General features: G+C 44.8%; 1 protein-coding gene and 1 long non-coding RNA gene across 6 annotated transcripts in view; both read left to right on the forward strand.

Annotated features, from left to right (window-relative positions):
• The first annotated feature begins 12,160 nt into the window (after nt 1-12,160).
• Nucleotides 12,161-42,245, forward strand: CEP43 (centrosomal protein 43). Of its 5 annotated transcripts, none has more exons than XM_055310965.1 (13): nt 12,161-12,312; nt 13,184-13,237; nt 16,596-16,650; nt 17,696-17,790; nt 18,227-18,364; nt 23,347-23,427; nt 25,674-25,733; nt 33,341-33,564; nt 35,557-35,669; nt 37,431-37,499; nt 38,778-38,817; nt 39,928-40,024; nt 41,078-42,245. In XM_055310965.1, the coding sequence occupies exons 1-13, from the start codon at nt 12,211-12,213 to the stop codon at nt 41,150-41,152; spliced, it is 1,203 nt and encodes a 400-aa protein (XP_055166940.1). In that variant the 5' UTR covers nt 12,161-12,210; the 3' UTR covers nt 41,153-42,245. The 5 variants fall into 5 exon arrangements, with proteins under 5 accessions (XP_055166940.1, XP_055166941.1, XP_055166942.1 ...); XM_055310966.1 differs by having other exon boundaries at nt 12,162-12,312; nt 17,696-17,784; XM_055310967.1 differs by lacking the exon at nt 25,674-25,733 and having other exon boundaries at nt 12,162-12,312.
• Nucleotides 42,246-69,737: 27,492 nt separating this feature from the next.
• LOC129499721 (uncharacterized) overlaps nt 69,738-71,335 on the forward strand; it is a 19,849-nt gene continuing 18,251 nt past the window's right edge. The window contains exon 1 of the long non-coding RNA XR_008662446.1: nt 69,738-69,857. This is a non-coding gene — a long non-coding RNA (uncharacterized LOC129499721). The remainder of the gene's footprint in view (nt 69,858-71,335) is intronic.

Here is a 71,335-nt window from a genome sequence, read left to right on the forward strand (position 1 = left end):
CACTCAGGGATCCTGCCACTCAGCTCCAGATGGGACAGATTTCTCTGTAACCTTCTGTACACCTGTCCTCTCAGGGCTTGCATTTACTTCTTACTTCTGACTTCCATCTGTCTCTTCACTACAGCACGGAGGAATGCTTCACCCTGATGGACCACGTTATCAGTCTGGGCTTGCCCAAATGGCTCCGGGATAATCTCTGCCCTCCCCTCTGCCATTCAAGGAAACAAACACGCAAGATCTGTACATCTCTGGGCACCTGTCCTTCTGGCCACCACACAGCTCTTTTCATACCTTCCTATTTTTTCATCTTCTCTTAATGCATTGTCAGTTCTGCTTATTGGGTTTTATGTTATTTCTCTTCGTTTCTGAAAGAATTTTTTTTTAAATTTTGATTTTTTCTGAGTTTCCCAACTCCTTTCTGAGTTTTGCTAAATCTGAAGTGTCATTTTTTCCATATCGATGTCATTTTTATGTCTGCTAACTTGTTTTAATTCTTTTCAAGCAGTGTATTTTTTATTGTGATACAAGTCCTTTTCAGATATGATATAGTGTTCATCTGTTTGGAGGCATGACTTTCTGGCAAGATTTGTTACCCACAGGGTTTTTCTTCTTCTTTTTTTTTTTTTTCTTATAAGGTCTTGGTATGGGATTGGCCTTAATCCTATTCTGTTGGTGATCTTTGTGCAACACTAGTTTTCTTAAACACATGGAAGGGAAGACTTATTTAGGGTGGTTTTTCTTTGTCTTCCTTTGTTGACTCACCTCTTGTGAAAAATCAGTCAAGGCAACCTCTTTAGGATGCAGAGCGAGACCAGTAGGGGGAGCTCTCGGGCCCTACCGCTTGTCAGCAATTCTAGATTCAAAGAGACCACCTTGCAAGTCTATACCATTTTAGCTACTAATTTATTATCCCAGCCGGGGAAGAAAAGCTTCCTCTTCCCCCTAGCAACCACCCAGCCAATGAGAGGTGGTCACAGTTCAATCAATGAGAAGCCACGATCCTTCAAACTCTCTGTTTCATCCAATCCACTTTTTGTTTATAATAGGCCCTCCCTCTGGCCTTTTCCCCTGTGAAGTCATGCACCTCTTTGTTCTCTGGACCTGCCTGTGGTTTTGGCCTAGCGTGCATATTCGGGTTTGCAGTTCTCTGCTGTTCCTGCATAAGCCCATTTTTTTTTTTTTTGCTAGTAAAATAACTGGCAGTTTTATTTTGAAGGTTAACGCTCAAAACCCAGTCAAAATCCAGTAAGTATTTTCAAGGAAATTGATAAACTAAGCTAATATCATGTGTGGATGAGTAAAGGCCCAAGAATCGCCACAGCATTCCTGAAAAAGAATAAAGTGGAAGATTGCCCTATCCTACATCAAGACATATTACACAGTTACAAAAATTTAACTGTTGTTAACTCATGTATGTACATATGCAACTGTGATTTATGTTAGAGACCACACTGGCAGGCAAATGGGCTAAGAAAGGCCCCTTCAATATAAGTAATGCTGGTATAATTGGTTAGGTATGTGGAAAAATGAAATGTGATCCCCCTGCACTCCATACACAGAAATTAATTTTAGATTAAAAATTTAAATGTGAAAAAGCAAAACTTTAAAGCTTTTGGAAGAAAACAGAATATTTCTAATTTTGGGTTACACAAGGCTTTTGAAAAACAGGGGCAGCGGGGGGGGGTGGGGTGGGGGGTGGGGGTGGGGGTGGGGGGGGGTGGGGGGAGGAGTGGGCTCAGTGGTTTAGCACCGCCTTCTGCCCAGGGTGTGGTCCTGGAGACCAGGGATCAGAGTCCCACATCAGGCTCCCTGCATGGAGCCTGCTTCTCCCTCTGCCTGTGTCTGTGCCTCTCTCTTTCTCTCTGTATTCCTCATGAATAAATAAATAAAATCTTAAAAAAATTTTTTTAAAGTCCATAAAGTAGTAACCAGAAGATGGTAACTGCATTAAGATTTAAAATTTCTGACACTAAGGAATTGAAGAGACAAACCAAAATATGCAACACGTTACTGAAAAAGGATCAGTATCTGTAATATATAAAGAACTTCTAGAAATCAATAAGTGAAAGACAACCTAATGCAAACATGAGCAAACAATCTCAGAAGGGTAAATGCATACAGCTAGTAAACAAATGAAAAGACATGCAATCTCAATAGTCATTGGGGAGAGGCATCTGAGTGGCTCAATTCAAAGTCCGCTGTCTGCTTAGGTCATGATATCAGGGTCCTGGGATAGAGGCTCATGTCAGGCAATAAGCAGGGGCTTATTGGGGAATCTGTTTTTCCCTCTGCTTCTGCACCCTGAGCCAAAGGCAGACGCTCAACCACTGAGCCACCCAGGCGACCCTCTATAAGATTTTTATATCAGTAAAGTGCTTTTTTCCCTCCAAAACTGAGAGTACAACCTCTGTGAATCTTTTCTTTAGAGCAATTTTGTTTCACTCACATTGTAGATAATGAATTTTCATCCATTTGGAAATTAAAATAGTACTGGCATCTTATGAGTGTTTTGGGTTTGTTTTGCTTTGTTTTTAAAGATTTTATTTGTTTATTTGAGAGAGGGTGAGGGAGCATGCCAGCTAGGGGAAGAGCAGAGAGAGACAGAGACAGAGAGAGAGACAACCAGAGTTCCTAGTGGAGGCAGCGCCTGATGTGGGACTCCCTGTGGGTTCCATCTCAGGACCCTGAGATCATGACCTGATCAGAAATCAAGAGTCTGACACTCACCAGACTAAGCCACCCATGTGCCTTCTCCTGGTTTTAATTAATTTATTTTAGCCCAAATACATTGGTCAAATTCTGGGCTTCAATGTCAAAGATATTTAACTAACGGATGAAAATAGTAAATCAAAAGTAATAGCAATTGAAAGTAATTTTTTAAAAATCCCAAAACTTCAAATATGAGTAGTACACAGCTTCTGAAGCAAAGAGAATGTACATTTCCAAGGTTTGAATGTACCACACACTGATTTATGGAATATTTACCCATCAATTATGGGTACACATGCACTTAGCAACAAGATCGTTAAATTCATAAAATGTAGGGGCGCCTGGCTGGCTCAGTCGGTGGAGCATGAGACTCTTGGTCTTGGCGTTTTGGATTCAAGCCCAGTGCTGGGTGTGGAGATTATGTTAAAAATTTTTTAAAAGATTTATTTATTTATTCATGAGAGACAAACACACACAGAGAGAGAGAGAAAGAGAGAGGCAGACACACAGGCAGAGGGAGAAGCAGACTCCATGCAGGGAGTCTGATGCGAGACTTGAACCTGATCCTGGATCCTAGGATCACACCCTGAGCTAAAGGCAGACGCTTAACCACTGAGCCACCCAGGCATCCCTAAAAAGATCTAAAAAATAAATAAATAAATTCATAAAGAGGGCTACATACCATAAAGCTAAATAGACGTAGTGGAAAGCAGAACAACATTTTCACGTTGTTCTAAGTATTGAAGAATATCTCATTTAAAGACCTCAGTCCATGAACTGATGCCAGCGGCCATCTGCTTTCACATCAATATCTCTGAGCAGTTAATGACAAATATCCAGCCAGGAGGCCCCCTGCCATGTGTCCTTGTGGACACCGCCCTCTGGTGGCTGCGATGGTGTCTTTGCAAAGGTGGAAACATCTTCCCTAGCTCTTGCATTCCTTATTGCCTTCATTCAACCATTTTTTTTCCTGTATTTTATTTATTTTATTTATTTTTTTTATTTTATTTTATTTATTTTATTTTATTTTATTTATTTTATTTTTTTATTTATTTTATTAAGTTTAAATCACATAAATATGGGGGGAGGGAAATTTCCACAAAACATCACGGGAACCAGATAGCAGGTGTGGCTGAGGGTGAACCACCAAATTTTGAGTTACCTCATATGTAAAAGGGAGTTTAAAAAGCCAAAACCTAGAGACACCTGGGTGGCTCAGTGGTTGAGCACCTGCCTTTGGCCCAGGGTGCAATCCTGGAGACCTGGGATCGAATCCCATGTCGGGCTCCTTGCAGGGAGTCTGCCTCTCTCTCTCTCTCTGTGACTATCATAAATTAAAGAAGAAAAAAAAAAACTAGCTCAGAGGACCACGGAGGAAATGAAATGAGGCTGTGGATACACAAGATCGAGTAGTAGACCACAGTCTAATTGTGCCTTCTGTGTTCTGGACATTCGATGCTATCTAGCAATCTTTTTAACTGCACATGTTCCATGCACACAGACTTTTACCCCATTTACAAATGGGAAATGAGGCACAGAGAGATCAGGAAACTTGCTGCAGCCAACGTAACTAGGAAGTCGATTTGAACCTGGGCAGCATGGTTCAAAAGTCCACGCTTTTTAACCACTATGCAACCTGTTATCAGTAGTATGTCCTTGTTGGAATCATGAACTGAGTGATTTCAGCAAGGTGTAGTGAGCACTCCCAACAGGTGGAAAGACAGGGTTTCTCTCTTTCCCCAGTATGTCACTGTCTTCTGCACAATCTCTAAAAACTTTGTGGAAACCCCTAGGCCATTGAGAGCCTACTTCTGTCTAAGTGCTCCTGACCTTCACAAGCACAGGATGGCTGGCCTTGAGAGAGAAAGCACCGGCCTTCCTGAGTACAGACTCCACGACTCCTCCACATGCAGTATATAACTTCAGCTCTGGGATGTGGAAGGATCACGGCCCATCTCTGCTGAGAACATGCAGGTGGGGTGTCCGAAGGAATTTCCCTATGGTAGTCTCCAGAATTCATTCTCAGAATCTGGGTAAGGAGTTTGCATCTGTGGCTCGTTTCTGTCTCTCAAACCATCTTCCACTCCCCTTCACTTCTGCAGCCTGGGTCCAGACCTTTCTTTTCTTGTAAGGCAAGTTGTCTTTATTTTTAGGTGTCAGTCACAACTGAATTAGTATATGCTCACACAAAAACTTGACTTGTTGACTGCACTGTTATTCATGATAGCCCAAGCTAGAAAAAGACCGAAGTGTCAGTCAACTGATAAATAGACACATAAATAAATGTATCCGGGCAATGGAGCAGTACCCTGTAGTAATAGTAACACATCCTCCTTTGTGAGAAATGAAATCAAACACAGGCTACAACACCAATGACCCTTGACAACATGATGTTAAGTGAGAGGGACCAGTCACAGCAGACTACACGTTATATGATTCCATTTATAGGGGTAGATCAGAACAGGCAAAATTACAGAGACCTAAAATGTATTAGTGGCTGTCTTGGGCTTTCATGACTGCTAAAGGGTGTGGGATTCCTTGTAGTGAAGCCAAAAAAAAAAAATCTAATTACGGTATGGTGAAGTTGTACAACTCCGTAACTATACTAAAATTATTAAACTGTGCACTTTATTTTTATTTACTTATTTTGAGAGAGAGAGAGTGCGCACTGGCAGGGAGGGAGGGGCAGAGGGAGAAGGAGAGAGAGAATCCTAAGCAGGATCCACCCCCAGCACAGAGCCCAACTGTGGGGCTCGATCTCAAGACCCTGATATCATGACCTGAGCCAAAATTAAGAGTTGCTTAATGGACTGCACCTACCCCCCCGTGCTCTGAATTGTACACTTTCAATGAATGAATGTGTGATATATGAGTTATTCTTCAATAAAGCTGTAAAAAAAAAAGCAATTTATTGAGTAGCTTGGATAAAGCAAAAGTACCAGCTGTGCAGTGTTCTCCCATAAAACACAGACTAGTGAGTACCACAAGTTAGATGGGAAGCACATAAGGGCGTCTTTTTCATTGTTTCATTTTTAAAAATATTTTATTTATTCATGAGACACACAAAGAGAGGCAGAGACATAGGCAGAGGGAGAAGCAGGCTCCCTGTGGGGAGCCCCATGTGGGACAGATCCCAGGACCCCAGGATCACTACCTGAGCTGAAAGCCGATGCTCAACCACGGAACCACCCAGGTGTCCCTCATTGTTTTATTTTAACTTTTTTTCATTTTAAATATTTTTTAACCTTTAATCCATCAGCTTTGGTGACGTAGGGAGATTAATACATTATTAGCTCTCTCACCTCCCAAGACCATCAGTGAATCATTTTCCACGTCTTCTTCCTTAATGTAAAGCTTCTTTGGCACATTCTTTGACTTCAATAATGTGTTTCCTTTCAATTACTAAGTAAAAATTTAAGCAACGGTATTAAAAATCTCACATTTATGAATGTACATTTAATGATATCGTCAGCCTCAAGTTGCCCAAGGAAATTTTGGGTGCTTTTGGACAGAGCTCCCACTTTATGGCCTTCACCACAGGAAAAACACACAGTTTAGGGCAAATTCCCCCACTTGTCAACTACTCTCTGGGAGGAGGTAAGGAGTTACAGTAATTCTTTGGATAAAGAAGTTATTGAAATAACACCCCCATGGCTTAGAAAGTGATCTTCTAAAGCTGCTGGAAGAAACAAAATGGAGAATTGTGGTTTAGCAGAAAGAGGAAGTCTAGCTGCAGACCTAGAAGAGGCCAAATAACAGCTGGCTTCTCCAGTCAGCTGGTCAGAGCAGGGCCCCTCCCCCCACCACTTCTGTCTTCCCCTCCCCCACCACTTTCTCCTCCCCCCCTCCCTCCTCCCCTACCCATCACCCCTCCCCCTCCTGGCCACTTCCTCTGTGCCTCTCCCTCTCCCCCTCCCATCAATTCTCCTCCCCTCCCCCACCACTTCCTCCCTCCCCTTCCCTACCACCTCCTCCCTCCCCCTCCCTCTCCTCTCTTCTCCCCTCTAGCACTGCTTCTCCCGGCCCCTGCCCCATCACTCCTTTCCCACCCCCCTCCCCTTCCTCCTTCTCCCCATCACTCCCCTCCCACTCTCCTTCCCCATCACTTCCTCCCCCTTCCTCTCCCCATCACTCCATCCCTCCTTCTCTTATTCATTTCTCTCTGCTGTGAACAGTCACTGAACCCCCACCACATGCTGAGCACATGCTCCTCCTGTCATCCTGTGTTGCCCTTCTCATTATTTAGCATGTTTAGGTCTCCCCTGTAACACACACCTAGTGGTTGGCCAGGGCATTAGGCAAAGCTCCCCTCCTCTTCCCTAATTTCAGTGATCCAGGAGATGGGCTGCATAACTTCTTACCTTTGCCTCCCAAGTAAGGATTGGAATCTCAGGCATATCTTTCTGAGACCCAGCTGAGTCTCTGCAATCACAGTAATAGTAATGATAATACATGGTCCTCGTGGTTATCTTGCAGAATTTACTGATTTCAGGTACGGAGCTTAAATCATGGCTTATTGTGGACAGTGAGCGATGACTTTCTAATGAAGACACTCTGTCTATGTGATAGCATCCTGGGTCATAACCAGGTCAGAAGAGAAATGCATATTGCAACATCTAACGGATTTTTAGAGACATATTCTTTCTTTTATAAAAATTTAGAATATGTTAATTTTTTTCTCTTTTTTACATGGCATGTGGCAATATATTCAAAGGATTCTGAGCTATTCCATACAGAAAGAAATCAGGGAGATTTTCTCCTCGATAGCTAACGAAATAATGCAATCGACACAGCAAATTTTGGTCGAGTGTGCTTAGAATTCCTGATAATGAGCCTTCTCTTCTGAGCGGAGTTCAGGCCTGTCTTTATTCTCTCTGTGCTGCTGGACTAATTCCCACTGCCCCTTGCTCTGGACACTTCATAAAATCCAAAGGAATAATACCACATTGCTTTTAAAACTATGGCTACCACACTTTCATCCCTTCAAGATAGAGGTTGAGCCGGATTAGTGGGTGGGTAAAGGCCTCGGTGACCAGTGGCTTCCACTTCCAGCTCACTGCCCCCCTACTCTCCCCGATACCTCCCTGCACTCTAGGCCATGGAGTTCTGGTACGTTCTCCATCGGCCTGGAATGCCTCTTTCTTCCTCTGCCATCAGCAAGCCTCATGGTGTGGTCCTGTGTGTCTCACCGGGGGTGCCCTGTCCCTCCCAGAGTCCTCATTGGGATCTTCATACAGGTCACAGGAGTTGGTCATCCATCTGGATGCCTTGGCTGGCCAGCTCCTTGACTCAAGGAACGGATCTTCTTACCACCTTCCACAGCCAGGGTTCAGCGTAAGATGCTGACAAATGGGTTTCCAACTGCCTCCTGGATATCCAAACCTAGGTGTTCATAAGACACTCACTCTCCTCCTTCCCCAGAAAACCCACCATTATCTGTGTGGAACCCGCTCCCCCTTGCGCTTCTGTCACTGATACTAACTTCGCTTCCATTCCTCAGTGTCCTTCCACCTAAAGTCTACACTTAGTAATTTCCTCTCATTTTTTTTTCCAGACCCACTGGCTCCCACTTTCCCTCATGGGTCCTGGTTCTTACAGATCAGATCCCACATTTGCCAGCATGGGCCCGACTTCCCAGCCCTTTCTCTGACTCCTGTTAACCTTCACATTTGGAATGACCTTACTTCTGTTTTATTGGTTCTCCTTAAGGCCAATCTCAAAAGCCAACTTCCCAATAAGTCTTTTCTCAATATCAGGAAATAGATGTGATTTCCAACAAACTGTCTCATTTTATATCACAGAACTCTGTGAGGTAGGTTAATACTTCCCAGCTAAGGAGTCTGAAGCTTAGAGAGGTCTAGAGGCTTTGAGAATGAACAAGCAGTATAAATCCTTGGATGAAGCCTAGTGAATGCAAAGGTGTGCTAGTAAATGCTTAACAACTGGCTCTCTGTTAAAAAAAAAAAGCCTTAATTTATAGCATTTGCTAATCTCCATAGAATTTCCTATTATAGAGGATTTCAAGCTGCAGATGTGGTGTCATGGGAGTTTCTGGCTGACAGGGTAGTTTTTACACCATGCCCTAGGTTGAGAATTGGCTGACTTGAACCTGTTATCTTCTTCCTTCAGCACTTTAATATCATTAGAAAAAAACTGACTCTGGAATCTTTAAAATTACCATCACACCTGTCTTCAATGCTAGAGAGATGGCCCAAGCCAATGCCCCCCCTTCCACATGTCCTCTCCCACTTAGTCCTACCAGCACAGCTTCTATACCATGCCAGGCCACCGGCCACCTGGCAGACAGCGACAGTGGCTCCCTGCTGCCACTTGGCTGGTGGATGATCCAGTTCCAGGGCCCCATCCCTAGGGAATGAAGCTGGTCTACCTGTCTTGGTTTGAGTGTCTCAGAAGCAGACCATGAAACAAGGATGTGAGTGTGACCAGTGTATAGGAGAGGGGGTCCCAGGAAACACGGGAGAGGGAGTGGGGTAGTGGGACACTGCAGGTTAGGGAAGCAGTAAAGGCTGTGCTATCCAGCAGATTTCTAGTTAACTGTAGCTCAGACCTGAACCGTAGGAGCCAGTGTAGAACCACTGTATGCACCCCAACTGGGAGTAAGGTGGGGGTCCTTATGCAGTCACAGCCAGTAGTTGAGGTGCTCTCAGGAGAGTGTTTCCCTGGTACTTCAGGCCTTCCCCAAATGTAGGCAGCAGGCAGCACAGGCTCTGGTGGTCAGAAAAGCCAGGAGGCAAATCGTCTCAGGGGTTAGCAGTTGGAGGTTGGCTCTGGATGCAGGAAAGAGTTAATTTCAAAGGCATATGGGGTTTGCCTAACAGACCTGTTTTACCCCTAATATTATGAATCCATTGTTTTTCGGTCAACCTGGAGAGAAAGTTTGAAAGATGTGAATTAGGGAAAGAATGTACATTCCTGACAGTGTAAAAATGAGAATCACACTGACAACATTAGAGGGGAGGTGAGAGAGCACAAATGTACTCATTTCCTCACTTCCCATAGCAGGGAGCTAAGAGGTGATGTGTAAATGGGTAAATGATGATTTAGGTAGCCAGTTTAGAGTCACAAAATCCTCACCAGCACAATTAAAAGTAACAGAATTTTAAGAATTAGAAGTTGGAAAATACATTTTCATTCTTTGGAAGGCACCATTCATGGTTGATGAGTCAGGATGTAGGAGTATAGTATTCAGAGTTATCATGAAAAGAAGCGGAAGAAGGAAAACAAATTTAATGGTGGGTAGGTCTAGAGTGTGGTATTGGGTGAGAGTAGGTGACTGCAGGAAGGATGTGGACACTGTTACTTTTAATATTTCCCCATTTTGTTTGGATTTTTTTGATAGGTTCCTCAGAAATATTTTATAAATACTTAATGATAAATAATCTACGTGTTAGGACAATCATAGTTTTTAAGTTTTTATTTTAATTCTGTTTGGTTAACATACAGGTTATAGTAGTTGCAGGTGTATGCTATAGTGACTCAACACTTCCATACGTCAGCTGATGCTCATCACAAGTGCCTTTTTGTATTTTTAACCATCACTATGCATTACTTCCACAAACAGAACAAATGTGAACAAAACAAGAAGTAGTGTATGGAATACCCTTCAACAGAATACTACGCAGGAGTTAAAGAAGGAGGTGGAATCCGTGTGTACAAGGACACTTGGGTGGCTCAGTGGTTTGGCGCCTGCCTTTGGCCCATGGCATGGTCCTGGAGACCTGGGATCGAGTCCCACGTGCGGCTCTCTGCATGGAGCCTGCTTCTGTCTCTGCCTCTCTCTGTGTCTCTCATGAATGAATAAATAAATAAATAATCTTAAAAAAAAGAATATGTGTGTACAAATATCAAAACGTGGTTAGGATTTATTAAGTGATATTAGTAAACTAAAAAGTAAGCATAGGATGCGGATTATGGAAGGGGAGAAGTATGTGTCTATGTAACATTTCTATATAAGGTTGTTTAGAAAGATATACCAATTTTAACACTCTGGTGGGGAGGAGAGCTGATGAGATGGGAAACCTCCACTTCTGCTTTCTTCCTTATATGCACCGTTTCTCATAATAATCTGCAGAGTACCCCCCCCCCCCGCATTACAGTCACCTGGGCTGTGAAAATATTCCTAGGACCTACTGCAGACCCAGGAAGGATCCCCAGGGTAGGGTTCTAGAATCTGCACTTTTTCTTACTTAGCTTCCTCCTACTTCTGGATTCCCTCACCTTCCCAACATATTATTGCAAGACCATTGAAACATACAGAGCATAAAGAACATCCATGTAAAATACATTGTACCCCAGTGCAAATGTGTGCGCTTTCTGTGTGCGCGTGTACATACTCACACATACTCCCGGGTATTGTTAACCTCAAAAACAGAAGTCAGTTTTTTTTTTTTTTTTTTTTTTTTTTTTTTTTTTTTACCAGCCAAAATAGGTTTATTTGGGAATAACAGAGTATTGCAATTTAGGACATGCAAGCTATGGCAAAACCATAGGCAAGTCCTCCAAACATAGGAGAGGAACGCTATTTTATGGAGAAGAAAGAGGAAATTGGGAGATGTTCTGAACCAAAGTCCTTTGGAAAAAAGCAGGAGTTCAAGGTGGAGATGATTTCTCATTGGCTGAATTGTAGCTGTGGTGGATTTTTTGGTAAGAGGCGCAGTCCAGTTTTCCTTGTTGGGGACTGTAATGCACGATTCTGCCCCGTGGACCACTCTTCTCCTGATAACTGACGGTTCCTATAATCGACACTGAGTAGTAAGGCTCCCTCCACCCTCTTCTAGGGTATCCAGGACACCTCCCTGTGAGCGTGCACACCCGCATGGTCTCCCTGAGCGCGTGCACAATGACCCACGCAAGCGTGTACGGGCTCTGTTGGTGAGTGCGCGTGCACACACACGCATGCATGACGGGCTGTCTCTCCCGGTGAGCGCGCTGCACACGCACGCGTGTTTGCACATGCTGTCTCGATGAGCACATTGCCATATACGCATGCAGGCCTACCTCCGCGTACGTGCACACAGTTCGGCTGCACGGTGGAAAGGAGGCAGACGTCAGGGCTTTCCCGTCTGCACCGGGAGCCGCACACGGGGACCAGCTCAGGTGCCCCAGACACCGACCCTCTGCCTGCCCCGCCCCGTCCGAGGCTGGCTGGGCAGGTCTGGGTGTCCCTTTTGCCCGGTGGGAACACGTCTGACCCTCAAAGCAAAAGACTGACTCACGCGTGCGATGAAATACAATTTTAAGGACGAGGCACCGCAGGGCGACGCAGCCACCTGTACCGCCAGCCTCGGAGCTCTCGCGCCGCCCCCGCCCCCCACCCGCGGCCCCGCCCCTCGAGTTCCCCGCGGCCCCGCCCCCGACGTGAGGGCGGGCTGCGTGCCGGCGCGGGGGGCGTGGCCTCGACCGCGTCGCCGCGCGCCGTGCGGAATCTGCGGCGGCCGTTGGCCGCTGGCGCGGCTTGGGCGGTTGTCTTGGAGAAGCAAGATGGCGGCGACGGCGGCCGCGGTGGTGCCGGAGGAGGACACGGAGCTGCGAGACCTGCTGGTGCAGACGCTGGAGAACAGCGGGGTCCTGAACCGCATCAAGGTGGGCTGGGCCGCGCCGCGGGGACGCCGGCCGCGTCGGGGGCCGCAGGGCCAGGGCGGACAGCGGGCGTCACAAAGAGGCGCGGGGCCGCGTCCGGGCCGCGGACGGGGTGGGGGAGGCTCCCTGCGGGGCCGGGGGCTGGGGGCGGGGTGTCGGGGGCGGGGCGGGCCGCGCGGGGCCCGGCCCGGGGGGCGGCTCCCTGCGGGACTGGGGGCTGGGGGCGGGGCCGGGTCGGGGTCGGGGGGCGCGGGGACAGCCTCGGGGGGCGGCTCCCTGCGGGGCTGGGGGCTGGGGGCGGGGCCGGGTCGGGGTGGGGGGGCCCGAGGACAGCCTCGGGGGGCGGCTCCCTGCTGGGCTGGGGGCGGGGCCAGGCCCGGGGGGCGGCTCCCTGCGGGGCCGGGGTCTGGGGGGCGCCGGATCGGGGGCGGGGCCGGGTGGAGGGGGCGGGGCCATGGGCCTGGGGGCGGGGCCAGGCCCGGGGGGGGCGGCTCCCTGCTGGGCGGGGGGCTGGGGCTGGAGGGGGGCGGGGAAACCGCGCGGGGACTGGACCGAGGGGCGGCTCCCTGAGGGGTGGGGGCTCTCCCAGCCCGGGGGTGCTCTCCCCGCGCGGGGATACGGGGAGCTGCGGCAGCGGCGGGCGCGGGGGCAGCGGCGGGGGACGAGCGGCGGGCTCTGTGCGGGAGAGCATCTCAGGGCGCCCTCGGACCCCTCCGCACCTGCCCGCTTAGGCTTTGGGGTCGCGTTAGTTTTCGCATTTGGGCTGCTAGACAGTGGGGCTGGTGCCTGTGGACGAATGTCGTATATGCACTTCTTGCCATGAAAATTGCCTTGAAACAATTTTTGTTTCTTTCCTTCCCTCCTATTTTTAAAGGCTGAACTACGAGCAGCTGTGTTTTTAGCACTAGAAGAGCAAGAAAAAGTAGAGGTATGAAATCTACAGATTTTAATATTGCCACACTCACCTGTGTTTAATTTCTGATTACTTAGTCGCCGTCCTGGAATAGTAGTACTTGTATTCGTGTGTAGCCGGGGATGGTTTTGAACTAGTAAGGAGTAATTTCTTTAACTATTGGAACACAGGCAAGATTATTCTCCTTTTGTCTGTGTTTTAGAATTCTGGGGTAACCTAAAAAGAAAGTTCAGGTGCTGTAGTCACTCTGAGGCCCGTACTGAATCTTGGGTGGTATAGGTGTATTTCCATAGGGGAAATCTGAAAAACAAGGTCGTAGGAGCTCCGTGAGGCACGGGTTTCATTGTCCTGAGTCTGCAGCACTGTTACTACCTCAGTGTGCACTGTGGATGCCCAGCAGGTGCAGGGAATATAGGATGCAACTGTTGTCCACTCTCTGACCACCCATTTACTTTAAGCTCGTGTGGTCTGTCTCACTGTCCAAAGTCCACTCACTTCTTCATATAAGTGTATTTAGTTTTTTTCCTCTATCATGTCTTCCCACTACTGTGAATAAATATCCTGGAACTTGTCGGCAGGAATCCCTCTGTAATCCTTCTAAAGGAAGGTCTTCACCTTCCTATGACAAATATGTCTCATCTCCTCTTCACTTCTTTAATGTCACGAAGTGCTTCAGTTCTCTTCTGTTTTTGTCTAGGTGTCTGTCTGCTCTCGGTCACCTTCTGTTCTCGACTTCTCTGGACCCTGCAGTTCATGTCTAAGAAACTGCACCTGCTTCATCTTCAGCCATACTTGCTCTGGGAAAAACTGCAAATTTCATTTTATTGAGCAAACTAACCTCCCCTCCTTGCTTTGATGTGTATGCATTAAGTAGTTCCCCAGCACTGGATCACTACTGTGATTCAGTGGTGGGTACCAGCCTCAGCGAAGGTCTGTGCAGGCTGAGTCCTCTTCACTCAGCACCTCCCACTTAGCTTCACTGTTCCTTGCACTCTCAACAGCTGGCCTCGTTTCTTCCTTCACAAGGAAATAGGAGCATCAGGTCCTAACTCTGTATTGCATCCCGCCCCTTGCAATCCATCACTCAGTTCAGAAAAAGCTACCCTGTATGTATTTATTCATACCATTTTCCTACATGTTTTAGTGGAGGAGTCTCTATTTAGTCTAAGAATAGTCACTTTCTCTGGGTTTTGCCTTCCAGGTACCCAGCTCCTCAGCCATTTGCTGTGTCTTTGGCCTCTCCCTTTCTGTGGGTTCTTTCCTTGAGCATAGAAGCATATTTATATCTCAAGGAGATAGCTGTTTTCTTTAATCCATGTTTTGCTTTTAATATTCCTCAATTTTTTCCCTCACAGCCGAATTTGGAAAGAATATGTGTGTCTTTCTTATGTTCCAGACACCCTTTAGCCGTTAACATCTTAAATCCACTTAAATCCATTACCTCTAAGGAATTATCTTTCTGGGATCAAGAAGAATCTTTTTATTGAGTATGTTTTACTTTTTACCTGTGTTCTTAATTTAGTTGTTCTTTGTTGCATCTGAAATTCTTAATTCCTCCTTTCCTTCCTGAAAATCTCCCTTGATATTTGGGACTTTTTTTCTGTTCTCTTTTCTTTTTTCATTTTGAGCATTCCTTGGTTTCTATTTCTCTACACCTGATTCCAGTCCTTGGAGCTATTATCCAGTAGCTCTCATTCTGTGTTCTCTCCCTGGATGACCTTAATTCTACCAGTGACTTCAGCCCTGTATTGTTGAGCCGTGCTATGAGCATCAGACCTGGATGTGACACTACCTGCTAGAGTGGTTTGGCTTATGGGGACCACTCTTTGTCCAAGCAGGAGATCTGAGAGTCACCTGGACCTTGCTCCTCTGTCTGTGTGTCCGCTCTGTCTCCTGGTTCTGTCTGTCAGCTCTGTACCTGAGATGTCTAAGGAGATTCTCTCCTGCCCTCCTAGCTTGTGCTTCGCTATTGCTTTTGCAGATTACTTTACCCCTTCCTTCTCTCCCGTCTCCCCTTTGGTTGTGTCCCTCAGCATCTTCCTGAAGTCGTTTCTCTGCAGTGCTCCTGGTTTAGCTGTTTATAATACATATCTGATCTTGTCCCTCCATTTTCCTTAAGTATTTCAGTTGAGTCAATGTCTTAAAATTCCCTAGACCAGCCTACTAAGGACCTTTGTGATCGTCCCTTCCTTGTCTTTTTTTGAGTCTTTGAAAAACAGCTTTATTGAAGTGCAGTTGACCTATAGTAAACTCAGTGTACTTAGATGTGCAGTGTGTTACATTTTAACATTTATGCAACCATGGAAACAGTCAAGATAGTGTACCTGTACTTGACCCTCCAAGACTTCCTCCCTACCACACACCCCAAGGCTACCCATCCCATGCATTTTAAGAGCCATACATGTGGGGATCCTATAGCACAGACTCTCTTTTCTGTTTTTGATCTGGCTGAATTGATTCAGCATAATGCATTTGAAATTTGTTCATATTGTCATTTGTAGGAATAGTTCATTCTGTCTTAGTCCTGTGTGGTGTCCATTGTATGGATATGTGACAGTTTGTTAAGTCGTTCATTTGCTGATGGGCATTTGGCTGGTTTCCAGTTGTCAAGTGTTATAAATAGGGCCTCTGTGAGCATTCATGTCCACGTCTTTGCTTGGATCTGTGCTTTGCTTTTGAGAAAATGCCCACAGATGGGTCACAGGGTTGGGGTACTTCTAACTTTTTAGAACATTATTAGACTACTTTCCAAAGTGATTACACCATTCATAATCCCATCCACGGAGCATGAGACTGCTGTTACACCTATAATTCATTCATTCTGCTTAAAGAAGCTCGAGTGAGCTAGAAATATTTTTCCTGTATCTATTCAAATGTCTAATGACAAAAATAAGTTGGCCTAAGCACTACACAAAATCATGTTACATACTGCGGATGAGCTGCAAATAGCAAGTGTGTAATTTGAGTCCTGCTCACAGTAAGCATGCTATAAATGGTAGATACCTACAATGACAAAATGTCAACATGGATTTAGAATAATAAATATAAGTAAATGCAGTTGGTTTTGCAATTAAAGTAATAAGATTTCACAGGAGTATTTGAAGATCTAGCTTCTAAAGTGGTTAAAAAGCAATTTATGAAATATTTAAAAGTTAAAGATAAGTGCAAGTTTTCACATATGGTTTCATTTTTATAAGCTTTGGGAGAGTAAATAGCATGAAACAATTCACATAGTAATCAATAGTTACGGAATGGGTTTAGCCATAATTGTATGACTGACTGTATTCTATTTATATCTTTGCCAAAAAATTAAACCACATTGTGTAGTTGTTTTTAGGATAAACACCTGACAAAATATTTCATTTTTTAACAGAACAAAACTCCTCTAGTCAATGAGAGCCTGAGAAAGTTTTTAAACACAAAAGATGGTAAGATGTGTAATTTGTTCCTGTTTGTCTCTGAATTTTCTTTTTCCCTTTTTTTTAAAAGATTTTTATTTATTCATGAAGACAGAGAGAGACAGAGACATAGGCAGAGGGAGAAGCAGGTTCTATTGCAGGGAGCCAGATGCGAGACTCTATCCAGGCATCCCAGGATCATGCCCTGAGCTGAAGGCAGATGCTCAACCTCTGAGCCACTCAGTCTCCCTGTCTCTGAATTTTCAATTGTTGATTCCATTTAAGAGAGTTGATTTTTTTAAAAAAAGATTTTACTTATTTGAGAGAGAGCTTGAGGGCATGTGCTTCCACCCAGGAGTTGAGGAGGGAAGGAGCCTCACAGGGAGAAGTAGACTCCCCTTTGAGCAGGGAGCCCGACACGGGGCTCACGGAACTCTATCCCAGGACCCTGAGATCATGACCTGAGATGAAGGCAGACGCTTCACCAACTGAGCCACCCAAGTGCCCCAAGGAGTTTTAGGTATTTTTTGAAGTCGTGATTCTTATAGGTTTTCATTTTAAAATTGTTTTATTGTACAACTGTTAAGTTTTGAATATTATTGGTCATGGAAAATTTTTGGTTAAAACTTTTTACTATAAGAAGCAGAATAGTCTAATCTGCTTACAAAATGTCATGTTGTCTTACTAATAGTTAGCTTCGAACTGATGATTCTAATGAAAACACGAGACTGAGATTTTCATTACTTGTATTCATCAAAGATAAATTTGTAATTTAAAAAATTTAGAGGGATCCCTGGGTGGCGCAGTGGTTTGGCGCCTGCCTTTGGCCCAGGGCGTGATCCTGGAAACCCGGGATCGAATCCCACGTCGGGCTCCCGGTGCATGGAGCCTGCTTCTCCCTCTGCCTGTGTCTCTGCCTCTCTCTCTCTCTGTGACTATCATAAGTAAATAAAAATTAAAATAAAAATAAAATATTTAGAAACGCTTCTTCTTCAATTAGTTACTCTTACTTCCTGGTGTTAGTGCAGGGGCCTCAGGGCTCTGACAGGTGTGCTCACCGCCTTTCATTTTGCAGGCCGGCTGGCGGCTAGTCTTGTTGCAGAGTTTCTCCAGTTTTTCAATCTTGACTTCACCTTGGCCGTTTTTCAGCCTGAAACCAGCACCGTAAGAGTAATGATTTTTACATCTGTCCTTTGAAACCATCCTTGGTACAAATGAGTTCATTATAACCTGAACCTTAACAAAATTTGACACTTTTTAGTGTTTTACATGTAGTCTTTTGTAGTTGATTATCTGTTTTTCTTAAAAAGCCATCTGAGCTGGGAATAGATGGTACCCATGCTGCATCATAGAACTTTGAAAAGAGTGTTTTGTAGAATTGTTATTATGTCAGACTACTCTCATTCATGGAGACTTTGGATGTAGAGATTTGGTAAAATAAATATATAATTTTTTTTATATTATGGGTATTTTATTCATTAGAAAAATGATCTGAGTTTAGAGATATCTTTAAAAGTTTCAAAAATATTTTTCTTTAACGTCTGAAAATAATGTGCATACTTTTGTGAGTTTTTGTCTTACTTGTCACGTGTTACTTCTTCCTTAGTTTCAAGGTCTTGAAGGCCGAGAGAATTTAGCCCGAGATCTAGGTATTATTGAAGCAGAAGGTACTGTGGGTGGACCTTTATTATTAGAAGTGATCAGACGTTGTCAACAGAAAGAAAAAGGGTCAACCAATGGGGAGGTAAGTATAATTCGAGCCTATGTTACCTTCTTCTGTTTTAATAATTGGCTACTCAGTATAGCCATGCAGATTTTTGCATACATAGTGAATCAAAGTTTAAATGAAAAAAAGCTGTTCCTTAAAAACAAAACAAAGCACACTCAGATTGCATAAATATGCATTTTGATGAAAATTGGAGACACAGTAACTGAGTCTGGTGGTACACTTGTTTTGCAGATGGACACGTAGCATCAGGGTCAAGGGCCAGGCTCTGTTGAAACAGCTGCAGCTCCTCCACTTATTAGCCTTTGGCTTTGGATGTGGGGTCCTCTCCCCGCTCCACCTGTGTAAGATGGCGAGAGCAGGCTGCCTGGTGGGCATCCTGAGGCTTGATGCACAAGTTAGCACGTGTTAAGTGCGGAGAACACTCAGCTCGTTAGTCATCATTTTGTTACTTTAAACATAGCAGAGCTGAACGAGAGGCTGGTTAATAATTTTTTGAGGTTAAGGGCTTTTTAAAAATAGACAAAGTTGTTTAAGCTGTTGATTGTGCTTAGTTTCCAAACATTGTCAAACTCCTGTTTTCTTGATTAGCTACTTCCTTTCTTACTCCGTTTTAGAAATCCAATAATGAGATTAACAGTCTGATTTCTATTTACAAACATTAATTTTGCATGGAGATAGTTTCACAGATGTGGACAATATGGTAGTTGTCTCAGTCACCGGTTTATAGGTAAGAATGTGAGGGGTTGTGCACTGCTGTACTGTGTGTGGAGAGTCCCAGTATGTTTTCTTTTAGAGTCTTTGATCGTCAGGAGAGCCTGACTGAGCACCTGTTGCATATAAGACATAACAAATGGGTCTTTGAAGATATAAAATTTAAGATCGTTTCATGGATGAGAAGAATTAAGAGTTATTAGAGATAAAATATGCTGATGAAAGGAAATGGACATGTAAGTGATGGCTTATGATAATAGAGGGAGTGTACGGTAAATGGTTAGTGCCACACATTTTAGGAGTCTTCAGATTTAAAGAGGAGCAGTGATTTTTCAAGTGGAAATGTTAAATTCAGTCTAGGAGAGGAGAGGACTGGGAAGGTGTTCTAAGAAGCCTGCAGGGAGCTAGGTGGTAGGGTGGGATGCTGGAGAGGGCAGTGAGAGCGGAGCACTGGGGTTGGGGGGTACTGGGGCGGGGAGCAGAACCAGAACTGGGTGGAGGGGGGGCAAGTCAGCCTGTGCAGAGCACACGTTGTCACTGCAACTGCACATTATAATTTCATTCATTTGTAGTTCCTTCACAAGTTTTTGGTGTGTGCTTATCCTATTATGGGCATTGTACTAGCTACTAACAACAACAACAACAACAACAAAAAACAACATAAATGTAAAGAACTCCAGACAGTCTTGCTTCCTACTTTCTCCTGGGCCAGCAGTCTGTCGGTGGTGGTGACCTGTGTTTTTCTTCCGTTTCTGCCCTTGGCTGCTCACGAGTTCAGTTCTCTGTAGTGCTGGTGGCCCTCATTCTCTGCCGTGCTCTCCCTGAGCATGTTAGCCTGAGCCTGGGCTCTCAGCTAGGCTGCATGGGGTCATGTCCCAGCACTGCCTTGTGTGTGACTCCCTTAAGTCACTTAACCTCCACGTTTCTGAAGTTCTTCACCACTGATTGGGGATGCTCGAAATAATAGCTCACGGCGGGTGGTAAGAACTGAGGGAGAGCAGGGTAGGGAGGCTCTGGCAGCAGTGCCTGCAGTATAGGCATCTCCGAGGATTTGCCTTTATCATCGCTGTTTGTCATTTTGTTCTCATTACTGTTTGGTGACTCCCTGTGTCCAGCCCAGTGCTTTCCCCAGCGTGAAACCATGATCTCCAGCTCTTCAGCAGATGTACCCCCCCTACTCCCCATGAACTAACACATTTGAATCTTGTGTGAAAAAACAGACTTCACTCTAACAAAGCGAAAGCTATACATATGAGACAGAAAATCTGCCTCCTCCCAAGTAACCACCCCATTCCAGTTCTTGTTCCAGATTTCTCTGTTTATGTTGATCCTGTTTCTGTGACTCCTTGGTTTCCATCCAAGGAGCCGCCTCTCTGCTTGTGCCCTGGGCTCAGTGTCCTTTTGTCAGGAGGGTGTCTCTGCCCCACCCCGCCTGTACCGGGTGGTTCCAGCAGGTGGTTCCAATAGCAGGCTGTGGGAGAAAGCAAGCTGAGTTACTGGAGAGCTCTCTCTTTGCTGCTAGACAGGGTTTCTGCTTCACACTGAGACCCACTCAGAGCTTTCTTGTCTCGTTGGGTTGATTTGGAAATGAAAACTCAGTGTGTTCTTCATGTGTCTTTCTACCTGGTGGATCTGAAGCCTCTCCAATCCATTTACCCTGTTTAGAGCAGGATAGGATTTCTGTAGCTTCAAGAGGTCATTGTTTTACTTTGAAATTTGAAACTATTATGAAATACCCAATCTTTGCTACTTTTCCCCTCTTGATACTGGGGTATGTCATTTTAACTGGTGGTACGTTTATGTATGCCCATATAAGTCAGTGGTTAAATTCATATTTAAAATTGAGAACTCACAGGTGTTTTGGTTCTTCCATCCTTCACTAGTGTTTATAACTTTGAGAGGAAACCTGTCATTTATACTGAAATAAAAAATTGTAGGTTTTATTAATCTTTGACTTCTGTTGCTGGAGAAGAAGACTAGCTGTGGATTAAGCCCATTGAACTCAGTGATGCTTTTACCAAAAGTGCATTTAAAACAGGTTGCAGGCAGCCCCGGTGGCTTAGCGGTTTGGTGCCGCCTTCGGCCCGGGGCGTAATCCTGTGGGATCGAATCCCACGTTGAGCTCCCTGCCTGGAGCTTGCTTCTCCCTCTGCCTGTGTCTCTGCCTCTCTCTTTTCTCTCTGTGTCTCTCATGAATAAATAAATAAAATCTTAAAAAAAAAAAAAAAACTGAGGTTGCTGTCCCCCATATCCTTTAGCGTGACTTTGAGTGGATTTTGTAGGGTGTTGGATGTTCCCCAGTATGGACAATTCCAGCACTTGCTTGTTAGCTGTGCCGCCCCCACGTCCTCCCATCTAGGGCACCCTTTAGTCAGTCACTCCCTTCCCATCAGCAGCACCCTCTGGTGGTGCTGTCAGCAGTCTGCATCCAGCACCCTTGCTGACTTAATTTTACAGTTCAGCTCTTCATCTGTTACTTTCCTCTTTAAAAATTGTAGTCACTATGTAATGGCAACCAGATAGTTTCCAGATTTCTCATCCTTGATGTTAATTAAGATCCTGCGTGATGTGGTATCAACTCATCTTTCTAGCCTTATGTCTTTTCTTGAAACGTGGAACATATGTTTCAGCCAGGCTTGCTTATACTTGAAAGTGGCTTTTGCTTTCTTGTCCTCTCATCTGCTCTCCACCTGAAATGGTGCATCATCCCCATACCCCACTGTGGAATGTTGTCATTCCTGGTCCTGTCTTCCCCTCTGCCTTCTGGGATGCTTCCTCTTGATTTTCCTGTCTCCCTGCTGGCAGGTGTTGTAACTGAGTGCCTGGCTTTGCCTGGGTGTGGTAGCTGCCTGCCGTTGCCTGGCCCTCTCTACACATCATGCCTTTGCTGAGGACAAGGGCTTGGTCTCACCTTTGTAGCCTTTGCAGGGTCCAGCCCAACTGAGACTCTTCTTCTTTTTAAAAGATTTATTTATTTGTTTTAGAGACAGTGCTTGCATGCGGGATGAAGGGGCAGAGGGAGAGGGAGAGAGAATCTGAAGCAGACTTCCACTGAACCTCATGTGGGGCTTGACTCTGAGCTCATGACCTGAGCTGAAATCAAGAGTTAGATGCTCCACCAGCTGAGCCACCCAGGTACCCTGAGGGGGAGGATTCTTAACAGATGATGTATTTCAAGGTCAGTAGGAACCTTTTGCAGATTTTTGTACAGAGGAAGTACTTGTTTGGAAGGTGAATTTGTGAAGGTTAGATGGTGAAGTTGGGAGACGTTCAAAGACTAGAAGAAGTGAAACCCACTATAAGGCACATCTAGATAGGAATGGTGGCAGTAAACACAGAGACAAATGGGCAGATAAAGATTCTCCTTTAAAGGAAGAAGCAGCAAGATTTGGCAAATTAATCTTATGGCAGAGGAGTAGGGTCTCAGAGGGTGATATGGGAAGAAGAAAAACTTGCAAAGGTGAGATGAGGTTTTCAGCCTGGGAGAAGATGGTGCTGTACCAGAAGTCATGGGGCTCAAGGGAGGAGCAGGAGGCATGAAGAGCAGCACATTTCCATATGTAAAAACTGTAGTCATTGGAAGGATTTTATAGCAAAGTAACCAATATGTAATATGCACACAGTGCACATAGCTGCTTATGATGTAGTGGATGAATTTTAAGAGGTCATTTCCATTGAAGAAACATTTAAAAATTTCTCTTTTGCATTTAGCATAGTGCTGAGAATCGACCAGCTGGTGCCCTGAAGGTGGTGGTTTTGTGATGCTGCAGGGTGGGGTACAGTGCAGTGGGGTGGCCAGAGATGAGACGATAGCATGAATGTGCAGAGGAAGAAGGAGAGTATGGGTCTTTGAAGAGGGTGGTGTGATTTATGAGCTGCTGTTTGATAGTCCCGTGACAAAAGGAAGGAGAGAAGTGAGTCAAGAGAGGGTGAAAAGACTAGATGCATGAGAATCACTGGCCGGTGCTGGTGCAGTCACTGGGACGGGGTGCAAAGGGATCGTGTGGGAAGGTCAGCCAGGGTCAACACATTTTAGTGTTGAACCTGACGACTGAGTGGCTTGCGAAAGGTGACAGAGTGAAATACTTAGGTAATTAGGATCTAAGTGTGTTTTGTTTTGTTTTTGTTGTTTTAGTAAAATTGGAGAAAATCTAATAAGAATTATATTATTTAGAAAGAATTAAAGACACCATTGTGTAGTGGTTTTAAATGCTAAAAATCTATTAGGCATAATGTATATTTACGTTTTACTTTATGTTCTAACCTTAAACTGTGAAATATTTTAGGGTGCACTAGATTTATCTGATGCACATTCTCCACCAAAGTCACCAGAAGGCAAAACAAGTGCACACAGTGCTCCCAGTAAGGTGAGTCGGCTGCAGGGGCACGAGGATTTCTACAGGGCTCTGGTTTTCTCTTGCTCTGACTTGTTCCAAGTTTTGTTTTGCAATGCAAGTGCTGTTTAGTTTCTTGAAATTGCTTTTTTCTGCTTGATGAAGTGTATATTGAAAATTATTTCACACTGTTCATAGTGTTAGGAATTTTGTGTCATAGAAAGGAATGCTCTGTTAAATCACAGGACTCTAGGATATTTGGACTCATTTGATATTTTGAAAATTTTCTTCCTTAGTTGACAAGATTTACTTTTCATTTATGAACTCCTAGCTTGAGGATCCTAGATTCCAGACTATTGTTCCAGAATATTGTTGTGTTGAATGTTGTAGATAGATGACCAGTTCAGGAATGCAAATTACAATGATTTTTTATATTAATGCGCTATTTTGAGGATTTATAAGAAAATATGTGTGCTCTGGTTGGTTGTGTGTGTGTGTGTTGTGTGTGTGGTTTATGGGTTGTTAAAGTTAAGGCCTCCTGATTTCAGGGATTTGGCATACTGGAGAAAAATACTGAGTGGAATGCTGAAATTTCAAGTCCATGATCACAAGAATGAGTAGAACGTGATTGTTAGGGAGCATGTTGTCTCGTGACTGGTTGCAGCACATGGTACATTGGTAGAAGCAGCCAGTCCCACCCCAGGATGGATTTGGGTCGGGTTGTGTTGTGACTGTTGCTCTGATTGCCATCTTGCGGGATTAGGGTGAGGCCCCCCTGAGTACGTGGTCAGAGCAACGCTTACCATTGGTTCCTGGTGCTGTGTTGATTTGGCGGTACAGCTGTGCCTCTTCCATTAGGTGACTCCTAGAGGGCAGGGGTTGTATGCCTAGATGTCTGTCTTGCAGGTGCCTGGGCTCAGATACCGAGTGGTTCCTGTTGTTTTGTCCCTGGGTCTGTGACATTGCATTTGCTTTTTATCTTTTTTATTTCATCTTTTCAAATCATAGGATTTTCTGCTTTATTTCCAGCCCAGGAAAGAGACCATCATGCAGTTTGTACGTGTCCCCTCTCTCTGAGATCTAGTTAGCTTCTCTGTGGGGAAGGTTTTCCCTCCATGCTAATGGGAGGCTGTAACTGTGGTTACAGAGAACAAGGTCGTGAGTAAATTTGAAAAGTACCTTTTAGTGAATTGTCAGATACAGGAGTCTTTGTGAAAAAGCTGTGCTTTCTGTGAAAATGTCTGGCTGTGAAGGGGCTAAAATTAATGCACATACCAGAACATCAGTACCTATAGCGTTGAGCTGTTTGGAAGTTCTCTTTTTAGCAAATTAGTATTTTGTAAAGCAAATTAGCACTATGAACCTTTGACAAGTGGTGTGTGTTCAGGATAACATTAAAGTCTTGGACATGTTTTCTCTATGCAGATTTTATTTTTAAGATCTAAGAATTATGATGAGAATCTTTTAAGTCAATTAGGAAATGTGGCCTTAAGTACAGAGAAGTGCTGTTATTTTTAAAAGGTGGATTTGGAGGGTGGCGATCCCCTCCAGGTGTCCCCTTACTTGCTCTCACCACCTTCTGTGGGTTGCCTGTGGGGCGCTGGAGGCCCGTGGGGGTGGCAGAGGCCGGAGGGGGGGCGGCAGAGGCCCTGTGAGAGCGGCCATGCCCTCAGTGCCATGGAGGACTCATTTCAAGATGAGGCCTTCTGGTGGCAGTTCCGTGTAGTTCTGTGTATGTGGATTTGGGGATTAAGCACTTTCCCCACCTTTTTCTTGCCAGCTGTCTTTTATCTCTCAGTGGTCTTTGAATCATTTTGGGCTCTCAGCATACCTGGTCGGTCTGGGCGCCCATGGAGAGCACTAGGAGCTGTGGGACGTTGTGGCCAAGCCTGGAGCCCAGCCCCATCCACAGGAACCCGCTTTGTGTGCTCCTGAGTGAGGCAAGGCCAGGTGAGGCCAGGGCAGCTCCTGGAGGAGACTGCTCTGGAGGCCGGGCCTGGCTTGGTGGTGGAGCGCAGAGCTGCTGTGGGGCAGGGCAAGGTCGCAGCGTGTACGTGGGACCCAGTAGGTGTGAGGTACCGTAGTTACACGGGTGGAGCCACTCGAAGAAGAGAATTAAGGAATGAGAAGAAAAAATATGGGTTTCAGAAAGGAGCATATCGATTAGGGCTTCCATTCCTGAGAGCTTTTCTCATAGGAAACTTTATTAGTTTGATGAATTAGTTTCTTTGTAAAGATTTCTACTTTGTGGTAAAATGTCATTTTATTCTCATGCTCAGATACCAAGGTATAAAGGACAAGGTAAGAAGAAGACAAGCGGGCAGAAGTCTGGTGCCAAGGTAACATGCATGAGGGCAGAGGGAAAAAGCAGCCTGTGCCACCGCAGACCGCCAACTCTGTGGGCCTCCTAGCGGGCACTGAATCCCTATTGGCTGAGGGTTCAGTGTTCTATGCCAGTGTCACTGTCTTCTGTCTGAAATCAGAATACAGCCAAGTCATGGGGCGTAGAACAAAAAGTAATTTGATTTTTTGATTTTTATCCAGGTGAAAATCATACTGTTGGATTTTAAAAATGTGCTGTCAACAGGTTTTACTTGGAGAATTCTTTGTTTCGTTGGCAATAAAAAGGTTGAAAATACGTATTTCCATTTTGAATGGATGGTCATGTACATATTCTTAACGTTATGATTTTTATCTGAGGTAAATAGAGCATCAAACTGCTTTTTGGATGAGTCCCAATTGATAAATTAGAGGCTAAACTTAGTTTCTTTCTAGACATTTTTGTGTTCAGCATTCAGCAACTTATCAGACCACTGCACAGTGATTAGCCTTCCCTGAAGCCCTGGCTCATGGTAGACCCACCGGGACACACAGGGCTGGGCGAGCTGATACTGCAGTGATGGGTGCCGTGGCTGCTTTTTTTTCCTCCCCAAAACATGACAAAAATTGACTAAACCAGTAGATTAGCTGCTTTTAAAATTTAAATATTACAGGTCTTAGAAGCACTACTCATCAGTACACTTCTCACCTTATCTAGAATAAGATACTTAAGATATTTAATATTTAGTTCTGTGAGATTCTTCAGCTCTCGTTGAACCTTAATTTATGTGTAGATTATTGAAGACCTTCAAAATTAAAGGGTTTTTGAAATCACATTTGCTATTTTAGCTGTCTTTAGTTCTAGCGGTTTCACTGGTAAATTCCCATTACTATATTTATTCACATTATTTTTATGTGTTAGTCCACGAGAAGACATTTTAGAGTGTTATTTAGTAGGTATGTTTGAACACTTTAGAGAAAGTCGCTGTGTTAAGGGCTGTGGGCCAGCCAGGTTATTATGGTCCCCACTGAAGCAGCTGACAGGCTAATTGGAGAGGTGAGACTCACCTGAAAATACAAACCAGCATGGTTTTAAAGATACCTTTAATCAATTTCTTATACTTTTTTTTTCTTCTTATACTTTTTAAGAAAGCTTTAAAGCATATTTCATGGTATTAAATTTTTATTATCTTATTGGTTAAAACATTTTGAAGAAGTCTGTACATACAGCCAAAGCACAATGAAAGATGAAATTTCACTTTGCAGTGAAATGTGTCCTGGACTTTACCCTTCACTCTGCAGCGGGTGGGCCTCATGTGCTCCCCTTACCTTGGAGGGTGTCTGAGGAATACGGAGGCCCCAGCCCTGGAGCTGTAGGCTGTCCGTCGGGCCCTTATACTTCATTTTTGTATTTCCCACCCCAGATTCTTCATCTCTTTGGAACCTTTTTTTCTCCTCTACTTCTGATTTTGTTTCTCTATTGCCTTAATCTGAATTATATTTGGCATTGCCTTTTTGCAGCTTGGTAGTGGATGAACCTGTAGGTCCTCATTCCTCTGCCTTTCTGCTTTGCCTCGTGCATGCTGTGGGTTTGCAGATCCTTAATATCCTAACATTCTTAACATCGTAATATTCAAACACCAAGCTGCATGTGGTCTTGAGGTAGCACAAGGCTCCAGGGGGAGCCCTTCACATGGTAGCTAGAGGGCGTTTCCCAGTTGTGCAAATCTGTAAGTGGTGACTCTGCCTGCCATGGCCAAGTGTGCCCTATAGGGACCATGAGCAGAGCAGCAGGAGAGTCCCGGACGCTGAGCAAGGAGTGTTGATGTGTCTTGTTACTTTTTTCACATACAGGGAGGCACGGTATTAATGGCTCATTCAGAGATCCTTGGCAGTTTTCAGAGAAGTTATATTCATGTTAGAAATGAACTTTAAAGGTCATTCGTGTGTGTGTGTGTGTGTATGTGTGTGCATGTGTAGAGACACATAAATGATTTGTACTTGCTATTTTAAACCTGTCAATGTGCGTGCAGAGCAAAATATAAGGTTTTTGAACAAATTTAAGTTGGGTGCAAATAAGTTACGCTTCTGGTTTTTGTTACTATTGTGAGACAGTAAAGGATGGATGGGAGAATTGGAATACTGGTGGAGAAGTGTTTGGTGGGGGAGGGGGGGCTCTTTAAACATTCAAGTATCTGTTAAATACTTACTTCCAAAGTACCCTCCTTAATAGTCTACTTCATTGTAAACTCTCATGTTACCAAACATGGTGCCAGTTGTCATAGAAAAGAAAATGCATATCAAAAATGACAACAGACTTTTGGTAGGTTCTGCTAACTTAGGTTTGTTATTTAAGATGTTAGACAGTTTTTGTTTAATTTTTAGACTCAGATACTTTTTATCATTATGTTAAATAATAGGAAAGAGCATCCTTTTTTTGTAACCAGTTCTCAGGTGTTATAATACTAGTGTGTATTGAGGTATTTTTTGCTTCAAGTTCCCATGAAAGGATATTTTTTAATTATTCCCTATTTTTAAAATTCTGGGATAAGCCTGGCTTCTGCTGGTTGAAGGCATGATGAAGACCGCAAAGCATGTGTGTTTGGGAGTGGGTGGATAGGCATGTTTGTGGGTCCTCAGTCTTCTCAGGGCGTTTTAGATAAACCAAGCACTGTCATTCCCTTACACACACATACACACACACCCAGCCAGAGTGGGTGTGTATCCATGGGTGGATACATGGGCCAACAGCATTTCTGCCACTCGGCCCATAGCACTGGCCAGCTGTCTGTGTCTAGCTGCTTCAGATCCCAGGCTGGATGTGGGCACTGTCCCCTGACCCCAGAGCTGCTGGCTGGACCGGGTGGTGGAGCTGTTCAGAGGGTCATTTTCAAATCTGGCTTCAAAGCCAGAGATACAGTGCCTCTATAGGAATCATAGATCATCTGGAGAGCGTGAGGCACAGAGGTTTTCTAGAAAAACAGAGATTTTAGAGAAGTTGCAATATTCTGTGACTCTAGAATCCTACAGTATTTACTTTCGAGGTCAATAAATTTTAAATATATGTATGTTACAGCTGTGGTAAAATTGTTCAAGTCATATCAAGGAAAAGGCTTTGGTGGGGTGGGAGAGGGGAGCTGGGGGCTTGTGTGGGTGAGGAAGGGAATGAATACTCATGCATTTTTAAAATACTTTTGCAAAACTGAGGTATTTCTTTAGCTTTGATGTTTCTCTGTTACTAGTTTGGAAAAATTATTATTGTTTTAGGTTCTTAAGATACTGTAGTGATAATTCACTTTTTTTGGCTCCTCGAAAATTTGTAATTATCTTCACTGTGAAACTTCTTTCTCTGTGAGGCTCATTTTCTGTTAATCTAGAAATGACTGAAATCCAAATTTTTAAGTGTGCTTGTAGAGCACTAAATATAGACTAAACCTTTCTTACAACTTTACACTAACTCACCATGAAGAGTCTTGAGATTGGTCCAAGGGAATTAAATGACTGCTTTCATGCTGTTCAGTAGGTGTCTCCCTTTTATGAAAAGACAAAACAGGCTTTAGTTATTTATTATAAACATCTACATGTAGGGCTGCTGTGACAAGGTACACAAACTTGGTGACTTAAAACAACAGGCATGTAGTGTCTCACAGTTCTAGAGGCTGCAGGTTTGAAATCAGGGTATCTGCCCAACTGGTTCCTCCTGCAGGCCAGGAGGAGGATCTGTTGCCGGTGGTCCTTAGGCGTTCCTTGGCTTGTAGACCCATCACCCGTCCCCACTATCCCTGTTCACACGTGTTCTCCCTGAATGTCCTCTCTTGTAGAGACCTGCCTCCTGCAGTGTGACACGATTTATAAGCATGGGCATGCTCTGAAGTCCTGGGAATTAGGGCTTCATCTTCTGTTTGGGGAGATACCATTTAACCCATCACAACTGCTTGAAGCCTGTGAGGTTATCCAGGGAGTGAGTTCCAAGGCATCGTCCAGGGATTTTTCTTGTTATACTTACTTATTTTAAACTGTGCTTGATTTTCACCATTTAGATTCCTCCTGAATCTTAGCTCCAGATTATCCACAGCTAGGTGGTAGGAACACAAGTAACTTAAGTTTATGTGTATAAGACAAGGACTTGTCTTAAGCCACGGTAAAGGTTTGTTTATTTTTTAGATTTTATTTATTTATTCATGAGAGAGAGAAAGAGAGAGAGGCAGAGACACAGGCAGAGGGAGAAGCAGCCTCCATGCAGGGGACCCAACGTGGGACACGATCCCGGGTCCCCAGAATCATGACCTGGGCCGAAGGTGGTGCTAAACCACTGCGCCACCGGGGCTGCCCAGTAAAGGTTTTTTAAGCCGATCCCAGGGTATATATCATGATTTGATTTCTAGTTGCCCAAGATTTGGATTTCTTGCATGGAAATTGCTCTTAAAGTTCTATAATACTTTTGTATTAATCTGTAGATGTTTTGATAAATCTTTCTCTCAGTGTGAATTTTTTTCTAGCAGTAAAAGTGATTTGGAATGAACTTTAGTGAATTCATTAGTAACCCAATTGAGTAATGGTCCTTTTGGTAAACAGGTAGCCATAGTTATAATGATACATTCCTATGGGGTTTAGAAATTCATTTTGAGAACAGTTCCAAAGCAGATTGAGTATTTTTAAATTTTACTCCCTAGATAAGTAGAACTATAATTTTAAAACATACTGTTATTTTTAAAAATACATATTATGCTGAACATCAGTGTGTGCTTGTCCGTGAAGCTTGTCCTCCTCAAACTAGTCTTTGTTCCTGTAGCAGGAATGTTGCTGAAACTGGTCAAAAACTAGTCACGGATAGGTGTTAGGTACTATGTGTAGATAGTTCATTATGCGAATTTAAGTTACGTTGGTGATGTGAATTCATGTGGAAAAGGAAGACTCTATTGGAATAATCACTGTAAAGTTGCTTTACATTTACATTCCATTTTATTTCACACCACTGTGTCCTTCTGAATTTTCCCAGGAGTGTTTGATGGAGGAAGTGGATCACTCAGTATCTATAATTGTAAATGGGTTTAAGTATCACAAGACTCAGGGTTTTTATTTCCAAATGCATATGTCTTTGAAAATCTATAAATTCATTTTTAATCATTTATCAATCATAACTTACAGCGGGCATGAATCTAAGGGATATATAAGTGGGTGATAATTCTCTGTATTTGATTATAGCAGGAAAATTTCAAGAATGTTGTTAGGAAGTCATAAAATGTGTCTGCCCTGTGAAAATATCCTATGTTGTCTAAAGGGTGATAACTTGGTATTTTTCCAGACACATCTTTTACGGTAATTTATCTATATTAATAACTTCTGGAACATATAGCAGCATACAAGGTCCTAGAAGTTGTATAGCACATGTCTCATCTGCTGTCAGCTAATCCTGGCCTCTAACTAGTGTGAAAGTGTAAACATGAATCTTCATACACAAACGCCCCATTCTGTCTCTACGCATAGTGAAAAGGCAGTCTTCCTCAGGGAGTGTCTTCTCCAGAGATTTCTCCCCAGCTGCACATGCTTTCTTTCTTATCTCCCGGCAGAAACCAGGTTTGGAAAAGACTACTCAGGTTGAATTCTTGGGGACACCCCTGCCTGCAAACATTCAGTTCCTTGGGGTCGTGTGGCTGGTAGTAGAGTGTGGATGGCCTGGCCCATGCACCTCTCAGGAGAGTCTTCTCTTGCACACCACAGGCATCGTACACTGCACTGCCCTTTTCAGTGTGCAAGGCTGAATTTTGGGAAATTGTCAGTTTGAACCCACAGACACTGCAGTTTAATAACAACTCAGCCGTAATAGCATGACATAAGAGCTGTGCTCTGGAATCAGATTTCTGTATTGACCTGACCCTTTCACTTTCTGGGAACCTTGACAAGTGATGATTGATTGATATATATATATATATATATATATATATATATATATATATATATATAGGCAGTTTATTTCATTTATCTTTGAAAATGGGGGAGGGGAGTCTGGAGAAGTGGGCCAAGGGTAGGGTCAGTTGACCCCCTGGGGAACTGGTCCCTGTTCCTGGCCTTAGTCCTAGGGGCGCGTACTGTGTGTAGGATGTATAGGGCCCAGTCCACCCTTCAGGGCCGGCAGGCTCTGCCTGGATGTCAGATGCTGTTCTCAGCCAGTCCTCACTCATGGGGAGCCAGCAGTTTCAAGATGGGGAGAATGAGGAATGCAGGGGAGTCTGGTTGGTCATAAGCACCCGACCTGACAGACGGCAGCCAGCATTTAAACTCCTCTTGCTATCCATCCACGTGCATTACAGACATTCTGCTCAGCTACAAGCACCTTGAGGTCTCCTTCCGCATGGAGCAGGCAGGCATGTAACAGGGAACAGAGAGTTTGTGTACAGCTTGGGAATGAAAAGGTTGACTTTAACCAACAGTATCTATAGCAGCGTTGTGCCAAATTGCCATTGTGTTTCTGTCCACCCAGAATGTCATGGCTCCTTTCCTCACATTGCTTCATCAGTGTGCGGTTCTTTTGGGTTCAGAGTGGGTTTTGCCATGTTTGCTTGTATGACCAAGTCACCAAGGAAATAGGATACCCACGTTTGTCACCTTTAAAAAAAAAAAAGTGCACACCATGCCTCATCTTCCATATCTGCAGGGAAACCAGAACCCACTCCCCACACACCATAGGCTGCTTTGAGGGTGAGGAGTACATAACCTGTGGGAAGATGGGAAGGCTCTTCAGAAATGTCAGCTACCTCTGTCGTGACTAGCATGGTTGTTTGTGTTTGCTGTTATTTTTGTTGTTGATATAAGCATTCCTAAAGGCAAAAAAAAATCTGACCAAATGTGGACTAGAATGATGAAGTACAGATTAAGGCCAGCTGAAAACGAGAAAGCAGTGTGCTCTTTTGCCAACTTCACCAGATCTGTGAGACAGGCATAAAAATGCTTAAGGATTTTGTATGATTCAAGATGCCCAGAAACATGCATGGTACTACACATGTCCCTGGGCATGAGAGGAAGTTATCTGAAAGTCTGAACGTAGACCAGTGCTTTCTGTAGCAAGTCTACCTTTGGAACAACAATGGTAAAGGTGGCATCTTTCACCTTCGCATGTGTTGTATTTGGCACTGGATGGAAAACTGCTATTTTTACTGATGGACCACTTTGTTTTTTAATATTTTGTTCCTTTAGGTGAACTAATCTTACATCTTTACTAGTAATGCCTTCTCCTTTCTGCAGGTTGGAAATTTACTAATTTAAGATAATTTTCAAAGCAGTGATGTACATGTAAGAGGAAATGCAGAAGTTGTTTATAAATGGGAAAGTTTGTTTATAAATGGGATAGGTAAAATTATTTCCATTTAGAAAGGGAGACAAAGAATGGTGTAAACATATGACAGTTGACATTTTCGCCCTTAGAAGTTAGCCATGCTGTGAACTGGGGATGAACTGTTAGGTCCTGGGGCTTCCCCACCCCCTGTGCAGTAATGAGACCCCACACATGCCCTTGCACACCGAGACACAGATTCGCGTATGTTCACATGACATTTTACTATTTAAGATAGCTTATTAATGTTTTATTTCACCAAGGACACCTCTTCTCTTTCCCATTCTCTCGTTCTAGAAGGCCAGCAATGATGCTAGTCAGAGTGATACAAGCATCTCATCAGCAGAACCAAAGAGCAAAAGCAGCCTCCACTTGCTGGCCCATGAGACAAAAATTGGATCTTTCTTAAGTAACAAAAATCTAGACGTCAAAGACAAAGCTGGTCTTTGTCCAGATGATGATATGGAAGGGGATTCTTTCTTTGATGATCCCATTCCTAAACCAGAGAAAACTTATGGTTGGTGAGTAAACTCTTATTTTTGGATTTTAAAAAAATGAGCTCCTAAACCTTCTGTAATTACTGAATATGTAAGTCTGATTTTCTCTCCTTAAAGCCTTTATGTTGTAAAACAATTCCAGGTGGCAAAAAACCTGGGTATTAACGATTTCTGTAAGTGTATACTGAGTGCCTGTCATATGCCAGGTACTGTTTCAGATACAAGATGTAGCAGTTAAAACACAAACACTCCTGCCTCCAGAAGCTTATGCTCTTGTGGACAGAGGCTAAAGAAGTGATCCCAACATGCTGTGTGGGTGGATGCAGCCAGAGTGATAGGGACCAAGCTAAAGGGGGGGGGGTGAGTGTGTGGAAGTATGTGCTGTTCAGTTAGAGCCTCAGGACAGGGACCACCTCGCTTCAAGGGGGTGAGTCAGCCAGGTGGATACCTGAGCTCTCAGAACTCTGGGGAGAGGTGGTGACAGGTGTCAGAGATCGGCTAGGGGCAGTTGTGGACACAGACTCTGGAGGGGGATGCAGTGCTTACCCTAGCAGGAGTGTGGCTTTACCCTGAGGGAGCCTGGGAGCCCCGGGATCTGAGAGCAGCAGAGTCACTGGCTCACCTGCCTGCTGAGTCTCCAGCTGGGAAGCTGTCAGGATAATCCAGGTGGAAGATAGTGGCATAGGTGGTAAGAAATAGGTGGTTTGGGAATATCTTTTGAGGTTAGCTCTGAAAGGATATGCTGATGAGTGTTAGAGAATGAAGTGACATCAAGAGAAGTTCAGGGTTTTCAGCTGAATAATTAGACGGTTGAAAACACCACGGACAGGTAAAGAGTGAAGAGCAAGCATGGGCTGCACAGGTATGCCAGGTGACCGTCTAGAACTCACTTCTGATGTGTCAAAGGTGGGAAGGTTGCTAAGGCAGAGGTCAAGCCCACTGTGGGGAAAGGGTCTAGGAGTTAGGGGAGACATCTTCATTTTCAAGCCTGCTGGAGATGGTCACCTGGGGAGTGGCAGTGTGGAGGTGAGCGAGGTGGGGAGAAGAGGGAAGGGGACTAAGGGGACCCAAGAGAGGTGTTCTTGAAGGAGGAGGCTGGAATGGGTCCCTGAGCTAAGTGCTGAAAGTCAGCCATTGCACGTAGCCCTGTGTAGCTGGGGATAATGGGATTGTGGGGATGCGGGGGACAGGGTATCAAAGATTAGGGTGGGTTCAGGAAAGGATGGCGGGGATTGTAAGTGGGGAGCATTTTCCCGGTAAGTGTGTTGTACAGGGGTGTGAAGGAGCAGGGTGTTGAGAAATAATGTGGAATATCCCAGGGTGCATGTCTACAGAGAATAGTCCACTGTTAGGAGAGGGAGTGATATGCTGAGGGGTGGGGGAGAGTCTGGTTCCCACACTGCTGTGCTTAGGTGCACAGGGTAGCACCCAGTGCGGAGGCTGTCTGCTGGAATGAGGGGGCATGTGGGTGCCCTTGTGGGCAGGTGGGTGGGTGTGCCAGGAGTAGCCTGAAGGTTCCCACCGAGTGGGTGGGGGCAGAGCAGGGCTGGAGAGGAGGCCTCAGGATGTAGGAAGTGGTCAGGAGGGGTTGAGGAGGGTGGGCCGTGGGTGTGGAGGGCGGTGGTGGGGCAGGTAGACACCTGCTTGAGGGCGGGGAGTGCAGGATGTCGGGGAGGTCAGCTGTGCAGGTCAGGTCACCTCTTGGGCCATCCCTTCCCTGCCTTGCTGCATGCTGGAGGGGGCTTCTGATAAAACTCACACTGAAGAGGACAGAGCAATTTAATTTGTAAGACGTCAAACTGTTTTAGAGAGCTGAGCGGATTTCTCACTGGTAAGTTGCCATTTGGATTTGCTGATGATAGTGCTCAGCCTGCGTTGCCCTGTAGGAATACTTAATGATTTTGAATCTATGAAATATTTAACCTTTTTCCCCAGCACTGTGTGCATATGTGATATGTATATTTAAGTTGCTTATGTCTTAGTGTGACCTTTAACTGTCCACTTGTTTCTTGTTAGGAGAAGTGAACCTAGTAAGCAAGCAGGAAGCCTTGCATCACTCTCCGACGCGCCCCCCCTGAAAAGTGGACTCAGCTCCCTTGCTGGAGCCCCCTCACTGAAAGACTCTGAAAGTGAGTGCCTGGAAGCCCCCGGTCTCCTTACTGAAGACGCGGACTTTGAGGACTGAGGATGTGTTTTCTCTTAAGTACTAAGAAAGCCCATAATTTTAAAACCAGCGACATTTCCTCTTCACTACTTCTTAGTATGGTCACGTTTGCTTCATCATTTTGTATTCTGTTTCTCTGTGCCATCAGAATATTTTTTGGAAATTGGCTTTTTAGCTGCCTTGTATAGTAAATGTAGTATTTTTAAATCATTTTCCTCTTGTTGAACATTTAGATTGATTTGAGTAGAACTTAAATTCAGTTCTTAATAATTTGTTTTATAGATTTTGTGGTACCACAGTAATTGTCATAGGAATGTTAAAATATTCAGTTAAAATATTCAGACCCTTTAGCTATTTGGGTCTAATGTGTCTTTTTTTTTTTTTTTCTACCTTGGATATTGGCATCATTTTGTGAATGTGATTTTTAAAATTTATTTATTTTTTCATCATGATAAGTGTCCTCTTTAGTCCCCATCACCTGTTGCTTAAATCCTACATACCAGTGAGATCATACAGTATTTGTCTTTCTCTGACTGACCTGTTTCACTTAGCATTATACTCTGTTGCTCTATTTATGTTGTTGCAGATGGCAAGACTTCATTCTTTGGAATATGAATCTGACGTTTTTACATGTAGCAGGGAGGTGGGTTTTTAGAAAGATACAGGATAGCTACACCACAGTTTATTTCCTGCCTCCCCCCAACACACAGGTGGCAACAAGACCAAGGAAAGCACAGCCTTAAATATGTAGATACGTAGGTGAACTTTGTTTACCACAGTAAATATAATCGACCGTGTGTTCAGAGCATAAGTGTGCCTCTTTTGAGAACGTTTTCTAAAAAGCAGATCTTTATTAGGAAACTGTGATGTGATTTTGCATAACTTTGCAATATTTATTAACCTTTTATTTATTTTTTAAAAAGATTTTATTATTCAAAGAGACCGAGAGAGAGAGAGAGAGAGAGAGGCAGAGACACAAACGCAGGCAGAGGGAGAAGCAGGCTCCATGCAGAGAGCCTGACGTGGGGCTCAATCCCGGGTCTCTAGGATCACGCCCTGGGCTGAAGGTGGCGTTAAACTGCTGAGCCACCTGGGGCTGCCCTTACTAACCTTTTAATATCACATATTATGGCAGTAGGATTTGCCATAGGACAGGTGAAGGAGGTGACGTGTGGCTGCTTTTAGCTATCTAGCAAACTCATTGTGTGCTTGCTAATGCACGCCCATCAGTTTACCTCTTGTTCTTCTTTCTCCTCGCCTTTGTCACCCACAGTAGGGGTTGAGGATGTCACAATCACGTCACTCTTAACACTGATCAGGGAATAATGATGTGGAAGGGACATTGAGCACTTGGGACTGAAGAAATAAAACCAGTGAAGTCAGTTTGGTCAGTGAAAAAGCAGTTGAATTAAAGCAACGTTGAGAAGTTCAGAGGAAAGTAAAATTGATGAGAGAAATGAACTCATACTGGTGAGGCTCGTTATAGACAGTGATGCTGGTTAGTTGGGCTGGAAAGTATTTTATTTTCTAATAAAGACTGGTGTTTGTGTGGTGAATGAGGAGATGCAATGCATGACACCAGCAATCATTCATCAGAGCTTGTACTTCTTTCTTGGTGTTCCATTATGGCATTTTAGTCATAAACTCTATGCTGAAGAAAAATGGCATGATTTAGAGACTGTTGTATTCTAAAAGTCAATTTAGTGTGAATATTTTTCCTTTACAGGTAAAAGAGGAAACACAGTGTTGAAAGACCTGAAACTGGTCAATGATAAAATTGGATCGCTCGGGTTAGGTAACTAGATTTCTAATTTTAGTGTTGGTTGCTTGAAGGCAATTATTTTTTAGAATAAAATCTTAACTGAAGTGGCTTAGTCTTAGTGTGCACTTCATGATGAGATGTTTGGGTAGTCTTCATGAACCCAGAGTTACTCCATATGCCACCATAGAGCTTGGGTTGTAGTAGGGAGGATCTCCATGAAACAGGTCCCTCCAAATACCTGGCCTGTTAGCGAGTCAACATGCACTGGTAGGAAAACAGGTCATAGGGTGACTTATCTTGGCCTAGGCATTTTGGAAAAGCCTCACCTAAGAAGTGACTTATCTCCCAAGACCTGATGGGTAAGGGCACTGAGGACAATTTGAGCAAAGGCGGTCATTTTTTTTTTAAATTTTTTTGAAGATTTATTTGAGAAAGAGTGCCTAAGGGGAAGGAGAGAATGTCAGGCAGACTCCCCACTGAGCACAGAGCCTGACCTGACTGGGGCTTGATCTCTCAACCCTGAGATCATGATCTGAGCTGAAACCAAGAGTTGGATGCTCAACTGACAACTGACTGAGCCTCCTGATGTGGCCGCCCTCCCCACCCCCACCATCCCCTGCCCCTCAGAGCATATCTTCCCACAGGGGTTGGATGTTTCAGAAGATAGAAACTACACGCCTCTTCCTTGTTCTCCTGCACTCCTGCCCCTCCCCCCAAGCATGACCTGCCAGCCCTTCTGCTCTCACCTCCCTCCTCCACCCCCCAGATTGATTATTTTGAGCTTGTACTGGCTTCCTCACTGTTTTCCAAACCACCGCACCTTCCCTATATCTGGGCCTTTGCACATGTCTCTTCTTGGAACCACTTTCCCAATAATTTGTACGTCTGGTACTTTATTTAGGTTTCCACTCAGGGTTCTCTCCACCCACTCTAATGGCATCTGGTTTGTCCAGCTCTCAGCTGCCTCCTTTAAAAAAAATTATTTATTTGATACAGAGTGTGCACATGTGGAGGACGGGCAGAGGGACTTTATAAATAGTAAACGTACAGTGTGGTTAAGCTTTTGGGTACTTGGAATAAAAAAATTAGCTACATTTCATGACACACATTTTATTTCCCAAGCAGTTTATCTGGTCCTTTGTTTTCATATTATATATGGTTAATAATAGTATTTCTGATTCTGGAGACTTCTTTTTAAATGATGCAATATTATTCATTGATGCAGTGTTTCCTGAAAGGAATTTGTGTATATGATCACAGATAAATTGTGGAGCATGTCGGTATAAATATATTTTTTCTTCACCTTACCAGGCACTGGAGAGGAAGATGACTACATTGATGACTTTAACAGGTGAGAAAAGTAGTTGGGCAGTAGGTACATCGTGAATAGTTTCTGACCCAGAGAGGTGTGGCCATTCCATTCATGCTTATTTTAGGGTAATCGGCGCTCTCATTCATACTGGTTGCAGTTGGAGAGACGAGGATAGTTATAAAATTAGTTAAAATTCTAGTTATAGAATTATAAATTGGACTTGTTTTTTTTTTTAGAGAGAATCTTTTTTTTTTTTAATTTTTTTTCTATTTATTTATGATAGTCACACAGAGAGAGAGAGAGAGAGGGAGAGAGAGAGAGAGGGAGAGAGAGAGAGAGAGAGAGAGGCAGAGATATAGGCAAAGGGAGAAGCAGGCTCCATGCACCGGAGCCCGACGTGGGATTCGATCCCGGGACTCCAGGATCGCGCCCTGGGCCAAAGGCGGGCGCTAAACCACCGCGCCACCCAGGGATCCCCTATAAATTGGACTTTGAAGCCTATTTTCGTTTTGCACTAGGATGTGAACAAATGTGTTATGTCCAGGAGGCCTGATAGGCGTGGGTAAAGCAGGGGCCCCAAGGAAGTGTCATGGGGTTGCTCCCAGGTGTTAGGTGCTGTGGGACATGAGGTCCTGGACATCATGGATTGGCAGCCACACGCAGCTCCTGTTTTGATTCAGATAACGTCTCTTACTTTGTTGGTTTAGATAGCCTTTTTACATATGTAACATAACCCATGCATTGTTGGAGAGTTTGGAAATACTTATTACGGATTTGATTAGAACTTTTAAACTAGAGTCTGAGAATTTTACACAATTGACAGGGTTTTTTTCCCCCCAATTGGGAGTTTATGTTTACTTTTTAACAGAATAATTTATTGTTAAACAATTTTTTTGAGAGACGGGCATGATGTGGTAGATGAAATTTTAAAAGTCTGTGTTGCATCTTCCTTGACTTGTGTCCTGGTCACCTTTATGGACACCTTTTTCTTGTCTCTCGAAGTGACTCACCTGTTTGTGTTGCCCTCACTAGTTACTTAAGGATCAAGTGAGATAATATGTATGAAATCATATTTAATATTGTTTTATTATATTTTATTTAAATGTTTATATTCAACGTTCTTTTTCCTTTTTCTTTCTCTCAAACTAGTACCAGCCATCGATCAGAGAAAAGTGAGCTGAGTATTGGTGAAGAGATCGAAGAAGATCTTTCTGTGGAAATCGATGACCTCAATACCAGTGATAAAGTGGGTGTGCGCGTTGCTTGCCGAGTGCTGTGTGTGTGTGTCTCATCCTTATTTACTGCAGAGCTCTAAACAGTTTACGCAGATTAGGAGACAGTTGAAAGTTGTGACAGGACAGTTCCTGGCCCAAGTCCTGGAGTCAGAAATGGCCTCCTCAGTGGTATAGTCAGCAGAAACAAGAGGTCCTGTTTGGAAACGTCAGGGTGGAAATTGGCACAGGTCCAAGGGTGCTGTGATGGCAGAGGTGAAGCCGCGTTTCAGCAGGCAGGTCAGGGCTGGTGCAGAAGTCCCACAGGGGATGATGCAGCAGGAGTGCAGGCCGGCTGAAAGGTTAGGATCTCCATCCTGGAGATCCACTTTCCACATACTTAGATGTGTGTGAGACGCGGGGTCAGGGAGCACCTCAGGATCTCCTGTGGGCGCCCATACACAGCTGCACCCTGCTCCCGTGAGTGCCTCTGGGCTTGTGGGTTGCTACAGCCTAAAGGGAGCGAACCTTCCGGAATGAGGAGGGCTCTCCAAATGCTTGTGACCATCAAGGAATGAGCAGGCAGGGGAAAGCCTTTGAGAGAGGCGTGTTTTACAATGAAAACAGCACATCTGAGGCAGCAGCATCTGGGCACCTATTTTATGTGCTGTGTTTTCTTAGGCAGGCTTTAATCTTCAATCTTTGGTTGGTTTGTGAGATGGAAATGGGAATGCCTGCCTCACTGGATTGTTGGCGAGGGTGAGTGAGAGCTCTTGACACGTTGAGCGGCTTCCAGTGGCCAGCCTCTTACTTGTGCGCCTCATGCCACCCTCAGGAGGCCATGGCATGCTGCTATGAAGATACCAGAGGAGCTCCGGAGGGATATGTTAGCTGGTTTTTTGTTAATGTAGAGTTTTGCTGTTAGGTCAGCCTTTTGGTAATTCTCACAGATTTCAACATAGAAGGTGAATATGAAGCAGTTTGTAGATTATAAGATAATACTTAAATTATAGCAAGTATTTTAAGGATTATTTATAACTCTGCTTGCATTCTAATACCCGTTCTTCTTTTTCTTTTGAACAACAAAGCTTGATGACCTGACACAGGACCTGACTGTGTCCCAGCTCAGTGATGTTGCGGATTATCTGGAAGATGTTGCATAGCCGTGAAGGAAGGAAGTATTCTCATCAACAAAGGACAAAGGACTCTGATCAGTTCCATTTTTTTTTCCCCAGACAATCACTCTTTGCTGGAATGTCTGCTCCCTATTGGTGCCTTGTGTTTCAAAAAGACTTCAGATATTTTTAAAAATTAAGTTTTCATTATACTAAACAAAATGCTTCCTACTTGAGCCCATGTGTAGAAGATATGATATTCTTGATTTGATTTGGCTACACATTTCTCTGTGGAAATTTGATTATCTACAACTCAAATTCATTACAAGGACTGAACCCATGAAAATACGAGTATTAAGAGCTTACTGAAAAGTGTCAATAAAGCTGTAGGTTCACACAACTCTGTGTGTGTGTGTGTGGCTTTAGCCATCCAGAGTCAAAGCATATTTGATATTAGGTGGTTGTACAGATAGTTGGCAAAGTGACCTGAAGCTTATTACCGAAAGTTAGATTTGATATGTCAGCTTTATTTTGTATTTCCTTCCATCTGGAAGGGTTATTAGACCATTAAGGTTTATATATTAAAATGTGTTCTACTTAGTTTGCTTGTTTTGAAGAAATCTAGAGGTCGTTACGACTTCTAATCCACGGAGTTGACGCTGACAACGTTCGTGGTCCCTGCCCCTGTAGTAGAAGAAGCCGTTAGCCGAGGGCTGTCTTCGTTATCATTGTAACTTATTGTGTGTAAAGATGCCTGGAAGCGTATTTAATACCAAAATGCATCTGAAACCGTCAAGCAGTGCTTTCATTTCAGATCTGTCAGTCGATTGTATTAAAATTCAAATTGGACTGTAACAGTAGTAGTGGCCTAGGACTGTACCCGGTGTGACGAGCTTTGGACGCTGCACGGTCTCCTCGCCGCCCTTTCCCGACGGAGCCAGCGCTGGACTCAATGCTCCTGCTGTGCTGCTGCCCGTGGGGCCGCAACCTTCACTGCGCTGGAAGTGAGGTGTGTGTGTGCCCACTCACATAAGGGAAGCTGTGATTGTGTGCTACATTTTGTACTTTTTTATTTGAATTAAATTATGTTTTTTTTTAATTAAAAGTCACCCTTATTAATAAAGAGAGTGATTTCAGTAAATGAGCAGACTTCGTGGTTCATCGAGTGCCAGGTTTTCATTTCATCTCTGCCTCAATGTTACAGAAATCGTTGCTGGGTCCTCATTACGTGAAGGGAAGCCATAGCAGATGGTTAAGGTTCTCTAACATGACCGTGTGATTGTGTAACATCTAGGTGAACCTGAGCCAGGAGCGCTGAGAGGAAGTAGAACAGAAAGTGGGCCAGGTGAGCCGGGAGCGGCCGTGTGGGTCTGGCCTCGCCTTGTGGCGTGCGATGTGACCCGGTGCTCGTTACGAGTGCGTTTCCCTGGCTGGCCTCTGCAAGCAGTCACCTCCGGTAGCCTGTAGTGTGTGCTGCTGTTCTGGGCCCCTGCAATCTGTGTCAGCTGGGACTTATTTTTGTGATACCCAATAACAGATTTCAGTGAAATGGTTTGAAAGGAAAGCAGGAGGCAGCTTTTGAAATTTCTGGGTGACTTAGCAGCGTCAGAGATTTGTTGTTCTCTGGTCACGCGGAAAATTTGGCCCTTTAATGAGACCTGGGAGGAGCCACCTCCCTCATCACCGCACACCCCTAGTCGAGTGATGTCAAATAACTTCGAATCCAGTGACGACAATGTCCATTTCCCCACGCGCTCCTCAATGAGTTAGGTTTCAAATGACTAATATTTTTTGTTCAGAAATACATTTTGACATACTAATCACGAATCACATTTTTATGGTGAAACCTGACTTTCATGGTGGCATTTTTCAAGTGTGAGGTGTCGTTTTACTGGTGATGACTCAACATGAATAAAAACCTTTTCTTCTGTCCTGTTCCTCTGCCTGTTGTGACCTGTGGCCGCTGTGGGCCTGGGTCTGGCAGCGGCCACAGGCTCCCCGGCTGGGACCCAGCTCGGGCCACGTGCTCCTGAGGCCGCACCTGCCCTTGGAATGTGCGTGTGTCCCTCTGTGTCCCCCAGGCCCTTCCCCCCCAGGGGTGCGTTCTGTTCTCAGAGACCTCCAGCTTCGGAGGCTGCCTGTTTCCTTGCCACCCGGACTCTGTCTCCCTCTCCCTGCTGGAATAGCCTGTTTATGGGCCCTGCGCCCCATCGCTCCCTAGGTGTGCCCTTGCCCCGAGCATGCCCAGCAGCGATGGCGGGCGTGTGAGCAGCACCTGTAAGCGTGGGCGGGGGCATCTAGTAAAGGTGCCCATCTGGGCAGCTTCCTCCTGAGGCCCACGTTCCACACGTTAGGGGATCAGCCGTCCCGATCCTGAGCTTGCAGTGGCCCCAGGCTTCAGGTCCGACAAGTGGGTCCATGGTTCAGTTAAGGCCACCAGTGGGACCAAAGCTAATGGGAATGTTCTGCAGAGGAAGCAGGCAGGTGTCCCGCCCGTGGCTCAGCGTGGATGCTGGCACGGGGGAGAGCTGCAGAGTGGAACTCACGCAGGGCAGCAAGGAGAGGCAGCTTCGGGAGCACGTGGCACCCGAGTCACATGCACGTCCTGCTTGGGGTCGGGCTGGCCCGGCTCTGGCCTGCTGGCCGCCCTGCCCTCCTGACACGGACACCGTAGCCAGCCTCCGCCTGAGGAAGGGGCGTGTCGGGAGACAAGTGCAGAGGCAGCTGGGCAGCTACGTGTGCGACTCGTCTGTGCAGCTTCCAGAGCAAAGGAGCCCTGCCTGGAAGGACAGTGAACTCCGTGTGACTAAAGGCCGAGGTGAACAGAGTGGCTTATGTTGGAGGAAACAGCTCGGAGAACAGAATAATTAACCTAACTATCCAGCTTGACCTTCGAGATCACTTTTTTACCTAAAAGAGACTCTTTTTTTTTTTTTTTTTTCTAAAAGAGACTCTTTGAAAAACTGATTCTTGGGGAGTAAAGTGTTGGGCTGAGTTAAACAGGGAGCTCATATCAGCGCTGGTGCCTCTGGGATGGAGCCCCCGGGCTGTGCCCAAGACCCGGCGGTGGGTGCCGCCAGTGGCAGTGGGGACAGGAGCCCTGGTGCAGAGCTGGGCACTTCCTGGTGCCATCGGGCGAGCCTTAGTGTAAGGAAAGACTTCCAAGATTCCCTGACCGGGCTGAGCGTGAGCTTGCTGGCCCTGGATGCTGGATGTGATAGAGCCAGGACTACAAAGTTAGGGGGGAGAGTGATTTCTGAACATAGAATTTCTATCCTATGACAGAGGAACCTTCCTGCTGACCAGGAATGGATCCAGAGCAAGGGACAGCGAGCCTGGAGTGTGACATGTCCTCGGGCTTGTGCTGTGTGCCTGTGGGTCGTGGCTGCTGCTAGCAAGCCTCGCCCTCTCCGTGTGGCAGTGCTCTGGCCATGGCCGTGCCTGCGTGGAACGGGGGCCCTCCCCACGCCGGAGCCGCCTCCCCGGCGACAGAGGGCCGAGTCCAGGGCGGTTCATGGGCTGAGCCACAGACCAGATTGGGAGGAAGAAGCGAGCAGAGCAACATGGGCTCATACGATGGTCCCTTATTTTGAGTTGTTTTTAGCATTTTATGCAATGTTTGGATTTGACAAAATTATTTGTCCCATTAATATTCAATTTTCAAGCACTTGGGAGTTGCAGCAAAGGCTGGTTTGGGCTGGCTTTAGAAGTTGCCAGGTATTAGGTATACATTTTAAGCATACTTATTTTCTTTTGAATCCTTGAGGTTTGTAAAACTGAGGGGTAGCTCTCCTGACACTAAGATTTCTGGTAACTAAGACCCCTTCCCGTTTAGAGTACTCGGCATTTCTCTCGCTGCTGTCTCGGTCCTGTGGTACGTGGTTTCCGATCTTCTCCGTCTTATATTTTAAATTTTGATACAGAGAGTGATGCTCCGTGCCAGCGGCTGAGTCTTGAGTGAGGCCCTGGATGCCACGCGTGTCTTCAGACCCTAAACGCATTCTTGCCTCTGCCTTGGATGCACCACTTTGCCCACGTCTCCTCCTCACGCACACCTGGGCAGCACCTGGGCAGTCTCTCAGGCCCTGGTCGGAGAAAGCACGTGTCCTCTGTTCCCTCGGTGCGCTTGTCACCCATTTCCTTTACTCCCTGATCATTGTGGACACATAGCACCGATACTCTAGCAGATGTTTTCCAGAGGTTTGGGGTGCACCTGCACCACAGGACACCTGGCCCTTGCCTGCAGCGTGGGGGCCTGGGGAACATCTCTGCCATCTGTGCACTGAGGCTGGGGTGGGCCTGCTGCCTGCCCTGCTGGTTAGAAGCCCTGCAAGACAAGGAGGAGCTGGGACCCTCCGAGGAGTAGTGGAGCGTCACCACTACTGGCACTAGCACCATGATGTGACCTTTGGACTGGGCACCTTGAAACACTGGTGGCTGGGGGGAGGGTATCTGCCCAGGACTGCCAGATGCACGGATCAAGCAGAGGGTACTTGGAGAAGGAAGGGTGTCGCCCAGCAGGGCAGCGTCACACAGGGTGGGCACGGGGTTGGGGGGGCGCAGCCGCAGGGGGCGGGCCTTGGGCTTGCCCTCTGAAGCCACCTTGGTGGGAGCCCTGGATGGTGACCTACTGGGTGGTTACTAGGAGTATTCTCCACCTGCTGCGCTGGGTGGGGGGGGGCTGCTGCGTAAAGGAAGTCATGCTCGTAGAGCAGTTAGCCTCGTCGTGGGCTGACACTCATTGTAACACCTGCACTCAGCCTGGGGTCCCAGACCCTGGTTGTACGTGGAAGTGGAGAGAAGGAGACGAGATAGTGCCTTGGGTGCTCGCTCAGCCTCCAAGGAATCGCTGTCCTGCTTCCTTCTCCAGATCCGCCTCCAGAGTGGAGGGCTGGGAAGCCCACTGGGGAACCCCTTCCTCCTGTCCTGGCGGTGGCCTGAGAACTGGGACTGCACTGGCCCTGGAGGGGACGCTGGTGCATCATCGACATGGAATTGCGCGGAGCCCGCGGAGACCCCGGTTAGTGCCCTGACATGCGGGGCAGTTCTGTTTTCATGATTACGAAGTAGCAACTCAGTGCTGCGCCGGGGGTGGGCTCCTGCTTCCGCTCCAGGGCCCTCGTGCTGCTGGGCAGCTCTGTGTTGAAATGTCACAAATTATCCTGACATTCATTATAACCGCGTGCTGTTCAGATGGTACCAGAAGTAATCATTCATGAATTAAATTTTGAATGCGAATAATGAATTTGCTCTTGTAGTATTTGATGATCCAGTTAATGAGAGGAGTGTATCATGTAAATAGATAAAAATATTTAAACATATAGCTGATTTGACACACTTTTATTATTGGTAAAAATAATAAAAAAACAGAATATGCCATTACATTGAGGACGTTGATGACAAATTGGGGAATGAAGATCATTAAAGGAGCATTTATATTATTAAAACGTGACTAGTCACTGAGAAAATGTGAAATGCTGTAAATCCTACACTCACAGTGAAGAAGAATATTCCCAAACTTGACAGTTCTAAAACTTAGATGACATTTTCAAAAATTATATATCAGTAACTGAAAAACCATTTTAATTAATTATTCTAGAGTAAAATTATTTAACTCCATAGATACTTTAAAAAGTTCTGATATGAAGAGATGGTATCAAAAACTATACCATTAAACCAACGTTAGGAAAACATGTTATGAAGATGCGCCAGGCTCTGTGATCCTTCCCAGTGGCCGCATGATGGGGGTCAAACTGGCGACCAGGTACCCATCCTGGGGTCTGTGTTGTTGGTGAGGAGCCCAAACAATATGAAGCTGGGGGTGTGTATACATATGGTTCCTCTTCCCTCTCTCCAGGAGGGGAGAGTCCTTAGAAGTCCTCATGGCTCCTGGGTTTCAAACCCTTCTGGAAGGTAAGCCCAGACCTCAGGAGAGGGGAGTCCGTTTATCCAGTAACTTGTAAGGCCTGTCCTTTGTCCCAGGTCCCAGTAAAGTTCTTTCAGAAAACTCTAACCATGCAAACATATAAAAATACTTTCTCTACAGCCTCCTGCCTCCTGCCTGCTTGCTGGGCATGACTTACCAAAGAACAAGCAGGCAAGCAGCGAGCAGGAATAGCAGAGACAAAGGTCAGGGCCGGGGAGCGGCAGGGCTGCACGTTACAGGCCAGGACGGGCCGTCCCACAGCTCCACCACCTTGCAGTCATTAACGACTTTCTTGACATATAATTCACACTCTGGACAATTTACCCATGTCAAGTGTACAATTCAATAGTTTTCAGTAGATTCACAGACTTGTGTCACCACCGCCACAATTTTTTTTTGAAAGAGAACCTTTTATTCCTTTTGTATACAGAAAGTTCAACAGTGTCCACTCAGCCCAGTTGGGTTTTTTAGCCTTTGGTTTTTCCACGGTGGCGATGCGAGCCACCCACTTCGGACCTGGGACGTGGCCTCCCCAGTGGTGGCGGATCTCCTTATATCTGTCATTGTCATTGGTCCTGAGGGCTTCCACCAGCTTAGCCAGGCCTCCCTTGTCTTCCGAGTTCACCTGTGTGAAGGCAACCGTGGGGAGGTCCTCCTGTGGACCAGACACCCCAGCCTGGCTTCCCCTTGAGAGTGCAGTGGGGAACCCCATCGTATGACACAGGACAGCCCGCTCAGTGGGATCCACGTCATGTGCGATCACTACCAGCCAAGCCTTCTTGTTTTCCACCAAGGTGGTGACAGTGGACAGCTCGAAGGACAAGGAGCCTCTTAGTGGTGACATCCCCTTTGCCTGCAGCTTTCTTCTCAGCCCCAGCCAATGACCTCTGCATCTTCTCTTTCTTTGCCTCTGGTCTGCATCTGTGGTCCGGCGGAACCAGGTGAGTCACTGTGTGGTGGTCCAAGGCCTGGGCAAACTGGTTAATCGCGGGAGGCACTTTCGGATGTTTAAAGAGAATAGCCCTTTGCCACAGCAGCCGGATGTAGTGGGGCCATTTGACAAGGCAGGTGAGGTCCCTTTGGGCTGGATGTCCTGTCCGAAGCCAACATTTTTCTCACACAGGGGATTTGACCACCTTCTTGGCCTCCTGCTTCTTCACAACAGCAGGGGCTGAGGCCACCTTCTTCCCCTTTGCCTTCTTCCTTTCTGCATCCTGGCTTGCTGGAGGAGAGACCACAGTCAATTTTGAAAGATTACCATTACTAAAAAGACACCCTGTCCCCATTAGCAGTCCCTCCTCACCCCCTCCCCAGACAACCGCTCCCTGTCTCTATAGAACTGCGGGTCCTGGACATTTCTTATAGATGGAGTTATATAATACGTTATAATCTATCGCCTCTTGTGACTGGCCTCTTTCACTGAGCACCAGGTTTTCACGGTTCCTCTGTGTTGTAGCAGGGGTCAGTACCTTGTTTCTTTTTATTGCCAAATAATATTCTGATTAAATATACTGTATTTGAGGTATCCGTAAGCTGGTGAAGATTGGGTGTTTCCACTTTTTGCTGTTATGAATGATGCGGCTGAGAGCATTCCTGTGCAAGTTTTTGTGTGAATATAGGTTTTTTTCTTTTCTTGGGTGCATAAGTGGGAGTGGGATTTCTGGGTCCTGTGATGACCATGTTTAGTTAGTACTTTGAGGAATTGCTAAACTGCATTCCACAGCAGGTGCACCATTTTGCATCCGCACCAGCTATGGACGAGGCTTCCAGTTTCTGCACAGCCTCACCAGTGCTTGTTATTAGCTCTTTTTTTGAATACAGCCATTCGGTGGGTGTGAAGTGGTACCACATTGTGGTTTTGATTTGCATTTGGAGTATATTTTATGTGCACTTGAGAAAAATGTGTGTTTTGCTGTTGTTAGGTGGAGTGTCCTACAGATGGTTATTAGGTCTAATTGTTTAATAGTGTTGCCCAAGTTTTCTATTTCCTTATGGATCTCATTCTTAGTTGCTTTATCCTTTATTGGGAATGGAGGTATTGAAATCTCCAACTATTGTCAAATTAACTCTTTCTTCCTTTAGTTCTGTCATTTTTTTTTTTTTTTTTTTTGCTGCTTCATTTTGGAACTCTGTTTTTAGGTGCAGATTCTCATTGTCATGTCTTCCTGATTGGAGACCTTTTTAACATCAAATGTCTCTTTTGTCCTTAGCAATTTTGTTTTATTTATTTATTTTTAAAGATTTTATTTATTTATTTATGAGAGACACACAGAGAGAGGCAGAGACACAGGCAGAGGGAGAAGCAGGCTCCCTGCAAGGAGTCTGATGTGGGACTCAATCCCAGGACCTCGGGATCACAGCCCGAGCCAAAGGCAGACGCTCAACCACTGAGCCACTGAGGTGTGCCTGTTTTGTTTTGTTTTAAAGCCATTTTGCCTGATGTTTGTATAGCCATTCTGGCTCTTATGGTGGCTGTTTGCATGCTGGTGTTCCTTTCAACTTGCTTGCATCTTACAATCTAAATAAATTTTTCTCCTGTAGGTAGCAATAGGTGGATTTTTTGATGTTTTCCGGATGCTGGGAAAGATTGTCAAGTGACTGATCTTTCAGATTGTCAAGTGACTGATCATTCACATTCCCTCCAAAAGCTATAAATTATGGTAAAAGACCAAGAAAAATAAATACAGTCTGGTAACCTCTACCTTTTGACTATATTGTTTGATCCATTCACATTTAGTGTTATTATTGAAATAGTTTAGATTTACGTTGGCAGCTTTAATTTTTGTTTAGTATATGTCTCATATCTTTTTTCTCCTTTCCTTAACTGCTTTCTTTTGCAATAAGTATTTTCTAGTGTAATATTTTTAACTCCTTACTTTTTCACTATATTTTCCCAATTTTATTGAGGATAATGTAATTTTAAGGTGTGCAGCATAATGGTTTGATGTATCTACATATTGTGAAGTGGTCACAGCAGGTTCAGCTAATATCCATCTTCTCCCATAGATACAATAAAAGGAAAAGAACAAAGACTTCTCCCTATGATGAGAACTCTTCCGTTTTACTCTCCACAACTTTCTTGTGTGTCCTCACCGTATTTTTAAAGTGCTCTCTTAGTGGTTGCTCTAGGGCTCATGGTGTACTTCTTAACTGATCGGAACCTGCTTAGGTCTGCACTAAATGATTTCTACTAAAGATGGAAACGTCTCTCCTAGAGAGCTCTATTTCCTCTCCTCTTATTTTTGTGCTATTATTGTTACACTTATTACCTCTCTACCTGTTACAAACACAAGAACGATCTGTTATAATTCTTACCTTATATAATTTGGGACCTTTTGAAGTACCTGAAACTATAAAGTGAGGGAGGGAGGAGAAGAGGCAGGGGAAGGAAGGGAAATCAGGAAAGTGAACTGTGCCTCACCCTGAGCTTTTTCTAGAGGGTGTTGGTGACCTCCCACCTTACAGCTCTTCCGAGAACACAGCCCACCTTTCTCTGCTTCTCCTGGCCAGCAGCGAACCCCGAGGGCATCCCTTTCTTTGGCCAGCTCACCTGTTCCAGGGCGGGCCTGGGTGTGGTGGTGTTGGAGGTGACTTGAGCACTCCTGGGTTGGTCTTGCACTTTGCTGAAGAGGCCACATGCGGGGCTGCTGGGGTTTGTGCGGACTGGGTGACTCCAGTTGGATCCCAGTAGGGTTTAGGCAACGACCCTTCACAGTGGTCCGTGATCTCCCAGGAGACTGTGATAGCATGCTGGGGACAGTCCCAAGGATGACACCCAGGCCTGTGGAGGCTGGCTCTTGTGGCTCCCTACACTTCGGCACTTATTCCCACGGAAACAATAGATGTCAGTCTGTCTACCTAAGGGTGATGTTCTGACATGTAATTCCTTCAAAACCGGAGCTTGACTTATTTTCTTTGCTTGTACTCTGCGCCAAGGGAGAGGGCTTTGGTCTATAGTCAAGATAAATCAGAGTAAATGAACATTTTAATGGTTTCACTGACCCATCCATTGCCTTGAGATGCAATAATAATTATTTTTAAAAAATACTTATTTGAGAGAGGGAGAGGGAGCGAGAGAGTGAGAGAGAGCGCATGAGTGGTGAGAGGGGCAGAGGGAGAGGGAGAAGCAGACTCCCCAGTGAGTGGGGATGGATCCCAGGACCCCAGGATCATACCTGAGCTGAAGGTGGATGCTTAACTGACAGCCCCTCAGGCGCCTCAAAACCAAATAATTATTTAGTGAAATTTATATATTTCCTAGAAAGTGACCAAAAGATTCTGAATGTGAAGTGCTAAGTCTACATAGGTGTTGAAATAAGCCTCAGGAAAAATAACTGGCTAAGTTTTGCCTATGAAAATATGTGTTTTGGGTGAAATAGCAAATCAACATAATGAATGTGAGGGAATGCTGGTGGGAGGTGGAAGTGGTCCCATTTGGAAGAAGGAATCCTGGCTCACAGAATAATGGGGTCCGGGACCTGCTGGGCCTCCAGCTCTTAGCGTGCCTACTTCTCTGGACCCTGCCTCTCCCATCAACTGGGGGTGCTGGTCCCTCGGCTGCGTGTCTCCATCCTGGGAGGTAGAGTCCAGGGCGTTCAGGGTGTCCTGTGGGCTGTGGACGGGACCGGAGCCCCATTTGTCCTTCCTGTAACATATAACCAAGCTGTAAAGATTTAAAACTAAGAATTCTCCCTTGCTTCTTTGGGGGAAGCTACTGCACAAAATGCACCCACCCTAACCTTCTAGGGCTTTCAGGGCGGTTTCTGAGGTGCACCTGAATCCAGCCTCGTCCGAGGCAGTGGTCGGCCTGCTGCCTACAGGGTGTGACCACCTGTGAGGGAAAACACTGCTGGTAAAGAGGACCAGTGGGACTCCGCGATCAACTGGACACGTTGATGCTCGAGACAGGTGGCTGGGTGCTCCTCGGGGCAGGTGTCATCGTGCTCAAAGTCAGAGTGGTAACTAAAAGTATTTAATGTGTTGAGAGCACCACCCACGCAAAAAAAAACCAAAAAACAAAAAAACAAAAAAACCAAAACAAAACAACAAAGAAAACCCCAAAAAACAACAATAACAAAAACCCTGCCTAGAACTACTTGTTTTTCTATTCATATTTAGGTATTTAACTAAGTCTGTCTACATGATGTGCCCAGTGATGGCAACAAGCAAAATTACGCCATTTACTTAGCTTGTGTGTTCAACTCGTATCCCTGGGACAGCAGGGGCTAACTAGAGCTATTCCCATTTCTTTTTTTAAAAAAAACCCTAATTGCCATGGATGTATAAAAACATTCGGCAGCGTATGCCCTAAGAAGCAGCAGAGAAACTTGAAATGTTTTTCCCAGGGAGCATATACATTGAGGGCTCAAAAAACCTAGAAATAGTGTTTAACTGACCAACTTTATAAGAACAAAAGTAAGTATTCAGTTGACCCATTGTGGGCAAGGAAAGGTGGAGAGAAGAGGGGCAGAGATGAGGCCTAGAGCAGGTACAGGAGGAAGGTGGAGCGTGGTGAGGAGCGCAGGGCAGCGGCAGGAGGGGACCTGGACACTGGGTGGTGAGTCAGGGGCTTCCTAGGTAAGAGGCAGGTGAGCCATTTGGTGCTCTGTGCTGCTGGCCTCAGGGCCACTCTTACCTGGTGGGCCGAGGGATGACGTGCCCGGGTGGAGCCAGCGTGCACCGCCCGTCCTCGCAGGTGGCTGCAGACACAGTACCGTCATCTCCCCAGGGACTTGGTCCAGGACACCGAGTCCAGCAGCTTCTCTCCAGCCCTGAGAACCCTGGACTCTGGAGGCAGGTGGGGGGGCATACATGGGTATGCTTAACAGGCTGTTTTGGCAGGTGGCGTCTTCTCCCCAACCCAAGTGATCCTCAGAAACTGAGTCGATGAAGATCTTCAGAATTCTCAGGGGGTTACCTGTGCATTGAAAAAGGAGTCGTGCATCTTCAGTCCTGGGAGATGCATTAATACCTCACTATTACTGACGGCCTGTGTGTGAGACCAAATGCGCAGCCTTCCCCAGGTCTCACTGCCCGGACTCCTGCTGCTTTCCCACCAAGTGTGGCATCAGATGCAGCATCTGTCCTCAGTTTTAGCCATGGTGACATGATGATGACTGCACACGTCTCTTCATAGAGCCTCCCTCCTCTCTAACCGTGTGGGCTCTAGAAAGCACTAGAAATATAGGCCACCTAATAAGAATGCATATCAGAGTAGGAAAGTTTGCAGAATATTATCTTGCTATTTCTTTCCAGAGTAGCTGAATTTTCCACTGTGGTTTGGCCTCTGTGGTTTCAGAAGTGCTGTGTGCGCTGCGCGTGTGCGATTATGTAATAGCCGCCCTGCTGCCCAGGGCCCTGTCCTCAGTCGGCCGCGCTCTGGGAGGTGAGCCCTGCTCACATGGGTGCTCTCACTGCCTGAGTGTCCTCTCTACATGAAAGCATCGGAAGCTGCAACACGGAAAATGTATTTACAAATGTAGGTTAATTGATCTTAATGAGCATCCAGATTTTTAACTTTTTTCTTCAGTGATTTAGGACTTCTCATTAATCCAGGATCCTCATGCTCAATGTCAATTATTGTCTAATGCTGCAGGGCTGTAGGGAAAGCACTACGTCGGAGTGTGGCCGCTTTCAGCTATTACTTTGTTGGTGGCCTCTGGAGTCACCCTAAAAGGCTGTAGAGAATGGTGGGACCAGCAGAGGGGGCAGCCTGGGCCCTTGAGTGGCTGTGTGGAGCAGATGCACCTCCCCCTGAAGTTCTCCTGGGTTAAGTCACAGATGTTTTTTGTTTTTGTGAGTGCACTGTGGAGCAGCAGGGGGTGAGGGGAGGGGAGGGGCTGAGGGAGAGAGTCCCAAGCAGGCTCTAGCCCACTGCAGAGTCTGATGCAGAGCTCAATCTCACCACCCTGAGATCAGGACCTGAGCTGAAATCAAAAGTTGATCTCTAGATGGACTGAGCCACCCAGGTGCTCCAAGCCACAGAGGTTTTGAAGTTGACTCTTCCAGCAGCTATTATAACCTACACCCCAGCTAACATAAATTTTCATTTTATGAGAATCGTAAAATGTGTGTACCCATGCATTCCTTAAAAGTCACATTCATTCATTCGTGCTTTCAGTACCATGAGACACCTGTCCTGTGCTAGGTATTTTATAAAAATAAATCCCTCTATGAAGTTGTTTTCTTGTTTGCTTTACTCCTAAAGGTGATGGATAGAAAGAAATTCCAATATTCATGAGGGTCGATCAAATATAAGTTTTCCTGAATTGCTTGAAGAGGTAAAAATACCACATTGGCAGGAAATAATAAAAATAAGGTGGAGGGTGGTCAGGGATGGCAATAACTACCTGTGAAATATTACATTTTTGTGTTCCTTTTCCCACATCACTGAGACTAGTTCTTGCTCACCCAAAGTGATAATCATACTAAGAACCCGAGTGGGACTTTTTCTTTTGTCATAACAAAATTAATTTACTTTAAAAACTGTAATGCAGGTCAAAGAGATGTATTGGAAAGTCATAGCAAACACTGTAGTAAAGTGGGCAGCATTAGAACAACATCAGAAGCATTTCACCAGATAGAACCCTATTTGCACTAACATACAAACTGTGTGTGATTAACTGTAACAGGTTTGCCAGGCTTGCTCATACAGAATGTACGAGCCAGAAAGGACACAGGAATATCTAAATAAATAGATACATTATGTGTTTGGATAAGAAGATTCAGAGAAGGACAAACATTATATGGTCTCATTCATTTGGGGAATATAAAAAATAGTGAAAGGGAATAAAGGGGAAAGGAGAAAAAATAAGTGGGAAATATCCGAAAGGGAGACAGAACATGAGAGACTCCTAACTCTGGGAAATGAAGTAGGGGTAGTGGAAGGGGAGGTGGGCGGGGGGGGGGTGGGGGTGACTGGGTGACGGGCACTGAGATGGGCACTTGATGGGATGAGCACTGGTTGTTATTCTATATGTTGACAAATTGAACACCAATTAAAAAATTATAAAAAAAAGAAGATTCAGTGACGTAAATGTATCAGTTCTCTAAAAACCTCCTAACTCTCTGTAATCTCTTTCAATTCTCATAGTGCTTTAAAAACACAGACCTTGACAAACTAACACCAAATTCATGTAGTAGGGAATATGTGGACACATGGTCGCTGCCACTGAGCCACCTATTCTCACCTGGTGTTTTTCCTTGGTAACTCTTACCATCATGTATATTACTTGGGCTTTTCTGTCCATTTTCCTCCTAAATAAACACAATGGCAGGGGGTAAAGGATATATTTGTATCTCCAGCATGGTCCAGTGCCTGGCTCATAATAGGCATTCAATAAATAGTTTTGGAAAAAGAAACTAAGATAAATTTGGAAGGTTATATTGTATGCTTAAGAAATGTAGGAAAGGGATGTGAGGGCGATCTGGCTGTGACATCTGTCACCCCATTGATCGCCAGTGTTGATTTGGCCGATCTGGCTGGCTAGGCAGATGTCTCCTCCCTCCCTCACTGCTCCATGTGCATCCCTCCTGCAACTGTGTGCTCAGTCGAAGAGGACGACCATCCCCGATAGAGGAGGACCGTTTTTGGTCAAGGGTATATCAGTAGCTGCATTCCCCTGCTATAACCTTCAAACAAGCTCTCAAGAAATGTAGGAAGATGGTGTGAGAAGTGCTGGTTAGGAGTTGGTTAGGGTCATGGAGTTGGTTAGGATTATGTTGGTTAGGGTCACAGATTTGATTAGGGTCATGGAGTGAGTTAGGATCATGGAGTTGGTTAGGGTCATGGATTTGGTTAGGGTCATGGGCTTGATTAGGTTCATGGATTTAGTTAGGGTCATGGACTTGGTTAGGGTCATGGATTTGGTTAGGGTCATGGATTTGTGAATTTTCAGTAATGTATTTAGTGTTGTTATATTGTCCTCATGTGTTCAAAAAGAAAAGAAAATCTCTTAAGTTAAAAATGAAATGGTTCTTATGACCTAGGCTGTGTTAATTCTGTACAGAATGACTGGCATCAGATGTGAGGAAAGGGATGATTTAGTGAGTGTGGACAGAGAGAGTGCCAGTGAAAACCCCTGACTTCTGGCTCAAAGACTGGGAAATGGGACACTCAGTGCTCAGACAGGGGGTGGCTGTCTCCAACTTTGCTTCTCTTGGACTCCAGCCTCTGTGCAGTACCAGTGGAGGCCCACAGCTGTCTCATCTATGAAGGAGGAGGGAGGACTCTTTCCTCTGATGAGAAGAAATGAGGTTCCCAGAGAGTAGAATAAACCTGTATGAATTTTTTTTTTCTATCTCTACTCCTGCAGCTTGGCCCTGGGTATAAGCACAGTCAGAGGGAGTGAGGAGTGATGTGGGTGGTGAAAACTACAGCTGTCTGGTAGAAGGACTGGAAAGGAAACCAGGGAGCCAGAAAATACTGGGAGATTGCAGAGAGGGGCCCAGAAAATGACCCCACAACATTGTTTATGAGTCTTGGGCACCCCTGAGCTGTGCATGCATGGATCTGACCCTATACATCATACCCTAGACATCGAGTGCTGATCTCTGAGAGAAGCCACCACCCTACCCCAAGACTGGCCACTGGGTGTCATATGCATTTGAAAGATGTGACTAGCACTGCAAAGTCTTTGAAAACTGACCTGGCTTTGGAAACACAAACCATGAAAGGCAGATGGGGGTTTGGAGCTGAAGTTCAACAAATTGGAAAAAAAAATGAAGCAATATCCAGAAGATTATACTATTTAAGTATCCTGGATACAATCCAAACTTGCACTGCAGACAAAACCATTAAAATCTTAACTTGCGCAGGAAAGATGATCAACAGTTGCACATAATGAGATGGTGCAGGTGATGGAATTATTAGACTAAGACTTTAAAGTAGCTATTGTAATAACACTCCTTGAGATGAATTGAGAGATAGAAATTATCAGCAAAGAAAGAGAAGACATCAAGAACTAAGTTGAAATTAGAATTGAGGGCAGCCCTGGTGGCCAAGCAGTTTAGCGCCACCTTCGGCCCAGGGTTTGATCCTGGAGACCTGGGATCGAGTCCCACGTTGGGCTCCCTGCATGGAGCCTGCTTCTCCCTCTGCTTGTGTCTCTGCCTCTCTCTCTCTCTCTCTCTGTCTGTCATAAATAAATAAATAAATAAAATCTTAAAAAAAAAAGAAATTAGAATTGAAAAGTTAAATGAATAAAAGACTCATTGGGTGGGTTCAGTAGCAGAGCAAAGGTGACATAGGAATGAATCAGTGAACTTGAAGACTGATCAGCAAAACCAGCTAATTTCAACAACAGAGAGAGAAGAGAATAAAAAAAAAAAGAACAGAATTATGGAACTTTGGAATCATACCCAAAAGGCTAATATTTATAATTTTAATACCAGACAGAGATGAGAGTGTGTACAGAAAAAATATTTGCTTCTGCGTAGCAAAGGAAACCATCAACAAAATGAAAAGGCAACATACTGAATGGGAGAAAACATTTGCAAACCACATTTATCTGATAAAGGGATATATAAAAAATACAGAAGAACTTTTACAACTCAATAGCAAAAAGAAAACCCCAAACAATTGATCTAAAAAATGGGCAGAGAAGCTGAATAGGTATTTTCCCAAAGAAGATGTCTACAGATGGCCAGCAGGTACATGAAAAAATGCTCATCATCACTAATTGTCAGGGAAATGCAAATCACAATCACAGTGATATCACTTCTTATCTACTAGGATGGCTAGAATAAAGAAGTTAAATAATAACAAAATGTTGGTGAGGATATGGAGAAATGGGAACTCTCATACACCACTGGTAGGAATGCAAAATTGTGCAGTTGCTTTGGAAGACAGGCTGGCAGTTATTCAAATGATCAAAGACAGAGTTATCCTATGATCAGGCAATTCCACTCCTTGGTATACACCCATGAGAAGTGAAAACATGTTTACACAACAACATGTACATGGATATTCATAGCAGCATTATCCATGATAACCAAAGGTGGAAACAACACAAATGGCTAATCATGGATGAATGGATAAATAAATGTGATCTATCCATACAATGGAATATTATTTGGTCACAAAAAAGAAATGAAATCCTGATACATGCTGTAACTTGGATGAAATTTGAAAACATAACTTAAGTGTAAAAGCCATTCACAAAGTCCACGTGCTATATGATTCCATTCATATGAAAGTCCAGCACAGGTAAATCTGTATAAAAAGAAAGTAAATTAGTGATTGCTTCTTGGGGGTGGTGTGGCAGGGGGTGGGCTGGGGATAAGCGGTTGAAAGCTTAAGGGCATGGAATTTCTTTTTCTTTTCAAGGTGGTGAAAATATTCTAAAATTGACTGGTGATGGATGCACACATTTATAAATATCCTAAACCTACTGAATTGTATACTTTAAAGAGATGAATTCTGGGACGCCTGGATGGCTCAGTGGTTGAGTGTCTGCCTTCAGCTCAGGGCGTGATCCTGGAGTTCTGGGAACAAGTCCTGCATCAGGCTCCATGCAGGAAGCCTGCTTCTCCTTCTGCCTATGTCTCTGCCTCTCTCTCCCTGTCTCACCTGAATAAATAAATAAAACCTTAAAAACAGAGAGATGAATTGTATGGAATGTGAATTATTTCCAATAAAACTGTTTTTTAAAAAAGATTTTATTTATTTATTCATGAGAGACACAGAGAGAGGCAGAGACACAGGCAGAGGGAGAAGCAGGCTCCATGCGTGGAGTCTGACCGTGGGACTCGATTCCAGGACTCCGGGGCCACGCCCTGAGCCAAAGGCAGATGCTCAACCACTGAGCCACCCAGGCGCCCCTAACGCTGTTAAAAAACAAAAAAGAAGAAGCATGGAAAGAGATAGACTCTGTAAACACAAATCAGAAGAAAGCTGGAGTGGCTGTATCAGAGCTGGATAAAATAGACCATAGAGTAAAGATAATCACCAGAGATAAAGACTGACATAACATTATGAGTGTCAATTCACCAAAACACTAATGACAGAACTTCAAAACATACAAAACAAAAACTGGAAAGAAAAAACTGAAACAATTAAAAGACAATTGTACAGTAGTAGTTGGAAATTTCAACATTCCTGTCTCAGTAATTGATAGAATTAACAAACAGACTAACTAGTAAGGATATAGAAGAACCAAACAACATCATCATTCAATAAGATCTAATTGACATTTGTAAAATACTCCACCCAACAATAGCAGAATAAGCATTCTTTTCAAGTACACAAGGAACAGTCACATAAATAAACCATATCTTATATTATTAAAAAAAAAGCTCTTAATTTAATGGAACTGAAATGATACGAATATGTTTCTGGCCGTAATGGTATTAAATTAGAACTTTTTTAAAAAAGATTTTATTTACTTATTCATGAGAGAGAGAGAGAGAGAGGCAGAGACACAGGCAGAGGAAGAAGGAGGTTCCATGCAGGGAACCTGATGTGGGACTTGATCCCGGGACTCAAGGCAGGCGCTAAACCACTGAGCCATCCAGGATCCCCTAAATTAGAACTACTTAAAATAAATATTATTATGAGGTAATATTCTTGGGGTTTCACAAGAAACTCTAAGCTCTCAGAAATTAAACAGTACATTTCTATAGTCCATGAATAAAGAGAGAATCCTGAGAGATGTTATAAAATATTTTGAGCTGAATGAAAATGAAAATACAATATAACAAAAACATATGGATGCTTAGAAAGCAGCCATAAAAGCAGTACTTAGAAGGAAACTTACAGCCTTCAGAGCTGATATAAAAAAGAAAGGGGCGGGGGGAAGAAAGGGCTTGGGATGCCTGGGTGGCTCAGCAGTTAAGTGTCTGCCTTCAGCTCAGGTCGTGATCCCGTGGTCCTAGGATCAAGTCCCACATCGGGCTCCCTGAGGGAAGCCTGTTTCTCCCTCTGCCTATGTCTCTGCCTCTCTCTGTGTCTCTCATGAATAAATAAATAAAATCTTTATAACATAACTAAATAAAAATAAAAAAGGTCTCAAATCAGTAATCCAAACTTCTACCTTAAGAGGCTATAAGGAGAGAAAATAAATAAAAAGATGATGAAAGTCAAAATCAATGAAATTGAAAACAGAATCAAAGAAACCAAAAGTTTATCTTAAAAATATCAATACAAAAAAAAAAGAAAGTATCAATACAATTCATTAAGCTCTAGCAAGAAAAAAGGAGACACAAATTGTTAATATAATGAATAAAATATAGGATGTCGTTGTAGACCTTACATACATTAAAAGAATAATAAAAGGGGATCCCTGGGTGGCGCAGCAGTTTGGCGCCTGCCTTTGGCCCAGGGCGCGATCCCGGAGACCCAGGATCGAATCCCACGTCAGGCTCCCGGTGCATGGAGCCTGCTTCTCCCTCTGCCTATGTCTCTTTCTCTCTCTGTGACTATCATAAATTTAAAAAAATGTTTAAAAAAAGAATAATAAAGGAATATCACAAACAATGCTATACACATAAAATTGACGACTTAGATAAATGGAAAAAATCCTTAAAAGACACAAACATCAAAATTCACTCAGGGAGGAATTACATGACTTGAATGATCCTAAGTCTGTTAGAGAAAATAAATTTGTAGCTAAAAACCTTTCAAAGGAAGGAAGCTCTATATCCAGATGGTTTTATATTCCTGTCTGTCCTATGGATTTCAAACTCCAGAACCAGATTCAGAGGAAATGGACTTATAGACGGTGTATGTACATAGTCTACTGGTTTTATTTCTGTTTGATCACCTCAAAAATGGGGATAACTGGACCTATTTCATCAGTTCATGTATATTAAATTGAGATAATATATGTTCAAAGTCTGTTATTTCTTATGTGAGACTCTTAGATGATTTTCTGCTTTCATTATGTAATATATGTATTTTTTATTTTAGAAAAAAACGGTTTTAGTAAACTTTTATTTCTGTGTACTTCTTCCCCAAAGACAAATGACACACATATTGTGCATTGTGTATATGAGATGAGGGTGTTTCTGAAATTCCTGTGGAAATTCTCTTTGTTTCTAGAAAAATCTGGTTCATTAACCTTTCTAGTAGAGAAAGGAAAGGAATCTATGTTTCTTTCTTTCTTCCTTCTTTTTTTTTCCTTTTCTTTTCTTTCTGACACAGTGAAGATATTTAATGTCCCCACTGAACATTTGTCCAAAGAGAGAAGAGAATTATATTTAGGTAGCAACATTGGTCCATTTCTGCAGAGTGGGACTTGTCTAAAGGGGCAAAAACACCCTCCCCTTTCTGAGGGAGTTACCTGGCCAGTATCCAGACTCCAGCTGTGGGCAGGGTACCTCCCTTGCTCCTCCTCCTTGAAACCATGTGAACCATGCCCGGGGTTGGGTGGATAGGGAGGGGCAGTAGTTTGGGTTGGGCTATGGGGACAGCAAAATAGTCCCACTTTCAACATGAAGTTGGAGGCAAGCAAATGACATTGGACACGGATGAACATTGCAAGTTATTAGAACAGTGGGATAACAGGACCATCTGGCTGGACTCCATCTCTTGCTGCTGTGAAACATGTCTCAGAGCAATCAGTCCATCTCAGACTTTGCTCAGGATGGTGAGGTAGCCTTGAAAACCTCTACTTTTGCCAATTTTTTGAGACAGTTCCAGAAGGGAAGAGGAAAGTCAATGACTCAGAATTAAGACCTGTTTCCCTGCCCTCCCCCACCTGGCATTTACCTAGAACACTTTTTTTTTTTTTCTGCTAACTCTTTTAAAGTGAAAAAATTGAGACGTGCATTTCACAAATCCTAGTTAATAGATTTCTTACCTTAAAATTTTGGATAGTTTTTATCAAAACTACAGTAATCATTCTTTGGGTTTTAATTAAATTTAATTAATTAATAAAATTAAAAGTAAGTATTCTATAAATCAAGTTGGTTCTCCTGCTTAGTGCCCATGTGTCCAGACAGAGAAGGGCAGAATGGATTTGGTGGGTAAACTGGTCATTGGGTCCATTGGCTTTCCTCTCTGGAAAAAGAACCTCACCCACCCATTGATCAAAAAAGCAGTTGAATTATAATTTCTCCTTTAAAGGACCTGGACACTCAGGTAGTTTGATTCAGGTCCAAGAGGGAAACAAGACACCTTCCCTCTGGCCTGGGCTTGCCCCCAGGGATGGGTGGCAGGTGGGCTTCCTTCAGCACTTCTCTGGTGTTCCATGGTCTCATTCTTCATCGTGCAGCTGTCCAGGCATATGATTTTCCTAGTGATTTCCAGAGATTCCTGCCTTTTCTGTGTCTCCTCACTGTGTTATGGGGAAAGAGCATGGCCTACATAAAGGACAGATTTTGAACCGAAATCTAGTTCTGATGCTGACTAGATATATCAGGGCCCTGTTACATAACCTCTCTCCAATCTGGGTTTCTGCATCTGTAAGACAGAGACAGCAGCTACTTTGCATAAAGCTTCTGAGCATTAAACAGAAAAGTGGCATCCAGGACTCAGCAGGCCCTCTGTATTAATTCACTGTCCTCTTCCTTACCCCTGTGGCTTCCAATGTGTCTCAGATTTCTAGGGGAACCAGGTCTTGCTAAGACCTACTGTTCCTAAGCAACATATGTGGATATTAACAATGACCTGTGGGATCACCAGTATGAAGCCAGGGTCTCCAGATGTTCCACCTTCCAGACACAGGATGTGGGTGTGGAAATAGACCCACGTGTCATAAGTACTCTATTTATTAAGTGCATAAGGTGGACCTGGGTTCTGGTCCCAGTTTCATGGCTTCCTGGCTCTGAAACCTCCAGCACATTTCATCTCTGCTCTCACTTCCTCTTTCTTGATCCATCACATTTCCTCATAGGTGTGTGGGAGGTAGATAATCCAGGCAGAGTGCTTGGCACACAGTAGGGTCTCATGCACGTTAGCTAGAATTGTGAATACAATCTTTGTGATGCCACTTAGGAAATGGAACCCACTCCCTGAGCAAAGGCAAGGAACACCTTCCCTGCTCCACTCAGCCGTGACCTTGGTGTGCCACCTCCTTGGCCTAGTTAGGGCTCTTCTGGATTTCACCCAGCCCCAAGGATGAGGAAATGGACACATTCTTAAAATGTGAGTTTCTTATATGAAGGAGATCAGTGTTTTGGAAGGAATAAAGTGACCCCAGCATTTATGTAGCTTTAGAGCCATTGAAACATGTTTCTTGAGGAAGAGTTCTAAGAGTTTAAAACATTTTTAGGGTCATTTCTCTTTAGTGAAATCTTTGTTTACCTTTAGAGTTTTCCAAACCTGTCCCTTAAGATAAACCAGACACATTAGTCAGGGTAGGCTGGATTCTGCTATATTAACAAATAGTCCCACTTTTTACCCATGTCATGTGTCTGTCCCAGGTCTGTCCCCCACTGTCCTCTGTCCGAGGCACTCCCAAATGTACAGGGAACAGGGCACAGTCCACAAGACTTAAAGGCCTCGCCCAGATTTCAATCTTTTTCCTCTGGTCCCATTGTATGACCCAAAGCAAGTCACGGAGCTGCTCCTAACTGGGAGTGATGATGCATGGAGGAGTGCAATCTACTCCAACTATACTCAGAAGGCAGAGAGCTGGAAATATTGATGAATGCCAATTTTTATCCCTTAGACTTAATAGAAATGCAAGGCACTTGATCCACCATTTCTACTTACCTGTAAAATGGTATCAACGTTCAGTGAAAGCCTGTGCTGATAGGATATCAGAAGAGATGACACTTTTTGATTCCCAGGAGAAATTCAAAATAAGATACATCATTTTATGGTTGAATTTAAAATGGGTTTTAGGAATAGCTTTTTCTAGGAACCAATGATGAAATCAAGATCTAGATTTGGAGCCTGGAGAAGTGATCTTATCTCTAAATAAAAACCTGAATATAATTGCTCCTAATAGCAATTCAGTGTTTAATACATAATTTGTGTCGCTGAGATGCTGATAACAAAACATTTAAGGAAGAGACAACAGCTTCATATAGACCATATTTCCATTTAGAGAGACAGCCCCAGTTTCAGCCTCTGGTCAACCTGGGACATGGTCTAGCTTGCTCTCATGAGGCGACTCTGCACACCTTCCCTGCTCCACTCAGCCGTGACCTTGGTGTGCCACCTCCTTGGCCTAGTTAGGGCTCTTCTGGGTTTCACCCAGCCCCAAGGATGAGGAAATGGACACATTCTTAAAATGTGAGTTTCTTATATGAAGGAGATCAGTGTTTTGGCCACAGCCCCCAGAGTCACACAAGTGTTTAGTGTTAAATGCCAACCACTGTACATCTGCTTCCTGCTACCATGTAGGAAATCTCAGAAGAGAATAACTCTCATCCTGGCTATAAGAAAACTCCAGGTCGGAGCACCTGGGTGGCTTAGTCGGTGGAGCATCTGCCTTTAGCTCAGGTCATGATCTCAGGGTCCTGGGATCAAGCCCTGCATTGGGCTCCTTGCTCATTGGGGACTCTGCTTCTTCCTCTCCCTCTGCCCCTCCCCCAGCTCACGCTCTCACTCTCTCTCTCAAATAAATAAGTAAATAAGTAAGTAAGTAAGTAAGTAAATAAATAAATAAAATCTTTAAAAAAGAGAGAGAACTCCAGGTCACCCACCAACTCACAGCTTTTCTTGAGACTTTCAAAGAGCTTCATCTGCAAGACAACTACATGGGCTTAATTCCAAAGAAAGGAAAGCCCCATTGAAAGGAGTTGGGACACATGAACTAGGCCAAACCTGGCATAGAAAGGAGAAAGTGGTGGCTGCCATACTGTAGGTAAGGACAAAGCAGCCAGTTTTAAAGAATCCTTATGGACCAAACCTGGGCCAGCAGGTCAGGTTCAAATAGCAGGAGGCCTAGGATGCAGGAAGGTTTGTACTTGCTTGTAGGCTCTTTTCTATGGGCCTGCCCAAGAGAGTCTGGGGGTGGGGCAGAGGCCTTGAAAGAGGCCCCCCACCCAGTGGCACAGGCTCGTATGAGGTCATCGTGGCTCTTGTGAAATAAACAGACACAAACTCCCCATCATCCTTCTCTGCCAGTGAGCAAAAGCCTTGAACTATGGAGAGAAGGACAATCATGCTTCTCATCCCAGGACAAACCCCAAAACCCAGTGCAGCAGAGAAACCGACAGGGAATGCTGTTCCTCCCAAGACCAACCACAAATACAAGGCTGAGATTGGTTTCTATGGGAAAGAAGAGCAGGAATGCTTATGAGACCTTCCTCCCAAGGCCCAGATTCACAGGGTTTGCCTAACAGCATCAGGAAATCCCTACTTCCACCACCAGGAGCTGCGTAGGACTAACAAGCAAGAGTTCCCTATTTCTGAGGGAGGTGCCTAGCAGGAGAGGGATCCTGAGTGGCAGGAGCTTCTGAGCTCCCAGGCAAGGCTGCAAGTGGGGGTTGGAGCAGGGACCCAGGGAAACCCTCCAGCACCCCAGCCCTGTGCGCGAGGCAGCCCATCTCTGCAGGGTTCTGGAGCCTGTGGTGCTTTGAAGGTAATGATTTAAACCAAAGTGAAACTCAAACCCAGTTCAACATCTAACTGATCAACAACTATCTTGCCCCACACAACCCCCCCCACACAAAATGAGTTGTTTTTTTTTTAATGAGCATAGAAACCACTTCCTTCAGTCTCCACTATTTATGCATGATTTTCAGCAGCTGATCAAAAGTTGATGTTTAAAAAAGCAAAGCAAAGGAAAACAAAAACAAAAACAACTAATTAGCAACAGATAAAGCAATCACCAGAACTGGAACTGGAAGTGACCCAGGTGCTGGTGCTCTAAGACAGGGATTTACGGTGTAACCGTAAACGAATGCTGAATTATCTAGAAGGAGAGGTAGATAGCAATGAACAGAGAGAGCATTTTCACTGAAAGGTAGAATCAGTAAGAAAGTGACAAATAAGAATGCCACAAATAGAAACTGATAAAGACACAAGGAATTCCTCTGGCAGGTGTGTCAGTGGACTACTCTCAGTTCGAGAAAGATGGATGAACTTGAAGACAGAACAACAGAATCATAAAAACTGATACACAGACAGAATACAAGAGTGACAACAGCAAACAAGGTATCTGAGAGTCATGGGACAATGTAAAGTGATCTAACATACATGTGACTGGATGTCCAGAATAGAAGAGAAAGAATACAACATAAAAACTAAAGAGATCATGGCCAAGAATTTTTCAAAAATAATGCAAGACAGCAAACCTCAGAGCCATGAAGTTCAGAGAACCTTAACAGTATATGTATAAAAATCCCAGAACAAAACAGAACAACAACAACAAAAAACCCAAAACCAAAGCCAACTAACCAACGAAACAAAAAACCAACCCAAGTAAAATAAAAACTCACCTATACATGCCATAATAAAACTGTTAAAAACCGAGAGAGAGAGAGAGAGCGAGAGAGAGAGAGAGAATATAGAATGCATCCAGAAGGTAGGGGTGCCTGGCTGGCTCATTTGGTAGAGTGTGGGACTCTTGATCTTGGAGTCATGAGTTTGAGCCCCACGTTGGTCATGGAGCTTACTTTTAAAAAATCAACTTGATTTAACAAAACTTAAAAATTTAAAGAGAATGCATCCAGAGGGGGAAAAGCTATTGGATATAGATAGGATAGATTTCTCATCAGATACTATGCAAGCTAGAGGATAATGAGGTGATGCCTTTAAAGTACTGAAAGGAAAAAAATCCATTAACCCAGAATTCTATATCCAGTAAGAGTATTTTTCAAATTGAAGGCAAAAAATGAAAGCTTTTCAGACAAAACCTGAGATTACTCATTGTCAACAGGGCCGTGTGGCACAAGTAGTGTGGAAGGAAGTTCTCTGAGTTGTAGGAAAATTGCTTCGATAAAAATTTGGATCTACACAAAGAACTAGGAAGCACCAGAAATAGTAAAAATAAAGTAGATATTAAAAATGGTTCTCTGATCATTATTTTTTTAAAAAAGATTATTGACTAAAGCAAAAATAGCAAATGGATTTTCTAATGTCTGGAGATGCAGGATACATGGAAATAATTATAGCGGGATGGGAGGGAGAAGCTGGAAGTGTTATGTAAATGTCAACTGCTAAAGTATGAGAATATTTTGAAATTTTTGGATTGGTTTTAGGTTTAAAGTAGTAATTTCAGATCAGTTGGTAATATCAACAATGAACATTGTTATACCTGGAAAGGTTTAAGCAAGGCAAGTGTCATTTGAGACTCAGAGTTGAGGGGAAAAAAGACTTTTTATCATTTAATTCAGTGATTCTTGGGGACGCCTGGGTGGCTCAGTGGTTGAGCGTCTGCCTTTGGCTCAGGATGTGATCCCAGGGTCCAGGGATCAAATCCCACATCAGGCTCCCCTCAGGGAGCCTGCTTCTCCCTCTGCCTATGTCTCTGTCTCTCTGTGTCTCTCATGAATAAATAAAATCTTTTTAAAAATTGAGTGGTTCTCAAATCTAGCTAATGTCAGAACTTCTTGAGTATTCCTTAAAAAGTTGAACTTTCTGGATGCCATGCCTGAGAAGTGTGATGCCCACACCTGTCTTAGGTGTGCCTAAGACATGGCACCTGTGGATGCGTGTCCTGCAGTGGTGTGTGTGGTCATCCTCCGGGAAGTTCTCTGAGTTGACTCAGGGATGGCCAGTGGCAAGTGAGTGAACAGAAGTCAGGAGCCTGGATGAACACCAAGAAAACCCGTCTTGTTAACAAGAGGCTGCCTCCCTGGGGGGTCTGTGTGGAGAACTGTGAATCACCAGGAACAACTGCATATTCTTGACAATCTCTAGGCCTCTAGGCCTTCCTCTCCAGGAACCAGGGACCCATAGAAACTGTGGGTCATGGGCAGCCAAGCACACCAGCCTTGGTGTGGGCTTCTGTGTGGTTTATAGCACAGCATGATCCCACTGCCCACTCTCCTCTGGACATAGGCCACAGACTAGTAGCATCCCTCCAGGGACCCACGTGGCTTGGGGTCACATGTGCGGCATATTCCGTTGGTTAGACAAGGTGGTCAAGCACTCCTGAGTCAACCATGGCTGTGGTCTAGAGGTGAAGATGGAGGAGATGTAACCCTTAGTGTTGGGCCAAGTCACCAAGAACAGGGGTCAGAAGATGGACGGGAAATGTGGGAGGGGGCACGGTAGTGCTAGAAGCCCTGGATGGAGACGGGCTCCTTGGCAAGTGTGTGTGTGTGTGGCGGGTGCGTGGGCAGGACAGTGCTGCTTGGAAACCGGAGTGGGTGGCCCCTTCCTGGATTCAGCGCCTTCCCTTTGGGGAACAGCAAGGAGAGGATTTTCTCTCTTCCACTGGGGGGTGAGAGGTGGGGTTAGGCTCTGCCAAATAATCAAAATAATAGAAAGCCCAGCATCTCCTTAACGAGGTGTGTCTTTCCTCCAGGTGGCAGGAAGAGGGGCAGCCACCCCACTTCTGTGGCTGGGTTTTTTTTTCCTTCTTTTCTTGTTCCTCCATACCCACTTCCTCCATTTTGGGGGTTCTTGTATGTAAAGCACTGACCGACACAGTGTTTCTGCCAACCTTATACCCGAATGAGTAATTTTCATACCAGCTTTCTGAAGAGTTGGTTCCCAAAAGTCAGCAGCAGTGGCCTGGAGCCATGGTTCCATTGTTGGCTGGAGGCCTCTCTGGTCTTGACAAGTTGGATCGCAGTAACACTCAGACACGGGCCATCCACCTCTTCAGATGGCCAGGGCATGACCTATCTGCTCTTCCGCCTTGTAGCTCTTCAATTTGTACCACCCATTGCATGTCCCTGTGTCCCCGTGAGGGGCTGTGTCCCCCTACTTCACACCAGAGGAGATGGAAGCCCGGTCAACGAGCAGTTGAGTCAAGATTCAGATACTCATCTGATCCCAAGGGTTGTTACATTCCATGGCATCGTGTTCCAGTCGAGACCTGAGAACCGATCCGCGGCACTCACGTCTCCCGTGTCCCGTGTATAATTAACCTCCATGTCCTAGGCCTGTACTCTTTAATATTTTAACTGAGGGGGCCTTCCAACATTACAAGGAAATCAAAAGTAATATAGCCCAGTGTGAGAGTCCATTCATTTCTCTGAAATGTATTTGTCTGACGGCCAGAGGCATCTTCGTGTGTTCTGTCAAACTAAGACTATCTGTCTATTTATCTATCTATTTATTTTAAAAGATTTTATTTATTTATTCATGAGACACACACACAGAGAGGCAGAGACACAGGTAGAGGGAGAAGCAGGCTCATGCAGGGAGCCCGACGTGGGACTTGATCTCGGGATTGTGGGATCACTCCCTGAGCTAAAGGCAGATGCTCAACCGCTGAGCCATCCAGGCATCCCCCAAAACCCTCTATTTAACAAGATGTTTGTAGCATCTCCATGGCCTCCGGTGAAGTGGTAAACAGGCAGCGCAGTCCAGAACAAGGAGAAGTTGGAAAGGAAGTTGCCTGGCCCCACTGAGGTTCGTGTAAATGTCCCATATAAAGGCTGCCTACCTTTTTTTCTCTTTCAACTTAAAACCTCTTCCCCTTTTGAGATGACAAATCACAAAATCGGCTTGCCCCAGATTGTGGTGATCTACCCCTATCTATGCATCAACCAGGGGCTGACACAGGAGATCAGGTCTGAAGATTGTTGCAGAAAAGAGATAAGCTTTTATAAAACCCACACTCTAATGAACTTTCCATGTCCATCACCATTTCATTCCTTCATTCCCTTGGCAAGTATTTCTGGGGCGCCTACCCTTGGCTGGGCCCTGTTCTGGATGACCGGGAGTCAGCAGTGAGCAAAACAGAGCTTCTCTGCTGGAGTTCGCACACTCGTGACCACAAGCAAGCCAACATGGCAGGCAGGGGAAAATAAAGCAAGGTAGGAGCCAGAAATGGGGTCGGAGCTGGGAAGTTACTGTAAATGGTGGTCAGGGAAGCTCCAGCATCCGCTGGTCACCGGGCACAGGGAGGGGTCAGTCCTGTGGTTGTCTGGCATGGACATTCCTGGTACAGAATCAGTGAAGATAAAGTCCTTGAAGTGGGATGTGCTGAGCCAACTTAAGCAAAGGCATGGTGGCCAGGGTGACCGGTGTCAACAAAGTGGGGAAGAGGTGAGAACATGGAGGGGGACAGCAGGTTCCATGCAAGCCCTGTAGGGCATAGGCAAGATGCAGGGTTTTATTCTGATATCTTTGGGGTGCCCTTGGAGAATTTGAATGAAATGCAGACATGATTGGAATGATTTTAAAATTCTACTTTTCTGTTGGGTGGAGAACAGACCTCAGAGGACAGGGGTGGGGCAGGAGACCAGCTGGGCGAGGAATGTGGGTAGGCCGCTGGATTTGGGGTACAGGATGTGCATTCAATTTGGAAGGGAGATCTAGGAGGATTTGCTGCTGGGTCTGAGGGATGAATGAGTGGTTAGTGGCCTGAGGGCCTGGGATGGTGTGTTGCTGAACTGAGCAGGACTGTGCAGAGGTAAGTCTGGGAAGGAGGAGTTGAGGGTGAGGCAGGATGGACATGAGATCCTTCTGAGCTGGAAGCTTGATGTCCGGGGTTCCAGAGAGGGATTGTACTGGGGGTACAGTATGAAGGGTGTGGTTGGTGGAATAGTGTCTCCTCAAATTCACGTCCACCTGGAGCCTCAGAATGTGACTTTATTTGGAAATAGCGTCTTTGCAGATTGAATGAGTTATGGGTCTTGAGATGGAATAGTCTTGGCTGGAGGGTGGGATGCCCAGCTCACCCTCAAACCGTGTCCTTATAAGAGGAGAGAGCATGAAGCGACACAGAGATGGCAGTGTGGTCAGGGTGGCAGAGACAGGGGTGTGTCTGCAAGCCCTGGATGCCACGCTGCAGGCGGCCATGGGGAACCAGGAGAGAGGCATGGCACGTTCCATCTGTTGGGGCCTCAGAAGGAACCAGCCCTGATTTAGGGCTTCGGGGCTCCCAACTTGTGAAAGAATAAATTTCTGTTCTCTTAAGCCACCAAGTGGTGGTGCTTTGTTGAGAGACCTCTGTGGGAAATGGACGAGGAGTCTCAGGGCACAGACAGCGTGCAGTGTTGGTCTGGATGGAGCTGTACTATGGGACCTGAGCACAGGGCACCTTGACGCCGGGGGCAGAGGAGGTGAGGGGCCCAGGCAGGTGCCTGACACGTCCTGTTTGTCATCATTCCAGTAGAATTTAGAAAGATTGCCAGTGGGAAACAACAGGTGGGAACAGGGGGTAGGTTTGTGTGGCGCGTTTACCCCACCTGCTGTGGGAAGGTTGCTTTGTGCCAGGACAGTCACCCGTGAATGTCCTTGCAGTCCAGTGCCCACTACCAGAAATCAGCCTAATGATATCTTCACCGGC

The sequence above is a fragment of the Nyctereutes procyonoides genome, unplaced genomic scaffold (assembly GCF_905146905.1).
Source record: "Nyctereutes procyonoides isolate TBG_1078 unplaced genomic scaffold, NYPRO_anot_genome, whole genome shotgun sequence".
Classification (NCBI taxonomy): Eukaryota; Metazoa; Chordata; class Mammalia; order Carnivora; family Canidae; genus Nyctereutes; species Nyctereutes procyonoides.

Bases quoted from the DNA above. Each gene is read 5' to 3' on its own strand.
- CEP43 (XM_055310965.1), top strand. From the start codon at position 12,211: ATGGCGGCGACGGCGGCCGCGGTGGTGCCGGAGGAGGACACGGAGCTG. The intron at 12,313-13,183 runs GTGGGCTGGGCC...CTATTTTTAAAG, and splicing joins GGGTCCTGAACCGCATCAAG to GCTGAACTACGAGCAGCTGT. The intron at 17,791-18,226 runs GTAATGATTTTT...CTTCTTCCTTAG, and splicing joins CTGAAACCAGCACCGTAAGA to TTTCAAGGTCTTGAAGGCCG.